This window comes from Glycine soja, chromosome 8 (genome assembly GCF_004193775.1).
Source record: "Glycine soja cultivar W05 chromosome 8, ASM419377v2, whole genome shotgun sequence".
Lineage (NCBI taxonomy): Eukaryota > Viridiplantae > Streptophyta > Magnoliopsida > Fabales > Fabaceae > Glycine > Glycine soja.
Genome location: NC_041009.1, coordinates 38,232,836 through 38,299,419, shown reverse-complemented (window position 1 = coordinate 38,299,419; position 66,584 = coordinate 38,232,836). Strand labels below are relative to the sequence as shown.

Sequence of the window (66,584 nt, the reverse complement as noted above, 5' to 3'; positions counted from 1 at the left end):
AATTTATTAAAAAATGCATAATTTCAATTTAAATAAATAATAATCATAGGATTAAAATTAATGGTTAGGATGAATCTCAATTTTCATTTCTATTTTTATTCATTTGAAAGTAATAAAGTCAATCTCTATGTTGGTTATGACTCTTTAATTGATATTGAGTGTTCTTTTAATTAAATGTTGTGAATGATTCACACAATATGAAACATAAATTAAATGAGAATTTTATCACTTTATGACTTAAACACCTAGACCACATCTCTATAAAGAGAATTCAAAAGGTTGTGTGGGAAGAAATTTTTGGACCCTTAAATTTATCAAACTTTTAAATCTGTATTGAGTGGATTAAGGAGAAATAAACAAGCAAAAGAAATTTAGATGTCGAAGTGTAGTAATAACTTGTCCCGTCGCTACGATATCACTACTCTAAAACACGACATTTTAATTTTAAGTAAAAAGTATATTAATTTGACTATGAAAACGGTGGTTAATTTTTTCGCGATATACATTCACCAAATAACACACAAATATATGTGTGTCTTGTGTATAAATAGAATCACTATATATCATTCACATGTCAAGGTGTAATTTCAATTTTTATATGTATCTAAACATGAACTTTACATATCCAATAAAAAAATCAAGGAACCAATTAAGGAAGAGTTTGATAACAAAACACAACTCTTCTAAAAGAACTCCAACATTATCACGTCGGCTCGACGATTCCAACAAAAAAATCTCCCTCCAAAATCACTTATTATTACTCATCTGCTCCCACAAACGACAGTTCGAGATCATCACAGGCACCAACCACACAGTACAAAATTACAAAGGTGATTTTATGATAAAAGATTAACAATTATCATATGACAATGATTAGAAAGAAAACAATAACGAATAATCACAATTATTCTCAATAGTTCATCAGCTTGACACACACAAAACAAACTAGTCATCAACTTTTCAACAATTCAAATCAATTATGCTCGGAATGATGCATGCACTTGACTCAACTCTCAAATACAATGTGGTACCATTCAATAGGAAATAGCCTAAGCATGTCCTCATGACACTCTCACTTAGGAAAACATGACAACAACTGTCAAGGTCACCATGTCGTGCACAGGCTACTCCCCCTTATGTTGATCAGCATGAGTCTCAAGGGAGTTCCAAGTCGAGTGAAATACCCACCAAGTACCAAGATTATTCCTCGTGAAGAACCACAGGTGCTAACTAACAAGTTTATACTATTTCCATGCAATTATACAGTATGAAACATGGGCTCCAACATTGCACTAACTTTGGATAGTTAAAGATTTTAAGCAATCCTCTTCCCTCTCTAGGGATGCTTATAATTTTTAAACCAGTCTCCTTCTCTCTTTAGGGATATCCAACAGGATCACTGCACCCCTATGTACATACACAACATGCATCCATCTCAATGCACACAACATTTTAATACACATGTGATCTCACAATTTAACACGTACACAACTTGTCACTTACACACAGTTCACCACACTTTCATAATCCCAAGACAACATATTAGCAACATGATTTTATATTCTTATCGATAACTTTTAACTTGGTTAATTACTGAATGTGAACCTTTTACTCCGTTGAGAAGTTTTATATTGAGTTGTGGAGTAAATCTTTTTAAATTACTTCTGGTATTCTATGTTTCCTTTCATTATATGTATGTCAAGGTAGAGGGTGTCACAAAGGTGATTCAAAGTTTATGGTGTGCAAATTAAAATATCTATGACTTTAAATAGGCTTCCCGTCAATGGTATTACAAATTTCATCAAGCTATTACCTCTTATGGTTTTGAGGCAGTTTTGGTTGATGATTGCATATACCAAAATTTCAATGAGAGTAAAATTGTCCTTTTGGGATTATATATGTTGATGACAACTTTCTAATCATAATATAGTTTTGTATATATTCAACATGAAAGATGATAAACCAAAAGATACACATGTTGGTAAAGGAGACAAGTTAGTCTCAAATAGTGCCCTATTAGTAATATTGAAAAAGAATAGATGCAAATGATTCTTTGTGCTTTAGTTGTGGGAAGTCTTATGTATGCTTAAGTTTGTTTTCGTCTTAAATATCTTTTTCTTAGTGGGATTCTTAGGGAGATATGTGAGTAATTATGGTATGTGACACTAGAAAGTAGTAAAGCACGTAATGTGCTATTTGAAGAGAACAAGAAACTACATGCTTGCATATCGAAAGTCTAAAAATTCAGAGATCATAAGGCATTCTGACTCTGATTTTGTAGGATGCTTAAATAGAAGAGACTCCACATTAGGGTACATCTGTAAACATAATGGCGGAGTTAATATCTTGTTTTAAGGCATCAAACCATATGCTATGATTGCTAAATTTTGTCATTGGCTTGCCTGTTGTTACAAACATTAAGATGCCATTAAGTATTTTAATTTCCATGTTGGTTATCCATATTGACCTATGTCATTGAGTGTATTAATGTGGTGGTCATTGGTGTCTACTCATATATGTTGTAGTGAGGAAAACCACAGTGACTCCATTATTGATACATGAGATGGATCAGGTTGTTAAGGTGAAAGTCTAAAGATAAATAGTGTATGAATGCACGCCTAAGGATTTTTTATATAATTGTTACAATATGTAGGATATTGTTGAAATTCTCTATTCTGATAATTAATGTGGGCTAATATTATAAGACAATTATATTAGTTATTTATCATTAGTGAGTTTTATTTTATATGCTCAAATTAAGTGAGCCCTTTAGACAACTAAATAAGATGATATTGACTTAATGAGAAGATGTCAGTGTTGGCCTATTAGGGGATAATGAGCATCCTATTAGGTTAACATGCTATAAAAAAGCTATGGTCCCCATTATACCGAGCCATCACATATAATTTCTCTTCACCCCATCTAAAGAGTTACGAAGGTCCCATTAATGAATAAAGAGACTCCGGTTGAAGAAGAATCATAATGTCATTGTTCGTGATTGTGATGGATAACTGCAAAGATCTTACAACAAATGTCAAAGAACACTTAGATCAAGAATCAACTACGGATCCAAGTATTTTATTTAATCCTTAATAGTCAAACATGTTGTAGATCCTAGGTTTTTTTTTTGGTGAATTGTCCTAGATTATAGACCTGTGAGTTTTTAGCTTCCGTATAAAGAATAACGATTAGAGATATTCCAACATTGTTTGCTTTTTTGCAAGGCTTTTTGATCATTAGTAATGTCATTAATTGAAAGATGTTGCCATGTACTTCACTCAAATTTAAATTTTGTCTTATTTTTGCCTTAAGTTTACATTATTTTAAGTTTATGAAGATATCATATGGTTGTTTTTTCTGTAATTCTTCTAATTATTTTGAAATTCCTCTGATTGTGGTCATTTAGATCATAAAGCATGATGTTGAAGAACACTTGACTTTCAAGAAACACTTTGGGGGAAAGCTGGGAAGTTCCTTACAAACACCGTTAATGATCTGCTTTAGTTTTTAGAGAAGTTACAACAATGGTATAATCAAGACTAAATGAGTATTTGTCTTCTAAGTTTAAAATGATGTTATATATCTACTACCAAAAGATCATTTGGCTATGTCTTTGCTGATTTCATTTTTGGGATCCTATATTTTAAATAGAAAAATCCAATTATTTGGTGAAATATATGATAACACTTAGCTTAATCTTTTGGAGCTTCAACTTTAAAGTGCAATATTGTGTACATGACCTTAGTTGGTTGAGAATAGGTGTAGAAATATCCACTGCCACATAATTTCATTTGATAATCTAAAACATAATTGAAAGTTGTGATTTAGGTAGCCTTAGGAATATAATTTTTAAATTTGATTCTAGATTGAGTAATTTTGATTGATTAAGAATTTTACTTGATTATATGTATAGATAGATAGGCTATGATGGCATTTAGTGGGCTCTATATGGTTTGTTGTATGTATCACATGCTAAAATTGTCCGTAAGTGTGAGATTATTATATGTTATTGTAATGGAATTGTCAAAGACTAAAATTGTGTTCACATAGGCTTAAATATATTATTGAAATTTTTGGAATATGAATAATAGTAATTACATCTTGATTAAGATTGTTCTTTTAAATTTGAATTCATTTCCTAGCATGGGATGGTATTCTAAATAACTGGTGTAGTGTTCTAAATTTGGTTTAGTTATTTATATTTGTTTCCTTTATTCCTACTTTTGATTTCATTAGCACCATCTTTATGGTCAAGACAAATTCAAGTTTTAAGTCTCTATATGTTATTATGTGGATGTAGACACAAATTCAATTTGTTCAAACATATATTGTTTGCCCTCCAGACACCAACACCAATGTCAATCAAACAAGCTAGGAAAGGATGATCATGAACATTATGATGGTGCTACTAGCTTAGGAGAATTAGATTATGTTTATCTTTTTGTAAGACTCATTGAATATTTTTAATTATGTTAACACTTGTATATACTGATAGGATTAAATTAAATTTAGAGTTTTTGTTACATGTTTTATTGTAAGCTATATGTATTTTATGCTTTATTTGAATACTCGTTTTTAATAGGTATATATGAAATTGCATATAATATTTCCAAATTGACAAATATTAATTTTTAAGAAGCTTCGTAAGCAAATTTATTTTTTTATAATCAATAAAGAATTTGCCAGGGATCAATGAATGTCATTGTACTACAAGTTATGAGGGATCAGTGAGAGATTTGCGAGAGATAATTGGTGAGATTTTCGAGAGAATAACAAGGGATAATTTGTAAGCCATTTGCGAAGGACTATAACCTCTAATTAGCGAGGGAATAACCTACACTTTTTCATATGACCAGTGAAGGATTGGCGAGACCATGGTGAGGGAAATAACAAAGGAATTGCGAGGGAAATTGGTCGTCACTAATTTGCAATTTGTTTTTTAGCGAGAGGATTGATCGAGGCCGTACCCGAATCAAATAAACATTAAAATGTAGTAACTAGGAAGTGATCCTAGGTCGTTTCCCAACGAGCAATGATAAACCAAATGTTCATAACAGATAGTAGGAAATAGTAACAAATTGGGGGGAGGGGGGTTGTTTGCTTTTGTAAATTAAATAGCGAGTAAAATTGAATTAGAAAAATATCAGAATTAAAATACGTTATTTTCCCTTGATTCACAAGCAAGTCTCTTATCCTAGGTTGCGAGAATTTATCCTTTATCAGTTCAACCACTTAATCCAACCCTAAATTAAATTACTAAGCGAAATTCAACATAAGGCATTCATTATGTGATTAAGCAACACATACACCAATTACTCATAAATGGTCATTAAGCATGAACGTAAATTAAGTGCAGAGACAATTAATCAAACACTAAGCATGCATGAATTAATAGCAACAAATTTAGAGTAATTAGTGAAGAGGAAAAACTGAACAGAATTTAATAGTAATAATAGAACCTCAAAGAGAACTGCGCTTGATCCTCAAGAGAAAGCAACGCTGGGGACTTAGTCTTCCGTTAATCAATAGATAACGAACTTATAAATTGAAGAACGAAATTTTATTGCTACTGGAATTGCAAAATGAAAAAATGTCTCAAAGAAAAAGCCTAAAACTAAAAAAACGAAAACAGGAGAGAGAGGAGAGGAGGACCTAAACTAGAACCTTGGTGCTGTTATATAGTTTTCCAGCCCCAAAGCTTACAAATTTGTTTTAAATCCAAGCCTATAAATAAAATCAAATCAAATCTAGATAAGATAAGATAAGGTCTAGATGAAATAATATCTAGATGAGATCAAATCTAAATAATATCTAGATAAGATAAAGTGTAGATAAGATAAAATCTTGTAGAATAAAATAGTCTGCCCTCTTCAAGTCCAAGCCCAATTCTGGATTCAAGTCCAATGTTTCATTAATTCATGAAATTAGATTAAAAACATCAAATTAGCTGAATGGGCCCAAATAATAAAACTGCCTAATTAATTTGACAATTAAAATTAATCAGTACTTAAAATGGTGCAAAAAGGGTTAAGAAATATGAGAAAATAATGACACATCAAAACCCCCCATACTTAGCCTTTTGCACTCCTGGGCAAAATGAAATAAAGAACAAAATCCAAGGATATCAAAGAGAGACAAACAAAACATTTACATATTTCTCAATGAACATCAAGGAATGAAAGGAATGGGTAACATCTAACATGAAGAGATCCAAAGAGTTAAGACATTCGTGAAAATCATCCAAGCAACCCAATCATGGCAAAATAGTAAATCTGCTCAATAATGAAAAGTGATAAAGCCTCATAAGATATACACTCTATCTCTCAAGTGTCTAGGCTACTGTTTACTCTCGAAGCATCCATGAAAACAAACACCACATAGACTTGGCAAGATTCTAAAATTGACAATCAACCCATAAACACAAGCACATAAGGATCAAAAGGTCATTTAAGGTTGTAATGGGGCCAAGGACAAGGTAGGGAAAAATATGGAATAAGTAGCTAAATCCCAAAGGAATAGAGGAGCAATGGGGAATAAGTGGAAATTAAGCACAAGTAGTAAACCTAAACCCTCTAATATCAACAAAATCAACCAAGGCTCTCAAATCAAGTCCTCATAACAAGACCTCATTTATTCAACGTCACTTTTTTTCTTCTTCTCTTTTTTTTTTGAACAGTACGAATTTGCAGCAATTGAAAATTTTTTTTTTGATCATTTTTTTTTCAATTTTTTTTAACAGTACGAATTTGAAGATTAAAGCAAGAACTAGGCAATATATGTATACATCAAGCATGGCCAAAATAAAACATTAAGCATGGACAAAAATTATATCTTCCAATGAAACATACCCCCCACACTTATTCCCAACTTATTCCCAAAACAATTCCAGAGCTCCAAAATTCCTTAAGGGTAAGGTGATATCATGGTTTTTCACTTAAGGCTTGTAATGAGCTTTAAAACAAAGAAAGGGGAACATAGGTTCAAAGGGGCTATCAAAGGAATTAATTCAAGGTAAGTCCATTTGGCTAGAAGCTTATAAGAACAAAATTGCCTAAATCATTTCCAAATATGCATGTGAATTAGGAAGCATCAACAAGAATCAAGCCAAGGCTATTCTGCAAGCAATCAATGGGGCAAAACACACCAAAAGATTATGATGATGGATGGCTCAAATTCTCACAAAGGTAAACTTATCACTTTCAAATTGAGCTTTCAAAATTATCATGACATGTAGAGGAAAAACAAGGATTTCAAATCACAAAATGTCAAGAGACTTTTATTTTTAGAACAATTACCCATTTCTTGAACATATCCTATAATTCAAAGAAAAATATGTAAAGTTGTACATGCAAACAGAATTGACCTAAAATATTAAACTAGAAACCCAACAAAAACTAACAAATTTAACACAACTAACAAAATTAACAAAACTAACAAAACTAGCAAAACCAAAGAACACTCCCCCCATACTTAAACAACACATTGTCCTCAATGTAGCACAAGTAAAAGATTAAAAGCAATTAAACCATCAAATAGAATCGAACAAATGTAATAAAAGTAAAGAAGGAGATAGGAAAAGAAAAACTCCCCAAGTCATGGTGGAAAAGAAGTAAGCTGAAGTAAGGAGATCTTTTGAGCAAGGACAACCCCCAATGTGTCATTTGATGCATCGCACATTAGCTCAAATGGGGCTATCCAATCAGGTGCCTAAATGATAGGGGTGGTAGTCAGTGCTCTTTTGAGGCAATGAAAGGCCTCTTTTGCAACAAGTTGGATAGTGGAAGGGCTACCTTGCTAAAATCTCTTATAAAGCGCCTGTAGAATCCTGCATGACCAAGAAAAGATCGCACCTCTCGCACGCAAGAGGGGTAAGGCAATTGTGAAATAACAAAATTTTTTACAGGATCTACTTCAGTGCCCTTATTGGAAATAATGTGGCCTAAAACTATACCTTGCTCAACCATAAAATGACATTTTTCAAAATTTAGAACAAGGTTAGTTTCAATGCATCTATTCAAAACCTTTTCCAGACTATCCAAACAAATATCAAAAGAGGATCCATACACAGTGAAATCATCCATAAACACCTCTATGCAATTTTCTAAAAAATCACTAAAAATACTAATCATGCACTGCTGGAAGGTACCAGGGGCATTGCACAGGCCGAAAGGCATCCTCCTATAGGCAAAAGTGCCGAAGGGGCAGGTGAATGTGGTCTTTTCCTGATCCTCAGGAGCAATAGTGATTTGCATATAACTAGAAAAACCATCAAGGAAACAGTAGTGGGATTTACTTGCCAGCGTTCAAGCATCTGATCAATGAATGGCAGGGGGAAATGGTCCTTTTTGGTAACCTGGTTCAGCCTCCTATAGCCGATGCAGACTCTCCAACTGTTCTGCACCCGAGTAGGAATCAACTCCTCTTTCTTATTTTTTATCACGGTGAGGCTGGTTTTCTTCGGGACTACCTGGACGGGACTCACCCATTGGCTGTCGGAGATAAGATAAATGATGCCAGCTTGTAAAAGCTTGGTTACCTCCTTCTTCACTACATCAAGAATCACTGGGTTGAGTCTTTTTTGTGGTTGTCTTACTGGTTTAGCCCCATCCTCTAAATTTATTTGATGCATACATGTGGATGGGCTAATACCAGGAATGTCCGCTAGGGTCCAGCCTATAGTCTTCTTATGCTTCTTGAGAATTGATAACAGCTTCTCCTCTTGCTCATCAGCAAGGGAGGCAGATATAATTACTGGAAAACTTTTGCTATCATCCAAGTAAGCATATTTTAAATTTGATGGTAGAGGCTTCAATTCTGGTGTGGCTGGCTGGATAGTGGTAGAAAGAGATGGTTTCTCAGCCTATACCTCATAAAGAAAGTCAGAAGTATGTGTACTTCCTGAAACATGGTTAGTTCTATCTGACTTTATAAAATCAATCTCAAGAGGTAAAACATCACCAGACATGTAATCAATATCAATTTCAGATTCACTCTCAGCATCAAATTCAGTCATATGATCAAGTATAAGTTCAGATTCAATGCATAAAGAGTAACAGGCATGCAGATTAGAATGAAGATCAGTCATGTATTCATCAACAATATGGTCAATTATTTCAACACGAAATACAGAAAGATCTTCGGATGGGTGTTTCATAGCATCAAGAATATTAAAATGAACAGTTATATCACCAAACTCCATAGATAGTGTGCTTGCATATACATCTATCTTAGTTCTAGCAGTTTTCATAAAAGGTCTGCCTAGAATGATGGGAACTGATCCTTTAGAAAATCCCTCCTCCATATTCAAAATATAAAAATCAACAGGGAAAATCAGTTCACTAACTCTAACTAGGACATCCTCTATGAAACCTGCAGGATAGGAAACACTTCTATTAGCTAAATGAATTACCACATCAGTTGACTGCAAGGGACCAAGAGATAGAGAATTAAAAATAGATAGAGGCATAACACTAATAAAAGCTCCTAAATCTAGCATGGCATTGTCAAACTTATTGTTCCCTATAATACAAGGTATGCTGAATGTAGCTGGATCTTTACATTTTTCAAGGATTTGGGGAACAGATTTACCAATCAATGCGGAGACATTTCTGCCCATACTAATTCTTTCACTTCCTTTAAGCTTTCGCTTATTAGTGCACAACTCCTTCAAGAATTTAGCATATCTTGAAATTTGTTTTATTGCATCCAACAGAGGTATGTTTACCTCTACTTTCCTAAATGTTTCCAAGATCTCCTTCTCTGCCTCTTCCATTTTTTTGTTGGAAATTGCTCTTGGAGGGAATGGAAGAGGGATATGCTGCTTCTCTTTAGATTCACCTGCATAGAAATTGTTAGGTAACTTACTCTTTAAATTTTTGTCATCATCTTTTTTTGGAGTAGAGTGAGGTTGGGCAGGTTCATTGGTGGATGAGGAAGATGCTACTGGTTGAGGTCCTTGACACTGTTTTCCTGACCTCAATGTAATGGCACTCACATTTTTTGGATTCTGAACAGATTGAGAAGGTAATCCATCAGAATTCTGGGACTATTGTTGATTTAACTGTGTAGCCAACTGTCCCATCTGATTAGTTAAGCTCTGAATGGAGGCTCTGGTCTCTTGTTGAAACTGCATGTTTTGCATAGTCATTTGCCTCACAAGTTCTTCAAGGGAAGGTTGCGGAGGGGCCTCAACTGTTTGTTGTTTCTGGGGCTGTTGTTGTTGTTACTGTTGGATTGGTGGAGGAACGTATGGTCTGCTTGGGCCAGCATCATTTTGAAAATAAGGTTGTTGTTGTTGCTGCTGTTGTTGTGAAGGATTCGACCATCTAAGGTTGGGATGATTCCTCCATTCGGGATTGTACCTATTGCTGGAGAGGTTATAATTATTCTGTTGTGGCTGATTTTGCAGCTGAGGTTGAGGAGGTCTGTTGTAGATGTTTGCAGCATAAGCTTTAGGCTGTTCAGTTGCTTCAAATTATTGCACAAAGGGGCAAAGGTTTGTGTGGTGGTCAGCAGAGGAGCATAAACCACAGAGTCTGGCGACAGGTGCAGATTTTTTATTCATGGCCAGTTGGGTTACCAGGTTAACCAAGACATCTAGTTTACCTTCAAGCTTCTTAGTCTCACCTGATGAATTCATGGCTACTTCATGCACTCCTCTAATGACAATAGCATCACTTCTGGCACTAAATTGCTCGGAGTTTGAAGCCATCTTCTCAATTAAATTTCTGGCTTCAGCAGGGGTCATGTCTCCAAGGGCTCCACCACTGGCAGCATCTATCATACTTCTCTCCATGTTGTTGAGTCCTTCATAAAAATATTGGAGGAGAAGCTGCTCAGAAATCTGGTGGTGAGGGCAACTAGCACATAATTTTTTAAATCTCTCCCAGTATTCATATAGGCTCTCTCCACTGAGCTGCCTAATGCCTGAAATATCCTTTTTGATGGTCGTGGTCCTGTAAGCAGGGAAATTTTTTTCTAAGAATACTCTCTTGAGGTCATCCCAGCTCGTGATGGACCTTGGAGTAAGGTAATATAGCCAGTCCTTTGCCACTCCCTCTAAAGAATGTGGAAAGGCCTTCAGAAATATGTGATCTTCCTGGACATCTGCTGGTTTCATGGTGGAGTAGACAATATGGAATTCTTTCAGATGCTTGTGTAGGTCTTCACCTACAAGGCCATGAAACTTTGGAAACAAATGGATCAGTCCAGTTTTAAGAACATATGGGACATCCTCATCAGGGTATTGGATGCACAAGCTTTCGTAGGTGAAATCAGGTGCAGCCATTTCCCTTAGAGTCCTCTCACGGGGTGGAGGTTGTGCCATATTCTCAGAATGTGCAAAATCAGAATGTTCAAAACTGTAATGCTCAAAATCACTAATAACAGAATGCTCAGGATGCTCAAAAGGTACTAAATGTTGTCTAACTAATCTATGAAATGCCCTATCTATCTCAAGATCAAAGGGTTGTAAGTCAAATGGATTGCCTCTAGTCATACACTACATTCAGCATGCAAAACTAGTTGCCTTCTTATGCAAGTAACAGTGTAGGTTTGAACTACTGCTACCATTAAATGATATCCAAATGACTTGAAATTTTTTGAGAAACCTTATAATATGATGAGAAGATAGCACAAAAAATTTCAAATGAAAATTCGAAGTCTAACTATATAAGCTAAAAATGATAAGTTAAGAAAAATAAGAGAATAATACTTGGAAAATAAAAAACTTTTGACAGAATTGCAATTTTTGGAAGAAGGAGACCCTTAGCCAGCCTATGGCAGGCTTCCACATCATGGGAATTTTTTTTCTACCCCAAATACATATTTAATAATAGTCATTCTGATACCCGGAGCAAAAGTTATGGCCGTTTGAAGTTTTGACAAAAATCAAATTTGCTACTCTTTTGGAACTTTCAAATCTGACCATACTAAGGGCTCCAACTATTTTTCCCACAAAATATGGATCAAAAGAAGTGACCACAAAAAAATTCAGCCAAAAATAACAACTCTAGCTACCAAAACAAAAAATCCTAATTAATTCAGCAAGGGTGGTCGCTAAAATCCGTCGCTACATGATTTCCACTACTACTCTATTTTGCCGCAAGCAAAAGTGGTCGCAAAATCCATCGCAAAACACTATTCATAGCAAAACACCCAAAACTAAAACAGGGGAAGCGCTTAACAGAAAAACTAAAACAGAACACAACTAAACAAAATACCAAGACACTAAAAAACACTAACTAACACACACACTAACACAACACTAACACTAACACAAGAATTAAACACGAACACAATAATTAAACACTAACACGACACTAGCTATTATGAACCTTTGGACACTGCTCCCCGGCAACGGCACCAAATTTGATCGAGCCCGTACTCGAATCAAATAAACATTAAAATGTAGTAACTAGGAAGTGATCCAAGGTCGTTTCCCAACAAGCAATGATAAACCAAATGTTCATAACAAATAGTAGGAAATAGTAACAAATTGGGGGGGGGGGGGTTGTTTGCTTTTGTAAATTAAATAACGAGTAAAATAGAATTAGAAAAATATTAGAATTAAAATGCGTTGCTTTCCCTTGATTCACAAGCAAGTCTCTTATCCTAGGTTGCGAGAATTTATCCTTTATCAGTTCAACCACTTAATCCAACCCTAAATTAAATTACTAAGTGAAATTCAACATAAGGCATTCATTTTGTGATTAAGCAACACATACATAAATTACTCATAAACGATCATTAAGCATGAACGTAAATTAAGCGCAGAGACAATTAATCAAGCACTAAGCATGCATGAATTAATAGCAACAAATTTAGAGTAATTAGTGAAGAGGAAAAACTGAACAGAATTTAACAGTAATAATAGAACCTCAAAGAGAACTGCGCTTGATCCTCAAGAGAAAACAACGCTGGGGACTTAGCCTTCCATTAATCAATAGATAACAAACTTATAAATTGAAGAACGAAATTTTATTGCTACTAGAATTGCAAAACGAAAAAATGTCTCAAAGAAAAAGCCTAAAACTAAAAAAACGAAAATAGGAGAGAGAGGTGAGGAGGACCTAAACTAGAACCTTGGTGCTGTTATATAGTTTTCCAGCCCCAAAGCTTACAAATCTGTTTTAAATCCAAGCCCATAAATAAAATTAAATCAAATCTAGATAAGATAAGATAAGATAAGATCTAGATGAAATAATATCTAGATGAGATCAAATCTAAATAATATCTAGATAAGATAAAGTGTAGATAAGATAAAATCTTGTAGAATAAAATAGTCTGCCCTCTTTAAGTCCGAGCTCAATTCTGGATTCAAGCCCAATGCTTCATTAATTCTTGAAATTAGATTAAAAACATCAAATTAGCTGAATGGGCCCAAATTATAAAATTGTCTAATTAATTTGACAAATAAAATTAATCAGTACTTAAAATGGTTCAAAAAGGGTTAAGAAATAGGAGAAAATAATGGCACATCAAGGATATATCCCTTACTAATCCCTCCCTCGCAGATCTCGTTTGCGACGGATTAAAAAAAATTAGCGAGGTAAAGTTCCCTTACTAATACTCGATATTTTTGTAAGCCAAACATGGTCATATAATAGCTAAACAACATACCATATTGCATTAAAATAAAAAAGGTTTAAAACCTTTATAGATTTGGACCCCAATTGTTCCTGGTGCAATTCTCCTCTCAAAAGCTCTTGTTGTTCAAAAAATAAAATAAAGCATAACCTAAAAAATTATTTCCCTACTCTATTTATACTATTGAAATTATACTGTAAGGTGGAGGCCATGGGCTGTGCTGGGTGATCGAGCATGACCTTCTACGAGGATTTGGAACGCTGATTCAACATAGGCCATGCTAGATCAGCATGACCTACAGGTTCAGCATGGGTTGTGCTTAGTATAAAATGCTCATAATCCCTCCCTTTTTTTTATCTCCTTTGGTTCTCTTGTCTCTTTATTAGCTTCTCTAATCAACTGTTCACACTCGAGACATACCCATTTATAAACAAAATAAAGTAAAAATAGCAAGACAAAATGAGACAAAAGTTGGGGTCTAAATGTAGACAAATAATAATTATCAACCACCCCATACTTGAGTATTGCTTACCCTCAAGCAATTATTCTAAATTAGAGATTAACACAACTTTCTATGAAATCAAGAAACCATTTACAAAGAACCCCTCAATTTATTATAGACAAAACAAAACATAGTTGACAAGAACAAAAAACCACATTCATAAGATAAATCCCATAGAATTCCATTAGGCTTTTAATGTCAACCAACAAGTTCAATTCCACAAAAAGCAATAGATCACTCATCTCACCTCTCTTTGTTTTAAGGAAAAGGACAAAGCACTTGTATCACAACTCAAGAAGCATGCATTCATTTTATGTATTGATCAACTCAACCTAAGCAAAATTCTAACATGCAAGACAATGAGGCATCACAAGGTGTAATGGGGCTATGAAAGGTGGTTACTAAAGGAACATGATAAAGAAAGGCTCTAAGAAAAAACTTGTACTCAATGACACACTACCCAAGGGGACAACTGTTATTTTTTGCACTTACACATCCAAAAATTTATTCTTTTGGGAACCAAGCTTCTCCTTCTGCTTATTTAACAAAACTTTTCAGTACATTTTTTTAAGACCTTTTTTACCGCCTTATCTTTCTTTTAAGATTTTTTTATTGCGGAATGAGAAGAACCATAAGACAAATCATTGCTCCACCTAAATCAATATTCGGTGATGTCTCCCTATTTTTCAAGTCACCATGTAACAAGCATTAGACTCTTAACACAATTGGGTAACAAAAAATATCAATTCAGCTTAAAGGGGACAACTAGGGGATATATTTCAACAAATGATCTAGATTTAGGAACAAAGCCTACAAATTGACTCAATCAATTCAATGCACACATGAAATTTTCTCAAGGATATGTATCTCAAGATAAACCAAATGTATAACTCAAGTGGACATACATCACACACACAGTGGGATTAGGCTCAAAAGGTAATGTATGTGGTTCAGGCTTAAGGATCTTCTCATATGCATGAGTTTTTCTGTTAATGTTTTGCCTCTGTGAAAAAATCTTGTGTTGAGTTCCAACACAAAATTTATCATATATATATATATATATATATATATATATATAGAGAGAGAGAGAGAGAGAGAGAGAGAGAGAGAGAGACAGGGGGGAGAGAGAGATGTTCTACAAAAAATAAATTCCTAAAAATTAACAGAAAGTCAATGTCGATTCAAGAACAAGAAATCACATGGAAGTCATCAACATAAGTTATACAATAACATCAAGTTATGGTTGAAGTGACATCAAGTTGAGAATGTCAAGGGGTCAAAAATCTTGGTGTTTAGTTCGTGGCTCTAACTTTCTCGTGCTAACTAACTGATAACGACCGTTGAATCATTCAAAAACAAATAAAACGAGGAAATTTTGTAGCACAAGATTAACCTTGGTCAAACTCAAAAATATGATTCAATTTGGTTCATACATTCATTCACTTATAAATAACAAGGGGGAAATTTTATCGAACAGTTTGTAAGCGACTATAAGAGAATATGGAAACACACAGAAATAGAGATGAAGAAACAAAACAAAAAAGAACAGAATACAAGTCAAGTTTAATAACATCAATCAAACTCATCAAACCAATGAGAGTTGAATTATCATAGTTTCTACGAATGATGTTCAGTGTGAAAGTTCAGTCAAATGCATTGGAGAAAGTTCAATCGAATCAATCTCTAAATTATTTGAGATCACATATTAGATTGGAAAATCATTCAAACAATTTGTGATTAAATTTTGAAATTAGGAAATGAATCCATAACCTAATCCATTTTCAATCCTAAGCATAATCATAATCATGAAAATCGAAAATAGGATTGAAGAGAAAGATGAACATTCACAAAAGATTAGAAATATTGAACCAGAACTTAAATTCAGCCTTGCTTGGAGTGGGTCCATGGATTGATTAATTGTTTAGCCCTCCATGATCATCACCAATGGAAAAGCCACAAAATTTTGTGCAAGAAAATGGAAGAATAAAAGTGAAAAGAGGAAGAAGAATGAAGAACAATTGAGAGGAAAATAAAGATAAGAGAAAACTTGCACAACAAGTAACCAATTCTGTTTTTTACAAAATGAAGTAACGAACTAACTAACTTCCACTAATATATAGAGTGACTACTTAGAAGGAAGTGATATACCTTGATTAGGCCCATCTAATCTACCTAATTAAACTAATTACACAAAATAAAGCCCAAACTCGTAGCCTAATTATTCAAGTGCAAAGGCTCTAACTTAGAAGCTCAATTTGACCCTCGAAATGACAGAATTGGACAAAGCTTATTTGTAACAAAATTGAATATCATTTTCTCAGCTTTCCAGGGACTACTTACATGTTTCATTTGAAGTTCTGTAGTGTCCTTTAGGCTCTACACAAGCAGATAGGTCAAGCAAGCACAAAATCTAAAATTTAGCTACAATTCTCAATTAATCTCAATCATTTTGCCATAGACCAAAAATGAGTTAAGGTGAGAAAATAAGGGTCAAAGAAATGTCAATTGAGCTAAGAAGAATAGAAAAATATTAAACTACAAATACTCAATCACTAACTCTAGGTGGGATTTTAGTTTCGCTTTGGTTCATTTGTTGAGTCTTGGTCGGAGTCATTGTCGTTGGTATTGTTGAGACTTTCTCTATGAACAGTTTCAACTCTAAAGAAGGTTGTGTGTTTGTTGTGTTCTGATTTGAATCTTGATTTGTATTCATTAGCAAGCTATAATATATGTGATTTATGTCTCCTTTATTGGAAGACCATTGGTTATTTTCATAGATCCATCGACATCCATGTATCCATGGTCCCACAATCACATTAATCATAATTAAACTCCCGCAAATTGCACTGTGATTATGCTAATTTTTTAATTGTAAAAAGAAATAACTTAAAAGGCGTCATTTGTCAAAATATATATATTGAACGCTTTCTACATCGAACCTACTCTCTAAATAGTCACAAAATAGCGGATGCCATTAACACATTGAGTTCCTTCCTTATCAGTACTAGTAGTAGTGATGGTGGTGGTGGTGGTAAACCTCATCATCTATGAATTTCATAATGCATGGGGAGGAGTATTTAGGGGGACTTATTTATTATTATTAAAAATTGATAGTGTACAAATCTAAAATGCCAATTGGGATTATTTTATAAATGTAACAAGTCAAAAATAGGTTATTGTTGGTCAAAATTGTGTCACACCCATGTACCCCTGAGTTATAGACTTCATCTTAGAATGATTTGTACTTACAGTCTTGCAACTTTCTCATGTCTCTTTCATCTTTCATATAATTTCTCACAAATTACCATGTAGTCAAGACCCTGACAACATCTAAGTACACTAATGATAAAATAATTTAAGCTTAATCATAGGAAAATTATTTTAAAGATAACATTGAAAAAAAATCACCTATTAAATAATTTGCATGCTACTCAAATTGGTAATATACTAAGTCACTACTACAAAAATTGTTTTCTACATCGGTTATTTGACACTTTTCACGATGATTTTCAACTGTTTTTGAAGCCGCCATCCTGGAAAGTGTTGACTTTCCACGACGATTTCCAAACCTTACTTAGAAACTTCGTTTCTACATCGGTTTGTGTAGAAACCATCTTAAAATGTTTTTTTTAAATAAAAAATAAAAAAAATTGAGGATTCTAAGACAGTTTTCCCCAAAAACTGTCTTGAAATCCTCAAATTTTTTGGAAGTAGACATTCTAAGAAGATTTTTGGAAAAATAATTTTTCTAAGACGGTTTTCCTAAAAACCAATTAAGAATTCTAAGACGATTTTCCTAAAAACTATTTTAGAAAGTCTACTTTTCTAAAAACCGATTGAGGATTCTAAGATGATTTTTGGGAAAACTATCTTAGAAAGTCTATTTTAGAAAGTCTACTTTGTAAAAATATTTTTGGAAAAACTGTCTTAGAATGCATACATTTTAAGACAACTTTTTGAAGCCGATGTTGTTTTTTTAATGTTTATTTACCATGTAATTAAAAGTTGTTAATTTTCATAATAATTATTTTAAAGAATGAAAATAGAATTTAATTAAAATGTTTTACCAATAAATTGTATATATTTTTTTACTATTTACCACGTAATAAAAGTTGTTAATTTTTATAATAATTATCTTTTAAAAAAATATCATTTTGAAATAGGGACTAAAACCAATTTTGCTTCTGTATGTCTAACAACTCAATTAGATCCTTAGTTGAAACATGTTCCACTTTTGAATGGCAAAGAGACACAGAGAAACATAGATCCTAATAAAGGATATACAACCAAAAATTAAGTTCAGAGATCATCTACAAAACAAATATTATAATAAAAACAACAACAATAATATAAAGAAGCTCAACAAAACAAGCAGACTAGAGTAAAGCCTTAAAATAACATGAATACTTGTATGGAAAATTACATTTCATTAAGTTAAAAATTTCGATAGTCAAAGTCTTAGATTAAGTACAACCCTTGTTGAGTTGTTACTCGTTATACTTCTTGCCTTGATCTACTTGAAGAACACAAATTGTTGGCAAATGGCAACTACAATGAGTCTACTACTCTTTTGACAAAAACCTAGTAAGAGAAAACAAATAAAATGCCTTATACCTACTACACTTTCACTAACAATTTCCTAGATAGTAGAAATATACCATAAATGAAATATCATCCTTAACCTTAGGCAAACATTACCACCTCCCTTACCCCCCAACACACAAAAAAAAAGGGGCAATTCTTTTTGTTGACATTTCACAATAGACTATTAATAACCTATAAATAAGCTACACATAATACATGAGTTCAACTTACATGCTCTCTTAACAATGATCTTAATCCTTGGGTTGATTGAGAGATATAAGCATTGCATGAACATTTGGATTTCCGAGAACTGTCGCCACCAATGACCATCACCATAAACTAAGCAATGCTAACTAGAAAAAACAAAAGGAAGAAATCGATGCATAATGAAGTTGGAAGGTTCAAATAATAGTAAAATTAAGTTTGCATCAATAATACCACAAGAACCTACATCAATACAAAAAAATTGTATTTTTTTTGTCATGATATCTTTATGTAGAAATAAATTAAATTGCATCTTACAAGCAGACACATAAAAATCCAAAAGAATAGAAAATGCAATACAAAAAAGGCATCATATACACATATTTTTATAATTATTACAATACTATCTGACAAAAGAAAATGAAGGTATTGTGTAATTACCATAAAAAAACCACAAATGTTCTTTCGAAGCATGTAATAGAGGTCTCGAAAGGATTCTTCCTAAGCTACTTGTCTTTTCCTTAAGAACTCAAATTCTATTGCATGAAAAGATGGGGAAAAGTGCTTATGGAAAATAGAGAAAGGAAAAGTACAAAGAAGAAACCATAAATGGGAATGGTAAAAATTGCTTGAAGACCTCCATCTGATATTGATGAGCTCAAGATGAAAATTAGAAAAGGTGGTAAAATGGATTGAGGATACATCCATGAATGTAAAACTTTAAAGCCCTCGAAACCTCACATATTTTGATTCGTGAAATAACTATGCTGAAAGGTTAACTGAGGCATGGTACCACACATAAGTGACCTATGTATCGTGAAATTTGGAAGTCAAAATAACCTTCGAAAAAAGATAACAATGGACAACAAGGATTTGACACCAAAGTAAGCAAGAAATGAAAAATACAAATAAATCTCATAAATAGGTGTGGCAACTACATAAGACAAAGATAAACATAAGAGACTGGTTACCCATTCAAGGTATCAACATCTATGCAAACACAAACTATATATAGACAAAATAGATTTTACAATAGAAATATGAAAAATTAACATGGTTACTACTTGATAAGATAGAAAAATGAATTATATAAGCAATATGTTACCTAGTTCATCCAAATATAAAAAATATTGAGAACATGAAAAATATTTGTCAGTCATACTATACAACATACATGGTAAATACGTTAGTTCCATCAACTCCCATATTATTACATCAAATGTCAATATTTTTACTATGAATTTATGAAATAACATTAAATTGGACTCCCATCATATAGCTCAAACGGACTATTATGATTAAAATGTTTTATCGGACAGTACATCTAATATTGACAACAATCCAGTTGAATTGGCTTAACAACATTTGGTAAATAATTCATAAGACTTTATATCAACATTGAGCATAAAATCAAATGATCTTTATAAAAACTATAAAAGCATCAAGGAAACCTAAAACACCTCATCTTTTCAATATATAAACTATGAATCCCAATGTAAAAAGCTTTATAATTCATTCCATTGCATTCTATCCCTACCAAGCTTGATGCCAATGCATTAGTCCATCCTATGCACTTATTACTTCCCAATTCATAGAAGAGGAGGATACAATCCGCATACTGGTTTTTAGAGTAAGATCCAAAGGGACCTTCTTGCTAGGTAAAAGGAATTCAGATAAGAAATTTCTTGTAATAATTATCAAATCTTTGTGTCCTTTAGCCAAATCAGCAGTCGCGTCATTAACATTAGATGGTTCAAGTGCAGCTAGTCCTGTTAATTCTCTTCCCTATAATTTATTATTATTAATATTAATAGCAAAATTATGAGGATCTAAAATGTAAGTCAACACATAAGTAAAGATCAGACACTGTCATTGTATATCAAGTCAATAGCAGGTGTGCCACAAGATGTATCAACAACTGATGAAAGCTCAGAAACACTATGAAATTTTCCTTGGTTGTACTTTTCAAATGTTTGGCGATATTTTAATACACTATCTTTGCTGACCTCATTGAAAGCAACAAAATTCTCCTAACTAACAACAAATTAGGAACAAGATCAGCATTAGGAAAACTTAACTATGAGATTAAGCAAACATATAAACTATGAATCAAACCATGAATTTCCTTGTTGCCCCAAGCTTGGAGTTCCTTACCTTTTTCCCAAACCACGTATGGAACAAGTTATCATATTGAGTAAGTTATACTACCTTTTACTTAATTATGTTGCTAAATATTTAACTTTTTTAGTTCTATAGTCATAAATTAGAAAGAAAAAAAACAACTCAAATACACAAAACCTAATTTAGTTACTTGAAAGATAATAATCTAAATATTATTGTTATTTTGTATTTACAAAGAGTGAATACAATACTTATTTATAAACTGCCAACGACCTAATTAAGGAAAGATATACAATGGAACAAAATTTGTACAAATCAAATCTGTACTAATTAGAAGAAAAAAACAACTTAAATACACAAAACCTAATTTAGTTACTTGAAAGATAATAATCTGAATATTATTGTTATTTTGTATTTTACAAAGAGCGAATACAAGACTTATTTATAAGCTGCGAGCGACCTAATTAAGGAAAGAAATGCAACAGAACAAAATTTGTACAAATCAAATATGTAGTAATTACATAATAAAATATGTGCTAATTATGGAATGTATCACAACACTCCCCCCTCAAGCCGGTGAATGTATATTTATCATTCCCAGCTTGCAAGTAAGGTCTTGAAGCAAGTCTGTGGGAAGTCCCTTGGTGAACATATATGCCAACTGAAGCTTTGAAGGGATGTATTCAGTGGCTATAAGACCATTGTCCAATTTCTTAATAAAATGTCGATCTATCTTTATGTGCTTTGTTCGATCATGTTGAATTGGATTGTTTGTAATGCTGATGGCGGACCTATTATCACAAACCAGTCCCATAGGAGCTTCATATTTTGTTTTGAGGTCATCAAGTATGATCTTCATCCATAATAACTCACAAACCCCTTGAGCCATAGCTTTGAATTCTGCTTCTGCACTTGATCTTGCAACCACATTTTGCTTCTTACTCCTACATGTTACTAAATTTCCACCCAAGAACATGCAATATCCTGTGGTGGATCTCCTATCAATAATTGATCCTGCATAGTCAACATTAGTAGATACTTTCGTGGATAAATTTTTCTCTTTGTTAAACAATAATCCCTTTCCTTGAGAAGACTTCAAGTATTAGATGATCTTATTTATTGCATGCAAATGTCTCTCTCTTGGGTCATGCATGAAATGCTAACCAGACTAACTGCATAGGTTATATCTGGCCTAGTGTGGGATAAGTAGATAAGTTTTCCCACAAGTCCCTGGTATTGTGTCTTCTCTACCTTTGGGCTTTCTTCAACATTTTCCATCCGGTGATTTTGCTCTATGGGCGCTCCAATGGTTTTACAACCCAACTTGCTAGATTTTTTGAGGAGATCAAGTATATATTTTCTCTGAGAAATGAAGATACCCTACCTAGAGTATGCAACCTCTATCCCGAGGAAGTACTTTAGCTTCCCAAGATCTTTCATCTCAAATTGGGTAGCCATCCTTTCCTTCAAGGTCTGTTTTTCAATCTCATCATCGCTTGCAATAATTATATCATCGACATAGGCCAAGAGCAAAGTAAGTTTACCATCTTATGAGTGTTCTATAAATAGAGTATGGTCATCTTGGCTTTTCTTGTACCCCAAAGATACCATAGCTTGAATGAACCTACCAAACCAAGCTTGAGGAGACTGCTTGAGACCATATGGGGCCTTCTTTAGTATGCAAACTTTATTTCCTCCATTAGTGGAACCATATCCTGGTGGAATCTCCATGTATTCTTCTTCTTCCAAGCTTCCATTTAAGAAGGCATTTTTAACATCAAATTGATGCATCTCCCAACCAAAGTGCCTTGCTAAGGAGATGATGATCCCGATTGTATTCATTTTTGCCACTGGAGAGAATGTCTCCGCATAATCGATCCCATAGGTTTGAGTGTATCCCTTTGCAACCAACCTCGCCTTATACTGATTCAATGTGCCATCAGTCTGGTATTTAACTGTATATATCCACCTACAACCCATTGCCTTTTTGTCTTTCGATCTCTCTACAATCTCCTAAGTCTTGTTCCTTTCCAATGCACCCATTTCTTCATTCATGGCTCGATCCCAGTTCTCATCCTTTAAGGCTTCTTGTCCTGATGTAGGGATTCTGATAGAATCAATAGCTGAAATAAAACTTTGGTGTTGTAGAGAAAGATTTTTAGTAAACACAAATTAGGATATAGTATATTTGGCACAAGACCTTTTTCCTTTTCTTAAGGCAATTGCCAAATCATCTAGGTTAGATTCACAAGTGGCATCTAAGGTGTCCTCAAAAGAATAAGTTCTTACCTTCGGTTCGGATGATTGAAGTTGCTGTTGGACCAGGTCGAGTTTTTTGCTTCATTGGTACTGGTTCCCGAAGCGTCTGTCCTCCTTATGTTGAACTAGTGATGATGCTGGTTCAGGGTCGTTGTCATCCTCTGTAGGAGTTGAATCCTATAACAAGGGAAAACATGACAACTTAGGGATCTCAGCTTCTAGACTACTTTCCCCCTGAAGAGGAGGACTAGTGAAGAAAGACTTTGCTTCATGAAAAGTGACATCCTTGGAAACATAGACACGATGACTTTGAGGGTGATAATATTTGTGCCCCTTTTTATTTGAGGCATAACCTATGAAGACACATTTGATAGCCCGATGATCTAACTTTCCCCAACGAGGACCATGAACATGAACAAAGACAGGACATCCAAAGACACAACTCTGAAGACTGGTAATAAGGGGAGCAAAAGGATAGTATGTGGTCATGAGTTGAATAGGACTAACATCATTTAAATAATGAAAGGGTAACCTATTTATCAAGTAAGTGGCGGTTAGAACAACTTCCCCCTAGTAATACTTAGGAACAAACATTTGGAAGAGTAAAGCTTTGGCAACCTCAAGGAGATGTCGATTTTTCCTTTTTGCGACCCCTTTTTGTTGAGAGGTGTCCACACAAGTTAATTCATGAACAACACCACTATCTTTGAGGAAATTGGAAAGGTTTTGATTCACATACTCTCTCCCATTATCATAACGCAATATTTTAATCGAGCTCCCAAATTATGTTTGCATTATATGGTAAAAGTTTAAAAACAATTGGAAAACTTCATATTTGTCTTTCATGAGAAATATCCAGGTAACCTGAGTGCAGTCATCAATAAAAGAAACAAATCACTTTATACCAGAAATATTAATGATAGGTGTAGGTCCCTACACATCCAAATGAACAAGATCAAAAGGTTTAAAACTTTTATTAGTACTAGGAAGAAAAGTTGTTCGATGTTGTTTAGCAAACTCACAAACATCACAAAGAAAAGACTCGACTGACATTTTTGTAACAAAAAAGGAAATAAAGACTTAAGGACACTAAATAGAGGATAACCCAGACGCCTGTGCTAAAGCCATTTGGTACATTTTTCATTGTCCTTATGCTACAAGTAGTATAACCCGCCCTGTTTTTTAGTAATTCCAATCGTCCTTCCCATGACAAGATCCTGAAAAACACAATAGGAGTAAAAAAACATCACAACACAGTTTAAGTCCCAAGTGATTTTACAAATAGACAAGAGGTTATTAGATAGTTTGAGAACATGGAACACATTTAGAAGTAGTAAAAATAAAAGTTGTATAAGTTTAGTTGAATGACAAGAGTAGGATGTAATTTAGGATACAATACAATTATCACAATTAAAATTTGGACACAAAGATAATTATTTAAAATACTAGGAATAGTTATAGTAATTATTTTAGAGAATAAAATTAATAAACCAAACAACAAGAATTGTGATAACAATGATTGATGGCTGGAATTTAATTTGGGTATACAATAGGGGAATACGAATCAAATCTAGATCTTATTAGAACTTGGATTATTTCAGGAGATAACAATTATGTTTTTTAATTGATCACTCTTACTTTAAATAAGTTCCAAAAAGTGTTTAGTTCTCCTTAGTGATTATGAAATCACTAACATGTACTTGTCACTAAGACATTAGTTGCTCTTTATTGTTAAACATGAATCCAACAAGCTAATATCAAGAATGATATAACTACATTATATAAAAAAAAATCCATAAAAATATAACCAGTATCAAGCAAACAATCAAACACATGTAATATGTTATACCAACTTATAAGCTATCAGGTCAAAACAAGATATTATAACAACCATCGACTTCATAGATTGTTTCTTTATCACTGTATTCAACGGATTCAAGAATAGTATTGATATACTCCTTTATGCTAGAAAAGATGCCTAATAGTACCCAAAAATGTGAGAAGCATGCCATCTATCATGGACATGAGTTTGTCCCCATTGAGAAAGTATAAATCTTTGTCACAGTGTTGCCGAACTGGAAAAACAATTCAAGCCAAGTTGTGATGCCAATAAGCACCATCAAAGTGGTACCTGCTAGTAAATGTTGCAGAAACATTTTCTTAAGTCTTCAAAAGTAGAAAAAACTCGATCAAGAAAAGCATATATTCAGTAATTATAAAGGTAAAATAAAAAGCTCTTATTAAGCTTTACATATGAGGGAGCGTAGACAAATTATTCATCACCTATCTTGTACATTGTTCGTCTATATTTCCAAGGGAGAAATAAAAAAAAGGTGAAAAAATTTAATATACTTGATCATATTAAATCTATCTTGCTAGAAACTGAAAAATAATATATTTGGTCATATTTCTTTGACTTTACAGCATCACTTGGGTCTTACACTTTCATTGACACTTCATAATCATACTCATCTTCATTTCCTCCTTTTGAGAACTCTAGATCAGTATCATTTGCCACTTTCTGACCAATCTTTGTTGCTGTCACTGGTTACCAATAACTCTTGAACCAAGCCACACAAAAACTAATATAACACACCCACTATATATTTGACGAAAGTACACATCCAGTGTGGCCATATCCAAAGTGTGAAACTATCGTACCATATTTGTTAAAAGAGAAACAAAGTCAACTTCCATATTTGTTATTAAAAGAAAACAATTAAGAATTTGTAAGATTTAGAGAATCACTAACATTGAAAATTTAAGATTTGGAAGCAACCATTAGTTCTATGTCTGAATAATTTTGAACCTGTAAATGAAGGGTGAATGATAGTGTGAATGCATATGTGAATGAAACTGTAATTGAACTTGTGAATGACATGGGGTGCAGTGATGTGAAATTTAATTCTAGTCACACACACACACTTTTAGCACACCATTATCGGTCTCAACTGGTAGAATTTTGCCACTATTGGTGCACCTAAACCAAAGCACGAAAGGATGACACGATAGCAACCCCATGTCCTCTGCAATGATGTTGACCAAATCATATGCATCAAACATCCCAAATTTATTAAGATCCATAGTATGTTTCTCATTTAGTTTAGTAGTAAGAATAATAAACCAACGTGGATATGGATTTAGGTACGGGAATATATTAAAAGTGAGGGTACGAATATAAGGTACCCTATCCAATGCCATCCTTAAGTGAGACTCATTAAATGATAGATGGAGCTCATTTAATTTTATAATTTTGCAAATTTTAGGTAATAGTAAAGAATATATTCTAACAAGACTTACACAAGCACATACACCGGGTGCTAATAGGAGCGTTACAACATTGCTTTGCATATCAACAATGGTAGATAGACACCCCCCCACTCAAAACTAACAAGTTTGTGATCCTGAACTTAAAAGCACAAAAACAAAATAAAAATACATAAATTTCTCCTATTATAAAGAAAACTTGATAAAACCATGAGCTTCTCTTTAATTTTTCTTTCTTTCTTTTGTTATATTTTACGGATTGGTATGTGCCCAACTACTAGATCAAAGACAACCTAAATCTAACCTTTGGTGGTCAGGGTATAATTGTAATAAGGGGTTCACTACTAAAAAAATAAGTTTTAATATCATTTTATTAACATCGGTTATTTGAAAACCAATGTCGTTAAACACTTATAACATCGGTTTTCAAATAACCGATGTTAACAGCTCGATTTAGTGCGATTTTAACATTAGTTATTTTAAAACCAATGTTGTAAATGCTTAATGACATCGATTTTCAAATAATCGATGTTAACAAATCGATTTAGTACGATTTTATCATCGATTATTTTGAAACTAATGTTGTAAGTGCTTAACAACATCGATTTTCAAATAACCGATGTTAACAGATTGATTTAGTGCGATTTTAACATCGGTTATTTTAAAACCGATGTCGTTAAGTACTTACAACATCGGTTTTAAAATAACCGATGTTAATATAAACTCTTTTTCTTTAATTATTTATATATTTTTTTAAAAATCATATATTGAGTTATTAATTATATTTTAATTAAAAAATATAATAATTAATAAACAATAACAAATTCAAAAGGTAAGCATTTAAAAATTAAACTAAATTTTTAAAATAAATTCTGTAATTTTAATTTTATTATTTCATGATTATCATTTAAATATAACACACATTTATATTAATTATTGCATATTAGTTCATTTGAAAATTAAAAAAAATATTTTTAATAGTAGAATTTAACTTTTATAGAATTTTTATAGAATGTTGGTAAAAATAATTATATCGTCAAACAAATAAAATTTATTATTAATATATTTTATTTAATTATTATAAAAATAAAAAATTTATCATACAAAAACATTTATACATACAATGTATATATTATTTATTATCAAAATGTATAATAAATATTTAAAAAGTATATTTTATGAGATATTTGTCACCATTCAATAAATAAATATTAAATTATCATTATATTTTAAAATCTCTACAAAATTATATTTACGGTTACTTTTACTTATGGATATAATTAACTATGGATATAATTAGCTGTAGATTAAATATATATAATTTATTATTTTAAAAAATTATATTTTTGTGATGTAAATATGTTTTGATTTTAATTTTAATATGCATAAATAATTATTAAGATTATTTATTAAATTTTTATTTTATAGAAAAATATAAAATTTGTAACTTAGTTATAATACTTTATTTATTTAAATAATTTATTTCAATGAAAAAAAAAATCTATAAAAACATTTTCTAAAACATATGCTAACTAACCCCTCTACTTGTAGCCTCTTTTCATATTTTATATTTTATTTATTATATGAAAATGAAAAAAGGATAAGTTATACTCTAGTAAATCCCTAATGAGCCAAAATCAGTCTAACCATGCGGTGACGTTGTTCAGACTTCGGATTGATTAGGGAAGTGAATTTTTTTTTAAATGATCATAAATGGTATTTTTTAAATTACAAAAATAGATAAGTTATACTTTGGTATACAATTTCATAATAAAGAAATCATATATCTAAATACGATTTTGTTTTTTATTTGCTTAAAACATTTTTCTTCTTCTAAAAATTGAAATAGTATGTTAAATTATGATTTTAGTTTTTTTTCTTTTTTCTAATGAAATATATATTAAAATATGATTTTTAAATAAATATAAAAACATTATAATTATATTTTAACATTAGATTTTAACTTTTAATAATAAAAAATTAAAAAACTGAGATGGATCATATATACATATATAACTTTACTGTAATAAATTTTTGAAAATAAAATATATTACTGCGTTGAAAAAATAAGTCTGAACAACATCATCGCATTGAAAAAAAAAATAAGTTATACTTTGGTAAATTAAAAAAAAATTCTTTATTCTCTCAAACGATGTTGCTCTCTCTTCCTAATCCCTAATGAGCCATTTCACCACATTGCCTTTTCATCTACAATCATTCTAACCAAAATCAAATGTTTCTTGCAATTTCACTGCATTTCCTTTTCTTTTTAGATCTCTTTAACTGAAATTTAGATCTCTTTTCATTTTGTCATCCTTAGATCTAGCCTCAGTGCTCTGAAGATCCTCTACCAAAAAGATCCAAAACCCTTTTCACTACAAGAAAAATGACATATGCCTACAGAGACTTTTGCCTACAGACATAAATTACTGTAGGTAAAAGTAAAAAAAATACTTATACCTACAATTGCTTATCATAGATAAAATTAAAAAATTTGTACCTACTATCATTTGGTGCAGGTAAAAGTCAAAATAACTTCTACTTACAAATGTTAATGTAGGTAAAATTTCAAAAAATATATACCTATGATTACTTGGTGTAGGTAAAATCTTATAAAACTTGTACCTACAGTCCATTAGTGTAGATAAAGTTTAAAATTTTTTACCTACAAATATATAGTGTAGGTAAAATTCCAATAAAAAAATGTATATTAAAATAATTATTTTAAAAAAGTTCATCAGAAATTCAACAACATAAGTTAGTATGACTTTTTTTTCTCATATTAAAATAATTGTTCTAACATATTAAAAGAATGAAAAAAGGAGAGAGAAGAAAAGGAGACCATAGGGCAAAACGAATGGCAATGATGCAGATGTGATGTTGTTCGGTTGTAATAACTTAGTGGACAGTGTTTTAGGCAGTAAAGTGAGTGAGACTTCTTTGTTGCCTCTTTCCTCTCCCATTTCTCTTTCTTAGCCAACTGTTCCTCCTTCCATTCCAACACACACAACAACAACAACCACCAAAAAACTAGTTAGATTCATCGCTACACCTTCACATTGCTACCTAAAAATATGAATTCAACAACGGTTTCAGAATTTTAGCTTCTGCTACGTGTTGGTGCGGTGAATGCCCTTTCTGTTCTGCGTGTGCCACCTCTCTCAGCTAGTGTTCACTAAACCCACAACACAAGCTCTTACAAGGTTTTAAAGAAAGATCAGGTGCACACTCCACGCTTCTCTTGCTTTATTTTCTTTATAAACTGAGGGTTAGGTTATTTTGCATTTTTTTTGTACTAAAAGAGGAAATCTCGCTTCTCTCTCTTCTCCATTTTAAGAATAATATCTAAAAACAGAAAATCTTTTAGTATTTATTTATTTTTGTTTTAACTGGGCCTTGAGGTGTACAATGTACCTATCTAGAAAGCTTGTTGAATATGATACTGTTCTTACTAGATTTGATTTTTGTGTATGTAAGAGTAGATATTGGTCATTAATGTTTCATCCAACTAGTGTTCTTCGTTTAATTATCTGTTGATTTTCTGTTTGTCTTATGCTGGTGGTTTAAATTGTTCAAAATGTGATTTCGTGTTTATTGCTCAAGTTTGACTGACAGCTAAGTCTTTGGGGGAAAGCAATATTTGGCTGAGCTTGCTGACTGACTGAGGTTAAATAGGAATGCGTAACAAGCAGGACTAGTTAGTTTAATAGGAATGCGAAACAAGTAACAACTATTTTTCCCTTGTGAACGAAAATCTTATCGCTTCAAATAAATTGCTTTTTTTTTATAAAAAAAAAAACATTATACTGTAATTCATTATGCGTTTCATTTACTAGTCTCTTATGTAATGAAACTTGCTAATGTTAAATTCAAATTTACATAAAGAGGGTGGATTTTATTCTTTTGATCATAGACATTTATTTATAATTATCTTTGTTATATATATATATATATATATATATATTCCCTTCATATATACATATCTTAATTTAAATAAAATAAGTTTTATTTTAATATTTACGAAACATTGATTTTCCATTAAGAACAACCCACTAATTCAATTTAATTAGTTTCCCCTTGCTCAAAATATATTGAAATTGTTACCTTTACTCCATATCTATTATTGAATTAAGTCCACGTGGACTTTAATTTAATCTCTCTATTAGAAAATTGCATGTCCATTATCACGTTGAACAATAAAATATGAAGACACTACTAGAAAAACACTACTAGACCACATGAAACAGGACATGATTATATATAGTATTCGGTTTTGTTAACAAAGAGTAAAGAAATAAAGTAGAAATGTAAGTTTATCTTTATTAAGGTCAACCACTTTTTGAGTTTAAGCCAGCTAATATAATACATTGATTAATATAATATATAAACACATATAGTAAACTAGAGTTTTTTTAATTATAGACGAGGGTGGATTTTATTCTTTTGATATAGACAATTATTTATAATTATCTTTGTTATATATATATAAATATATATTATGATTTGAGCTGCATAAGTTAAGAATAATTTTATAAATAATTTGGACATTTTTCTTTTGAAATGATCCGAGAGTTATTATGAATAATAAAAAATAAAATAAAAATGATGCGAATGACCAAGCTTGTAGAGTAAGAGGAAAAGCTTTTCATTTGAATCACTTATGAATATCTTAGTCTCTAAAAAGTCAATTTCTTCCCTCAAAGAATTGGTAAGCTTTTCATTTGAATCACTTATGAATGCAGATGAGGAAAACCTTACTTTTTAATTTTATTTAATTGCACTTAATTAACTTCTGTTTATAGCCTTTACCATTTTGTAAAGGTTTAATCTTCTAATGAGCTTGTTTATATTACTGGAATGGAATTATTTTGTAGTTTTCAAATACTTTTTCCTATGTAAAAAAAAAATTAAGTCTTTGTGTTCAGTGGCTTAAACAATTTTGCAATTGTTTATATCAACCTTTGACAACATTTTAACAGTAGGATTGAGATTAATTAGGCTACAAGGCCATTAGAAAATAGTAGAAAATATACCCGAGGCAAAAGTTTTCATATACCTTTTCATTCAAGTCATATTATATTATTCAATTAATATAGTTAATTGTTTGGACATGCTTTTCCAAAAAAAAAAAAAATAGTGTAACAAAGCAAACTAATGCATTTTTTTCTTAGGTTGGACATGTTGATTTGGATTCTAGCACGTGATATTAACTTGGCTTCAAATAGGAATTATGAAAGTGGATATATATTCTTTATTAAGGTTAATATATTTGATAAAATGACAAATAGGCTTGATATGATTTTTAATGAATTAAGGCTAATGTTCTCGATGGAATTCACAAACATCAGTGGTCTTTATTCATTGATTATCATCTAGGTTTTTGCATCGTGATCACGACATTCGTTGTTGCACACTGTTCTAGTCATCATCACAGGTACCAAATTTTTTCATAAACTTTTTATGTTTAATTTTGTTACAATTGTTTTTGTATGTTATTAATGTATTTTGCTTTAATTAGATACAAGTTTTGTTCATAAAGAGTGAACCTTAGATTCTCATTTGAGATTAAATACAATGATTCCTGTAGACAATTTTGCATTAATCATTGTATTAAATCTTGAATTGTCCATTTGGATAGTTTGGGGAGACTCATATTTTTATGGTAGATCCATGCTTTAAGGTTAACATTATTTTGTTTAATTTGATGAAATTTCGGTACAATGCATTTCTAGTTGTTCTTTGAGTGCATACTTGATTATCGGGGAATTAATGTCACCGATTTCATGTCGTGTACTTGGAGACCAATGCGAAATGCTTTCGAAATTTCATCAAATTTAACAAAATAAGATTAACCTTGACGCATGAATCTACCATAAAAAAGTATGTTCTTGAATGGGATAAGACCACACCTTAAATGAAAAAGTAAGATTTCATGCATTGAATGAGTTTCGGAGTATGACGGAGTTATTATTTAGATGGATCGAAGTTGGATGAATGAAAGTCACTTGAGCCTTGCGTGTGAGGAAAGCATGGAACAGTTCCTATAATTTGCTTCAGAAAGAAATTGACCGGATGAAAATGGGAAGTTTTTTTGTTCGTGCATAAATTGTTTGAACAGGAGACAGCAAAAAGTCGACGACATACGAGAACATTTGTTGTGTGATGGAATTAAGAGGAATTATATGACGTGGATATGGCATGGTGAATTGACAGACATGCGGAGTGAGTCCCAATCTGAACCGTTTGATGTAGAAATAGGAGATCGCTTGGAGGATATGATTCGTGACTGTTGAATATTTTAATATTTTAATATTTCTCTATGTATGGTGGCTTAGTTGGTTAGCTTTATTCAGAAGGCAACAGTGTGTTGTCACTGCCAGTTGTCCTTCTCTCTCTCTTGTATCTTGTATTTATCTGTGTTATTTTGAAATCAATAAAGCAGAGAGAGAAAGTGAGAATATTTCTTAACTCACCTCAATCTTCAAGTTGGTATCAAAGCGGGTTTTGTCCGCCGTCGTCCGTCATCGGTCGCCGTCATCTCCGACCATTTTCTCCGGCAAGACCAGGGTTAGGTTCGCCTCGAAAAGCGTGACTCATCCCTGGAAGTCGCACCACCACGCGACGTCCGTATCCCGCGCAATTTTTGGCGCGTGAAGCCCACGTGCTGCCGTCTCGCCGTCAGAAGCTGACCCTTCTTGTCCCGGCAACTTCGTCATCAGCCCCTGAGCTCGTTTCAAGTCTTACCTTTCACTTCCGGCAAGCCTTTCTATTAGCCTTTGTGTGTTCTTCCTCTTTTGCGTTAGGGTTTCTATTTGTGACCTGAAATGGCTTCCTCTGGACCTGTTTTCTTTTTCTCTGGGACCCCAACCATCACGACTGCAAAACTTAACTGGAAGAATTACTTATCGTGGTCTACTTCCATGGAGTTGTTCTCGGTCAAGGGCACCATGACCACTTGGAGAAAGCTTCTGATTCTGTTCCAGACAACAAAAGACCTGAGTGGGAAAAGCTTGACTATCAACTCTGCGCTGTGTTATGGCAATCAATTGAGCCAGATATTTTGGAGATTCTTATATCATTTAAAATGTGTCGTTCTTTTTGGAAGAAGGCCTAGGAAATCTTTGCCAATGATATCCAAAGCTTGTTTGATGCAACCATGAAGGTTATAGCCCTCAAGCAAACCAGCCATGACATGATCGCACATGTGGGTAAGGCTCGGGCTGTCGCGGAAGAGTTGAGAAAGTTTCTTGTGGCTGATTCATTGGAAGAAGTGAACACAAAATTGGACAAGTTCTACATGGTCCTCATCTTGAGAAGCTTACATTCAGACTTTGATCATGTGCGTGATTAAGTCTTTGCTGGGGACCAAGTTCCATCAATGGATTCCCTTATCACTAGAATTCTCCGCGTGCCTCATGTATTGAAGGATGAAAATCCTGCTGATGGTGTGGAGACGTCAGCCATGGTTGCATCTCGTGGAAAAGGAGGAGGCCACAGTGGAAAGGGTGGAAGTCCTCATTGCACCTACTGCAAGAGGATGGGTCATAGCCAAGAGAATTGTTATTCGTTGCATGGCTTTCCTGACAAGGTTGCATAGGTTTCTAGGTCAGAGAAAGCAGAGTCTAGATTCTCTGATGAGGAGTATCAAGAGTATTTGAAGCTTAAATCCAAGAAACCCAACAACCAAGCTCAATCCTCATATGTACCATGTTTTTCAACAGCATGTATCTCTCAATCCATTGAAGGTCCTAGTCCTTGGATACTCGACTCAGGTGCCTCTAATCATATTTCTGGAAATAAGTCTTCTTTTTCATCCTTTTCCTTTCCAAAAATTCCTCACCTTGTTACTGTAGCTAATGACTCCAAGGTTGTGTCTCAAGGAAGTGGTCAAGTTTCATTGTCTCCCTCTTTGAAATTAAATTCTGTATTATCCATTCCTCAGTGTCCCTATAATCTAATCTCATTAAGTCAGCTAACTCATTCATTAAATTGTTCAGTAACCTTTACTGCTAATTCTTTTTTTATTCAGGAACATGGGACAGGTCGACTGATTGGAGAAGGACACGAATCACGAGGACTTTACTACCTAGAATCCAGCCCACCTATGTCCTGTTTTGCAACTTCAAAACCCAAACTTTTGCATGATCGTCTGGGTCACCCAAGTTTACCAAAATTAAAGATGATGGTTCCTAGTCTTAAGAATCTTCGAGTCTTAGAGTGTGAGTCTTGTCAACTAGAAAAAACATGTTAGGTCATCATTTCCTCAAATTGTACAAAGATGTAACTCGGCTTTCTCTACCATTCATTTTGATATTTGGGGACCAAGTCGTGTTACATCTTTTGGTTTTTGATATTTTGTAACCTTCATTGATGAATTCTCCAGATGTACTTGGGTTTATTTAATGAAAGACAGATATGAACTTTTGCCTATATTCATGTCGTTCTACAATGAGATTGAGAATCAATTTGGAAAAATAATTAAAATTTTCAAAAGTGATAATGCTAAAGAGTATTTCTCTCATGATCTCTCTTTCTTTTTGTCTTCCAAAGGTATCCTACATCAGTCCACATGTCCTCACACACCACAACAAAATGGTATAGCAGAAAGAAAGAATCGTCATCTTCTTGAAATTGCACGTTCCCTAATGCTAAATTCTAATGTTCCTACACATCATTGGGGAGATGCAGTGCTTACTGCTTGTTTCCTAATTAATAGGATGCCTTCTTCCTCTCTTGAAAACCAAATCCCTCACTCAATTGTCTTCCCTCATGATCCACTATTTCATGTTCCTCCTAAAGTGTTCGGTTGTATTTGTTTTGTCCATGATTTGTCTCCTGGTTTAGACAAACTTTCTGCTAGGTCAGTCAAATGTGTCTTTTTGGGTTACTCTCATCTTCAAAAAGGTTACAAGTGTTACTCTCCAACCACAAGACGATACTACATGTCTGCGAATGTAACCTTCTTTGAAGACACACCTTTCTTCTCACCCTCCGTAGACCATCCTTCTTCCCTCCAGGAAGTTCTTCCTATTCCTTCTCCTTGTCCTCTAGGTAACTCAGACCAAAATGTTAGTGTAGTCCCATCTTTCCCACCAAATTCACCTAAAGTTGCTTCTCCACCTCTGATTACATATCAACACAGGACAAGGCAGGTTGGATCTACAGTACCTGAAGCTTCTCCTCGTGATCCTCATCCTTCCTCAACCAGCCCTCAACTCATGGATCCTTATTCTCCTTCCACTTCTTCTCATCATTCTAACTCATATTGGCCCATTACCATCAGGAAAGGTACTCGCTCTACTCGTAATCCTCATCCTATTTATAATTTCTTAAGTTATCCCCGTTTGTCTCCTTCATATGGTTCCTTTGTTTGCTCGTTGTCTTCCCTTACTATTCCTTCCAATGTCCATGAGGCACTTGATCATCCTAGCTGGCGACAGACTATGATTGATGAAATGAAAGCTTTTGAAAATAATGGTACTTGGGAGCTCGTTCCTCTTCCTCCTGGCAAGACAACTATGGGTTGTAGATGGGTCTATATTGTTAAAGTTGGGCCCAATGGTAAAGTTGATCGGCTTAAGGCTCGCTTGATAGCTAAAGGCTACACACAGATATATGGTCTTGATTACTGTGATACTTTCTCTCCTGTAGCCAAAATCATTACTGTTCGTCTATTTCTTGCTATGGATGCCATACGTCACTGGCCCCTCCATCAACTTGATATTAAAAATGCCTTCCTCCACGGTGATCTTGAGGAGGATATTTATATGGAGCAACCTCTGGGGTTTGTTGTTCAGGGGGAGTATGGCCTTATGTGTAAGCTTCACCGATCTCTCTATGGGTTAAAGCAATCTTCTCGAGCTTGGTTTGGTAAATTTAGTCATGTTGTTCAACTTTTTGGACTGAAACAAAGTGAAGTTGATCATTCTGTTTTTTACTGTCATACATCTCCTAGAAAATGTGTTTATCTAATGGTCTATGTTGATGATATAGTGATTACAGGGAATGATACTACTAAGATTGCCTAGCTAAAAGAGCACTTATTCAGTCATTTCCAGACCAAAGATCTGAGATATTTGAAGTATTTCCTTGGTATTGAGGTGGCTCAATCAGGAGATGGTGTTGTGATCTCCCAAAGGAAGTATGCTCTTGATATTTTAGAAGAAACAGGTATCCGAAATTGTAGACCTGTTGATAGCCCTATGGATCCAAATCTGAAGCTCATGACATATCAAAGTGAAGTTTATCCTGACCCCGAGAGATATAGGAGGCTTGTGGGAAAACTCATTTGCCTCACCATTACCAGACCTAATATCTCCTTTTTTGTGGAAGTGGTTAGCCAATTTATGCAGAATCCTCATTTGGACCATTGGAATGCTGTCATGCGTATTCTGAGATATGTTAAGAGAGCTCTTGGACAAGGATTGTTGTATGAAGACAAGGGTAATACGCAACTATCGAGATATTGTGATGTTGATTGGGCTGACTGTCCCATGGATAGGAGATCTGCATCCAGTTATTGTGTCTTCATTGGAGGAAATCTTATCTCTTGGAAAAGCAAGAAGCAAATTGTTGTTGCTCAGTCCAATGCAGAAGTTGAATATCGATCTATGGCTATGGTTACTTGTGAACTCATCTGGATTAAACAATTTCTGCAAGAATTGAGGTTCTGTGAAGAGTTGCAAATGAAGTTGTACTGTGATAATTAGGTTGTTCTTCATATTGCCTCAAACCTAGTCTTTCATGAAAGCACTAAGCACATAGAGATTGATTGTCATTTCATTTAAGAGAAGCTTCTGTCCAAGGAGATTGTCACTGAGTTCATTAGTTCTAATGATCAGCCAGCAGATATTTTGACTAAGTCCTTAAGAGGATCTAAAATTCAGTCTATATGTTCCAAGCTTGGTGCATATGATTTATACGCTCCAACCTGAGGGGGAGTGTTGAATATTTTAATATTTCTCTATGTGTGGTGGCTTAGTTGGTTAGCTTTATTCAGAAGGCAGTAGTGTGTTGTCACTGTCAGCTGTCCTTCTCTCTCTCTCTTGTATCTTGTATTTATGTGTTATTTTGAAATCAATAAAGCAGAGAGAGAAAGTGAGAATATTTCTTAACTCACCTCAATCTTCAAGTGTGACCTTGGACAAGAGTCTTTTCAGCAAGCACATGTCCCTATGTATGATACATTGCAAACTGATTCAAAGAAACCTTTGTATCCAGGGTGCAAGAATTCGTTGACGCTGTTGTTGGCGGTGTTAAGTCTGGTTAATGTCAAGGCCAAATATGGGTGGAGTGACAAAAGTTTTAGTTCGCTACTTCAAGTAATGCAAGACATGCTTCCAGAGGAAAATACATTGCCTAATAGTTACTATCAGGCGAAGAAAATATTGTGTCTGATGGGTATGGAGTATCAGAAGATTCATGCTTGTCCGAATGACTGCACATTGTACAGACATCAATTTCAAGAAATGTCGAAATGCCCTAGGTGTGGGGTATCACGGTACAAAGTCAAGGATGATGAGGAGTGTAGTAGGGATGAAAACTCAAACAAGGGCCCCCCAACGAAGGTGTTGTGGTATCTTTCGATCATTCCAAGGTTTAAGCGTCTGTTTTCTAATGGAGACGACACAAAAGACCTTACATGGCTTGCAAATGGGAGAAACTACGATGGAATACTCCGTCATCCAATTGATTCCTCGCAGTGGAAAAAGATAGATCGTCTGTATCCGGATTTCGGCAAAGAGGCAAGAAATCTTAGGGTTGGACTAGCCACTGATGGAATGAATCCATATGGCAGTTTAAGCACTCAACATAGTTCGTGGCCAGTTCTACTAGTAATTTACAATTTGCCTCCTTGGTTGTGCATAAAGTGAAAATACATAATGTTGTCTATGATGATATTGAGCCCAAGACAACCAGGAAATGACATTGATGTTTATCTAAGTCCCTTGATTGAAGACTTGACAAAGTTGTGGGACAAGGGGGTTTTAGTGTTTGATGGGTTTCAAAATGAGACTTTTCATTTGCGTGCAATATTTTTTTGTACCATTAATGATTTTCCAGCATATGGGAATTTGTGGGACGATGTTGTTAGTGCCAGTTAATATCAATTTTTTAAAAAACTGATGTTGTTAGTGCCAGTTAACATCAATTTTTTTAAAAAAAACCGATGTTGATATGTAGATTTATAACTTTCTTTTTTCATAATTCTTATCATATAATATCGGCTATTTAAATAACCGATATTGTATTTGTTAGTTAACATCGGCTTTGAAAAACCGATATTAACGATATTACTTTCAACATCGGTTAATAACCAATGTTGAAAGTCTTAAATAACCGATGTAAAAATCTTATTTTCTAGTAGTGACTCTAACAAGAATCATTAAAAAGGAGAAATGTGAAGAAGGGTAAGGTAAAAGAGAATGACACCATACACAAATAGAGAAACTAGATAGTTAGAAAAGATGACAAGACGTAAATGGCGGTTGAGAGAGAAAGAAAGGGAGGCGAGGATAAAGGTGGTGGCTGAGGGAAGTGGTTGTAGTAAAAAAAGAGGTGAAAACCCACCTAGAGTAAGAAGTCCTTCCATGGAAGAAAGAGTGGTCCTCATGGAGTATTTTTTGTCGTTCGCTTTTGCTATGGTTTCAACTTTTAGTTGATGTTAGTGTTTCTCATTTTAGACAAGTGTCACAAAATAGTAGTCCCATCAAAATCCAAAAAAGAATGACAAAATCAAATAATAAGAATAAATATTACAAAATTAAAGACAATAAAATATTTGAAGCTATCCATGCAGATCTTTTGTTGGTACATTTGCACAAGTCACTTTATCTAGTTATAAATAAAACATTAACTTCATCACTAGATAGGGTCACTAGAGGATGGTAGAGCCGTTAAGAGTCCTAACCTACACTTTATTACTCGGGACTTTCATATTTAGAGTTGGGTGTTGCTAGGTGCACCCAGCATTATTGCTGGTGCACCCTACACTTAAGGAGAAAAGACTGAAATACCCTTGATCCGTAAGCCTTTAAGTTGATCCGTATGTGCTTAATATCAACATATGAATCAACTTGATCCATAAAAGGCTTACTCCGTAAGATTTATAGACCACCCTCACGCACACGCATCACAAATGCGAAGAAAGTGCAGGGGTAGTTTTGATATTTTTAAAAAATGTTGGGTGCACCAGCAATAATGCTAGGTGCACCTAACAAAACCCTTTAGAGTTTCTTTCCTAGCTTTTCACCTTTTCCAAAGTTTAATACGTCTCTCCTAACTCCCCTTCATTTGCACACTTAAACATACCAGTTTCCAAATCAATCAATACATATAAGCTAGTTTATTTAAACTTATTTATTGAAATAAACTTTTATTTTAATTTCAATAAAATAAACAACTTTCTATTTTTTAAGTGTGTTTGTCTAAATTTCTTCTGCTTAAAAAAAGTTTTATCTTATTTTAATAAGCAAATCCTATTTGCTTCTTAAAAAAATGCTTATATAAAAAACACTTATTTTAAAGTTGTTTTTTTTTAAAAAAATTTAAACAAATTCACCCATAATCATCTCATGAAATGCAGACCTCTATAGTTATAAATCTCAATGCTCCTATCACCCAAAGTTGTATCTACGCAGTTAGCAGGTGAATTCACATACTTTGCTTATCGCATTTCGACTTTTTCATGCAACTTAAAGTTAATGTCCAGCCAATTCTCTAACAAATTGTTTGAACTATGATTATGTTTCACGTTGAATATCTATAGCAGATGACTAAGAACCAACAATCAACTATAGGAAGCTGCTTCGCACCACGTTGCAGAAGAACAAAATAACTAGTTTATTTATCTCTGGCATGTTGCCTTTTAATGATACATTAACATGAAAAGCAAGAGTTTCCCTGATACCTATATGTGGATCCAAACCAAGACATGACATGTGTATATCCTATGTTTGACCCAAAATCAATGAAAACTACTGAAGTTGCATTACTCTCTCTTCGATTTGGAGAGAGCTTTCTTCCTCTGTGCAAGCATGTACGTGTACAAGTGAGGACTACCTGCATAAAACATGCCATTCAACCAGTTAAACTATACAAGGTCAGTGAAATAAATATTAGCCTAAGGACATCAGCAGCAGCAGTGAGAAAGATGTTTTGTTCATGCCTGGAACATAGATTCCCATTGCAACAATCGCGGCATAGAAGTAATCAAATGATGAGTTCAATTTGTTTGGCATCCTTATGCAATACTTCTCAGATGCCTGAAAAGTACTGTCATTAGCTTGAAATTCCAAATTATTGAGAAACCAGCTTATCAAATATTTCCACCAGAGTAAATCACAAGTGATAGACTATTCTCCGTTTCTCTTCTATCATTTTCGGAATGCTATGAAATTGCAGATGGTCAAGGTTTCCAAATATGAAATCCTCTTAGAAGATTTGTCCTTTGTAAAATGATTGGTAGATATATATTGATGATTAACAAAAACAACATACAGCCTGCAGCTTTAGATCTAACGATTCTAAACGCTTTGTGGACATTTGCTATTCAAATTATTTACCTTAATGAATGGTAGGGCAATGTATATTAGACCAACTTCACTGCTTATGCCTGTTGGATACAAAACTAAGAAGCTGCTATATCTGCAAAAGAAGAATTGTAGTTGATGCAAGAGCAAAAAGTGATTTCCCCAGTACTATACTCTATGAACAAGGCGTAACAATTGAACTCCATACCTAAGCCACAAAAGCCATGATGGAGTAAATCCAAAAGTCTCTTTAAAGCCAAAGAAAGAATAGCGAATGATCTGCAATTGCAATAACAAAGAAGATGAATATTAATCTTCATTAGTCCTTCTCTTACCTTTTCAATCACTGAATTCACCATGGAAACAAAGGGATATGATACCAGAAACAAAAGAGCAATTACTGAGGAAAATAGGGCACGAAGCCAAAAGGTTTACTGTCATTCCAGCCAATACTTTAAATTTCAGATTATCAATATTTTTATGCAAGACAGACACACTCAAGTAACATTATTGGCACGGTCAATCTCCAGTTGCACCATTTTCATTTGTTCTGCTTTGGGAGCAGGCTTTTTATGACATCTTAAGATTTCCTCTACAATTTGGCAGTAGAAACAGGGATTTGTGAATTGTAATGAGAGACCACCAGACACCAGCAACTCTGTTTCAGTCAGAAAACAAAAACATATATATGCATTCACAAACGTAAAAAAAGCGTTTTCTTATAATCAGCCAAAGTAAAAATAGCATATGCCAGGATACTCAGTTCAATATTTCTAACCACTTAATGCAATTATATCTCTAAAATAAATCTCACTTAGACACACAATCACCACCAATCTAGGAGCAATATGAACTTACTAATGAAGTCAAAAAATGAAAGATGATGGTGAAATTAATAAAATAAGAACATAACAAATCAGATAAAAAGTAGCAGAATGTGACGTGGGAAGTCTAAAGGAAGAAGAAAGAATGGAACACACAAAAAAATAGTCTTGAAAAGTGTGAAGGAACAGAAGTCAAAACTAGTAATGGTCAAGGAAGAAAGGTTTCAAATTGTATCATGTAAGGAAAAATATGCTTTAGAATGGGGGGTGGGGGACAATTTTACCCAAAAAATCCTAAACAATGTTGTTTCAGGTGCAAATATGAATTTTTGAAGCCTATTTCATGGTAACACCACTATAGACCATGAAAAAAACCACAATTTTGGCAGCTGTTGATAAACGCTCTGTTATTTGAATGCCATAGTTTGCTGCGCTACTTTTCTATAGCATGTTATTGACTACTATGTCTCTCGCACCAGTCATATTTTCTCAAACATTAACATAGACTAATTAAAATCTATAAAGAGATAACTTTAAAAATTTACTGGGCCTATATATTTCATTATATAACAAAAGAAGCAAGCTGAAGATAATTCAGTTGCAGTGACAATAATTCAGTGTTTTTCTTTTCTTGCTGCACTAGTGACTTGGACTTAAGAAAAAATGTTTCCCAACACAGTCTACAATCTATAGTTTCCTTCACTTTAATAGCCAACTCTTGTAAGAGAATTTATCCCTAGAATGTTGTTGCCTTCTTCTATACCATGGGTTCTACAATGGAAACTCTACTCAATCATTAATGTCAGTTAATAAATATACAGTGGTTTTTGCTGCTTTTTCCATTTAGTATTGTAGTTGAAATTACAAATTGTGACAGGGCATGTAATAACAAGTGAATAAGTACAAATTACAACAAAAATATTGTAAATTTTAATGCTCACCCTCAGTGTGTTAACACTCATTAAGACTTATTAATCATTTTTTTGGGGGGAAAAATATAGCAAGTAATATCATCTTCATGCAGGAAGTGCTCTATAATTTATAACCATCCTATAGCAGCCAGTGCCAACTTATTTGTTATGGCTAGCTAACACCAAACAGAATAACATGGAGTCATAAGGTGTTAGGAACCAAGAATTCAAATGAGAAAGAAAAGAAAGGATTTTATTGACTAGTAAGAAAAGAACAAAAAATAGGATAGCGAACTCTTCTCCAAGGGTTTCCCCATCACAAAGGATTTCTCCTTGCACAAAGAGCTAATGCTCAATCTAAAAATGATAAGATCTCCTTCTCCTATCCTTCTTCCCCTATTTATATCTAATAAACCCCTCTAACTAACTAACTAACCCCTTAACTAACTGATCAATATCCTAACTATAGTAACTAACTCATTATTAGTCTAACCATCTTAACTAACTTTCCCTTCTCCTTATATCCTAACATAAGGTGGTTTGGTGGTTGGGGGGAGGGACATAAGGGTTGGAGTTATAAGGATGTCATGGCTTCGAATCCCCCCATTAACATAACATACTAATTGCTATTGTTTGACAAGAAAAAAAAAATCAAACAGAATAACAAAAAGCCAGACAGATAATTTTAATGTCACATGAAAGAGCAATCATGAAAGACTTGCCTCTGTGATGGACCAGCTGATTAGTAGGGAGGTAACAAGCACATGGGACCGAGTCTGGCATTAAAAAAGGTTGCAACTCTTCAATAAAATAATATGACTGAATGCTGAATAAACAAATAAATGGCGTCAACAAAAAGAGAAACAAATTCAAAGTTTTCTTCACCTCAGGAAAACTCCATAAGATGCCCCAAACCAGGAAAAGCCTTGAACTTATCTGTGGCAATGTTGCTGTTACTGGAGACCTCACCAATCCTACACCATTGAAAAAAAAAGGAAGAGAATTCCATAAACAAACCAACTCCAACATCAATTTTCATCTTCATTAAGCATGACATATTGAGCAAAGGATTACTCACCTACCAAGCCATGAAGAATCTACCACACAATTCAATACAACGCCGCACCAGAAAGTGAAAAAAAGTTAGAAAAAGCTTGAGATAATTCCCACTAGAAGCATATTCTTGGAAAAACAAACAAAAAGGGTGCGTCCACAGTTCAGACAAATAAAAACTTGTTGGATCAAGCAAGTACCTCTAACACAGCAGCGGTTTGAGCATAAAGCAAAGGCTTTTCTGCTGCATTGTAAACATATTGATGACCCGATTCGTTCAATGTCTTGAGAACAAAATACAGAACTTGACACCTACGCAGATTAATAAAGAGAGAGTTTTGAGAAAGGGTAAGAAATATATAACCATGATGAATAATAGAAGGGGTGTGTGTACCATCCAAACAAAACGGTCCAATTGTAAAGGGAGAGATAGAGGCGCCTTAGAAGAGAGAAGAAACCAGCCATTGGAGAGAGAGATCTAGGACTAGACAGAGAAAGAAACACACACAAGACAACACAAGAGTGGAAGAATGAAGAGGAATATTTGAAGGATGTGTTAGTTAATTATTGAGGAGGAGGTTTCATTTCGTGTATTTGGTTACTGAATTTAAAACGGTTTAGTTGGGCAGCTCAACTCCTCAACCACTTTCGTAACCGTAATTACATGCGAGTGGTGTGGGTTTGGGAACCGTTGTCCGTAGGAAGATCCAAGAATAATAAAATATGACTTTTGGATTGTAATGTTTTTATTGGGTAATCAACTTTTCCACACAAATAAAATTATTTAAGATTGTAATCCACCCAAACAGAGTATCACTCTATAAAACTGCACTCAATTATTACAAGAAATGATAATACTATTCAATTACAAAAAATGATAACACTATCACACAAAAATATTTTTCTCCCAATAAATCATTTTGTTTCACAATCTCTATTTTCACACACTTTCTTTTCATGTGTTGTTTTTCCATCAATTCTTTTCTCTATTTATAATCCAACAAATCAGTTTTCTTGAAAGTTAGAAACAAAAATAACTTTCAATGCATCTATTCAAATAATCTTCATTTAGTAAAATATAATCTTCAACTTTACATTTAAACCACCTAAATCTTAATGATAAAAATTCAATTTCCAATATGCATCACCTTATCTTTTAGCTTGAAACTCTAACGTTTTAATTTTTTTAATAATATTATTGATATCCAATGATTTTATTTATGATTATTTTTTACTGAAAAATTTGACTAATCATCCTTAGTGGAATTTTCTCCTTCCCATCACGTTTTATTTCACAAGGTCTGAACCCATACCTTACTTACAGGACTTATCATTGGGTCCATTGACTTGTTAGTTGTGATTGTAATGTTAAGTTGATTTATTGATTTTTTTTTTCAAAATTGTTAAAAATTTGAGGAGTATCATAATTGGAATGATTTGTTAATCATCTCAGTATATAATTAAACTTATAAAATATATAAATAAATGACTTGTTCCTTTATAAAAAATCTTTTTGGCTGCTTATAAAAAAATTAGAATTTGAATTCTCTCAAATTATTATTGTCTTATTTTAGTTTAGAGTAGGGACGGAAATAAAGGAACATAGGCTAAGCTTAGAATATCATGACTTAAACTAAAGACGTGACCGGTATACAAACTTTAATACGTAACAAATATAACCTTCGAACTATAGAAAATTTGAGAGAAATTATGATGTCAATATTAGCTTCGTCTTATTTTCTTTGTTAGGCTTAAAATATTTTGGGTAAATGTCCTCTTTAGTCTAGGTATTTTGTAGGTATAGATAATTTCATTTCTATATAACAAAAATGATCATTTTAGTTCACAAATGAGCAACTGTACTGATAATTTAATTTGACCGACAAGTTATCTTCGTGTATTATATTTTGGGTAAATGTCTATTTTAGTCCATTTTTAATGACGTGACATGTGAAGGACAACATGACAAATCCATGTGACGAAAGTAATTTGGGCCAAGTGTTTGTTTACCAAATTGCTAGTTCTATGTATTTTTTTACCTCCAAAAGTCATCACACAAAAGTGATCATTCATCTATGTGCTTCATTTTTACCTTTTGTGGGAGAGAGGATGAATTCATCATTGCTAAGTGTGCTCCTTCCATCTCTTTGGATTACCCGTGGCTAACAATTGACCATTTTGCATATGTTTTCTTTGTATCTATTTCTTCGTGAATTCAACCTCCTCATCTTTGATTTCTCCGTTGTCCTCTTTGGGCTCTGACTCAATCCCTTATCTTTGTCTCCTTCGCTGTTGCGGAGCAAGGCCAATGCAACAAAGACCTCTACTAACTCAACCTTCATCTTCGATTTCTCCTTCGCCACCGTCTCTTACCCAACCCACTCATATTTGACTCCTCTGTTTTCTCTTACGATTACGTCAACATAGAGATCACCAACATCGAGTGGTTCGTCCCCCTCTCCATGACTCATCACAAGGTTTCTTCAACTCTACCCCCGTTTGGGTCACCAACGACAATCATCCATTGATTGATGTTCCATTGTTTTCTTTTATTTTATTTTTTGTATTGTTTGTTTTACTGATTAATGTCATGGATTTGTTTGGTTTCTTTGTTGTTGTTGTTTTTCTGAATCTTAGTTGTTTTGAAATGCATAAATTGATTTGGATTTTGGAGGATTTGAAATTTGAAATTAATTGGTTAAGAGATTTGTTGATTTTAAGTTAATAATCCTAATTCCTAAATTTGAGATCTTGTGGTTTAAAACTTTGAATTGATTCAAATTTAGATTTAGAATGAAATTAAAGAAATAAGAATTCTTCCAATTGAATGCACGTTAACCATTTTATCATTAAGTTATATTTGTTAGGAGTCATTCTATTGTTGCATAAGAACATATTAGCATCAAATTAGAAAGAAAATCCTTCTTTTCAAAATATCAGTTATCTTTGTAAATTTTCATAGAATAGTTAAAAAGAAGTTTTACTAACAATTTAGTCCAAAATATTGATGGCTGATGTGGAATGTCCCCTCTATCGAAAGATTTGTCACGCCAACATCAACATGTCATGTATGCGCTTATCGTTAATACAAACATAGGTAACTTGACGGTCACATCTACATTTGTTGACTAAATTGATCATTTTCATAATATTCGAGACGAAATTGTGAACCTACAAATACAGGAATTAAAGTAGGACATTTACCCAAATATTTTTGTGTCAATTTTTTTGTTATTTTATAATACAATAAACTGTATTATTAAATAAAATACAATAAAGTGTTAATTACTTTTATTTTCCTATATTTCAACGTGTTAATCAATTTCTAGACTCCTTATTTATCAATAAAAATATAATACACATCTTAAGAAAACAATTAATTATATCAATTATCATGATAAAATGATTTTATTTGATAAAAATACCTTTGTTCTACATGATTAACTATATTGTACATATGGCCTAACTAAAGAAGCTAAAAAGCTAGTTAAATGCTAAAAAAAATAGTTTTCTTTTTGACACCAAAGCAAAAAAATTAATTGGTAAAGTATTAACTGAAAACTAAGTTAATAAATAAAATATTAAATTATAATTATACGATAAAGTTATTATTGAAGTAATTAATAAACGTAAAATGATAGAAATAAATATGTTTATATGATAGTTTTATATTCTTATGAATTTTAATTTTATTCTATGAATGAAAATTATTTAGGTAATTAATTTTTTTTCTTAATTTATTTTAAAATCTTATAATTTTTCATTTGAAGATCAATTATTTTGATTATAATTTTTAGTTTAAATTATTATATATTATTTTACATGCATTCTACTATTAATCTTATATTACATATTAAACTATTCAGAATGAAGTTTAAAATAACATAAAATTAAGTACATATCATACTTTTTTTTTACATAAGTAGATACGAAATTTTCACTATGTTAATTCGTAATTAGTATGGTAACATCATTGTGTACTTTAAAATACCGTTTCATATTAGTAATGTTATATTAATCAATTATCAATATTTTGAAGCACAATTTTAAAATAAAAAAACAGTATAAATAATGTTATGGCTGAAATGAAAAAAAATGAAAATAAAACATATCTAAAACATAATGTAAAAATTAAAATAAAATAAATATATCATTCCATAATAAATTAAGGATAAAAAAATAAAATATAAGAATGTAGAAAATAGAAACTAAAATTCTACTTGAAGTAGTGTATGAAAGAATGTTATAAGTTATTAGGAAAAAAACTTATTTAATAAATACTACTAATATTGAAAAAAAAAATGTTAGCTAATAAAAAAACTAAAAGTAAATTGAAAATATTTTCCAAACATAATTGTAATTATACATATATTAATGCATTTATTTCTTGAGCTTATTATTGAAAAAAAGTTATTGTTGTTTTCTTTATATTCTAAAGTGACATATAGTTTGAGACAAAATATTTCAAAAGTTATAAATAAAATTAGATAAATGGATTATGTACTTGACTACTATGATAACAAAAAAAATATTTTATTGAGAAAAAAATATAGAAAGATATTTTAGATAAATAATATTATTTTATGATAAAAATTGACACAATCAATTAATTATGTAAGTATTAGGGATATTAAAGACATATTCTTTAGCATACTATTTATCATTGTTTAAGACTTAGTGAAAAAGTGTAAATTATGAGAGAGACTTGTAACTTTTTTTAGCCTTAAATATATTTGTTGTCCTTTCAATTTAATATTTTTTTTCTTTTCAACCTTATAATTTTATTTTAGTTCTTATAAATTATGTTTGTTTTGTTTTTCATCCTTATCATCGGTCTTCATTTCATAAGCATGACAAATGGAATGATGATGCCATCATGTCACCTCAACATAGGGTGCTATGACATCATTAATTTACCAGGACTAAAACCAAAATCAATATAACTTACATGGACTAAAAATAAATATATATATATATATATATATATATATTTGTAGGAATGAAAATATTATTTTTAAGTCTCAAATTAAATATTAAAATAAAGCTCAAATTAAATATTAAAATTCGTGTATTTAATAATGTGACACATTTAGCACCATCAAGATTTTGTAAATTTCAACCATGAAAAACAATTTATCACTATCGTCATTGCCACCAACACAACCACGAACACCACCATTATCGCCACCTTCACTTCACTGCTACTATCTTGATAAACCATATTTTGAATGATACTTTTGTGTGTTTTTGTGTCATTTTCCTGACAAAACTCATGTTTTGAACACTAGTTTTACCTTGCTGAAGTATAGTCGCTTAATTAAGTGAAAGAGTTGGAAAGTGCACATGTTTATGAAGATTTGGTGCTACTCTCACTTGATAATGGTCGTGGTTCATTTACCATGACCGTGGTCAACTTCAACAAGGTCATGGTCAATTTCATTAGGAGAGTCATGACCAGTTTACAACAGCCCAAGGCATTAGCGTCACAATCACCAACAATGATCATGGTCAATTCATAAGTGTCGTGGTCATTTAATGATGTCCCAAGCCTCCAGTGCCTCTAACTTTCGACAATAGTCGTGGTAAAATTTACCACGATCGTGGTTAATTCATTTAGGCCATGGAAAAGTCTTGACGTCTCAAGCCTTCAATGTCACAAACTTCCAACCACGATCGTGGTGGATTTACCATAACCGTAGTGTGCCTAATTTGAGTAATTATCTTTAGGAGTCTGTAAATAAGAAGCTAGAGTCTGCACTTTTGGACCTTTTTTGATACTTTTACATTTTTTTAGAGCATTTGAGCATTTTTGAGGCGTGGACAACACACGAGGACAAATCATGACCATCGTTCCTTTCTTATTGGTTTGTCTAAGCTAATTTCTTCTAGGCTTTCTAGTTTTGTTTTGATCATGAGTGACTAATCTCCCCTAGTCCGGGGGGTTATGATGTAATTGTCCAATTGTACTTTTCCCCTTATTCTTAATGAAATTTCTCATGTTTTATGTTAATTAAGTTTCTACCTTGTGTTTATTGTTAATTGAGACGTTATTAATAACTTAATGGAATATACAGTGGTGACTATTTGTGTATGTTTGGTAGATCTAGGTAGCGAACGTTTTATACCAAACTGCATGACCAAACTATTTAGGTAATCTTCAATAAATTAGTTTATCTTTAAATTAGGCATCCCTAGATTTGATTTTTTCCTTTGACTTAAATTGATATATTCATGACCATTGGAATATCGATTTAAGGAAGAAGCATCTTCTGACCTAGACCAAAGGCTTTAAGTGATTTTGGGAATTGGTAATTAACTTGGGTAGGAATTTCATAGGAGCATGGTTGGGAGAAAATTGGTACTAGTGAATCATAATTTCCGATCACTTTTAATATCACTCAAATCTCTCTTTTCCAACACCTTGAATTCTTGCAATCAAGTCACCAAAACTCATATGAATGTGAATTTCATGATCTCAACATAAAATCAGCTCAAATCATAAAACAATATCATGTCATCCACATCTCATGTCATTTTCCAAAACATTATAGTCTATTCAATTATGCATTAAAAAAGAATCATTTTCAATGCCAAATTATGAGTACTTCATGCTACAACAATTAAGACATATCCATGCATCATCACTTCAGTAATTAAGACATATTCATGGATTATCACTTCAACAATTAGTATTTATAAATCTTTATGTTCATGTATTTACCCAAACATAACTTAAGCATCTTATACTAGTTCTTAAAACAAAGCTCATTACATGCTTATAATAATAAATAGACTCCATTCATTTCATTTATGGCTCACACATACAACAAGAACCTTTTAACATTGAAGTTCATTTGAATATGCACAAAGGAAGTTTTGACAGAAATTACACTTAAGTGCAACTCAAAGTGCACTTAAGTGCCCTTTCTTGATAGGTCTATGAGATTGTGATTTTGCTTCAAAAATCCCTTCCATTGGATTCCAAATGAATTCCAACTCAAAATCGTTCAATGCCTAACAAGAATATCAAATTAAAACGCATCTAATGAACTCAAAACAATGATTCAACACACAATATGATTTCAGCTTCTTCTACTTATCCAAATTCAATGAACTAGCTTTGAGAAGATGAAGTGAAGAATGTGACACCCTCTACTCCTCACATATATACTAATAAAGGAATAAAAATTCAAATATTAATTAAAAGTATTTTTAAATTTTTTTTAAATACAAGCCTTTCAAAGGGGTAAAAGGCTCACATTCGCTTTCTTCTACGTCATATTCAAACTTGTCCAAATAAATAATAAAGTCATCTCGGCTCAAACAAGACCGTCTAAGCATCATACAATTAATATAGAACCTATATCCTAATGTCACATCCTATCAGAGCGTTGTGTTCCCGTGTCCTCTAGCATGAGGTTCTTCATAGTCATCCACCTATTCATCTGCTCCCCCGAACACAAAGTTCAAGATCATCACAGGATCCAAACGCAAACAACAAACTGGGAGTGAGTTATCACATTCCTAACTACTAGAGAGAAACAAGACAACATATAGTAGTCAAATACAATTTACTTAGCATATCTCACATTATTTCATCACTTTGTCATTCAAAATTCACTTTTCAATCATCAATCACAATACACAAGAATCACACACTCCGATCAAGACATAATAACACATCAATTTCATAATAAACAATTAGCAAGCGTATGCAACAGTTATGCTAAGACTCAAGCCTATATGCAATGTGGTACCATGTCAGTGAAAAACCTTGTCGAGCGCCTAGGAGTACATGACAAGACAAACCACACACTAGCAAGTCAAGTCACTCTCACTAGGTAATATCATAGGGAGACCAGTCAGGATCACAGTGTTTTGCGAGAATGCTCCAACCATATGGGATCAACATAGGCTTAAAGGAGCACTTAAACCGTGTGACCTCCAAGGCCTACACTCCAAAGAGTCCGTCAGGGCCTCTCCCTCCTAATTCAGGTCCAACCTAGAAAACATTTTAGCACACAGATTCTATCTATGAACTGTACAAAACACACGACTCGTCAATTGTTCTCAAAATAGTTTTAACTCGTCGCCCTAAAAGGGACTTAACATTAACTCGTCGCCCTTAAAGGGACTTAACATTAACTCGTCGCCCAAAAATGGACTCAACATTAACTCATCGTCCTTAAAGGGACTTAGCATTAACTCGTCGCCCTTAAAGGGACTTATAGTCGTGTGATTGTACAATTCATAGTTAATACTCAATGCACACAACATCTCAATCACATACATACACAATTTGTCACATACACTCGATCTCAATCACAATGGTATAATCTCAAAATAACATGTTATCACTTCTCATGAATCATATTCACTTTACCTATGAACTATGCAATATACACAACTACTCAATTGTTTTCAAAATCATTTTAACTCGTCGGGTTCTCACAATGGATCCCATCACAATATTCGTCGTCCTTAAAGGGTCTTACAATTGTGTGATTGTACAGTTCATAGTTCACAACTCAATACACACGTCTCATCTCAATACACATGTATTTCATCATCCGTCACTGTTCAATTTATCACATAATCATAGTTTGAATCATTTCATAACCTCAACATAACAATTTATACAAAAGATTTCATCACAACATGGGGTGTAAAATCCCTGAAATAGTTTCTCACAATTATATCAAAATCAATTAATCAAATTCATGGGTTAAACAAAAAGACATCAAGAATACTCCAGTTTATCAATCAATTCTCATCAGGACATCAATTGGTACATAGAACACAATAATATTGTATTTATAATCATAAAGAGAAAATTATAATTCAATAAACATCCCAAAATAAACCCAAATTTAGTTCTCTAAGAATCTCTACACATGTTTATTCTAACCCCCAATTGCGATAAACTCATTCCTTACCTCTGAACGGACTCACGTGTCTTCCGACAGCGATAGAGGTATCTCTAGCGGTTCCCTAAGATTCCTCCAGTTATTCCTCCGACTGCTCCGATAGAATTCCCAAACATCAGAGAGACGGAGAAGAGATTGAAGCCTCCACTTGTACTGTCTTCATGCGATTCTTTTTTCTCCCTCCACAAATCTTATCTCACAAATCCCAACGGTAAAAGTATGCGCAATTGAATTTCGAACAACATATCCAAATTTCATGAAAATCCAACGGTTAACAAAACCGGGATCATAGTTTTACTGAGACCGTTTTGGGTTTCTGCGAGAAAAGAGAAAGCTACGGTGCGAAGGGTATTTCTCTTAGCTCTGACATGTTTTTACAATTCCCAACGGTGAAAATGCTCGAAATTTGGTTGCGAACGTGGTACTCAAATTTCACTATGATCCAAAGGTGAATGAGTCCGAGATTATCATTTTTCTGAGACAGGTTTTGTGGGCTGCGGAAAAAGAAAGAGTTTTGGAGATGAGTAGAGAGAAAACGAAAATGAGGGAAAGAAAAGACATCTAAAACTGACCTAACATCGCTATTTATACCTAGGATACACCCAACTTATTATTACTCTATTTATTTATTTTTAATATTTTATAAAAAGAAACTCTATTTTATTCCCTATCAAATGAATAAATCAAATATTTTTTTTAAAACCATTATTTCTCATTATTGATTTCTTTATAAAAACATGATCATTTTTTTTAAAACTCTATTTATTTATAAATAACAATTCTTTTTAAATTAGTTTATGAAAAATGGAATGTTACAAAGAAAATAGGAGACTTTAGGGCTAAGATGGAAGCTTTCTCTCACTCACACAACAACTCCACACCATCTATAACACCAAAACCTCGAAAACCAACAGAAATCACATTAAAATCATGTAAATGATATGAACTTCCAAAAATGCTCATGTATGGAGGAAAAATGAAAATGAAAGATGAGAGGAACAAAGTTCCTTACCACTAAACTAGCCCTTAAACTCGGATAAAACACTGCTACAAGGTCGTGTGGTTCAAATTTGAACCCCCATTATGTTGAGTTAATGACTTTCTCTATTCCTTCTAATCACACCCCTTCACTTCCTAAACTCAACCAGCTCATCACTATCACTCAAGGTCCACTCATCGATCCAACCACTCTAAAACTTACTATTCACACCTAAAATAAGGTTTTCACATACTTAATCACAATCACATATACAAGCATCGCAAATGATTACCTCATAATTTATCGAATAATTATAAAAACTTAAATTAAATTTAATAACTCTTGTGATGTCATTAAAAGCACCTAATCAAATATTATGAAAAATATAATGTTACAACAAATATGTTATTTTTTTTGCTTGTTCCTATAAATTATTTTTGTTTTGATTTTTGTCCCTTAATCAACCACTTAATCATATATTACAACAAATTAATGATGATGTGGCATTCTCGCGCTAATGTGGCATGATGGCATCATCAATTTGTTTGCCACATCTTCATTTTAGTAGAGGAGATTAGCAATAGGGACAACAAACAGAACAAACATAATTTTTAAGGATTAAGAAAATGCAAGGACGAAACATATATTCAAATATTTTTTTATGAATTTAATGATGATGCATTAAAAATATAAAATTATTTTACACCATCTCCAATAACAAATCATTATTGATATGACTTTTAAGATAATTTTGTAAAGCTAATAAATTTATATTACATGGTAACTTAATATTAAATAATAATATAAAATTATTTTACACTATTAGCATATGAACTCTTTTGTTTTTTTTATAATAAATTTCAATCAAAAATAAAAAAATGTTGATATTATTTCTCTATATGAATTACCTTAATAAAAAAAAGGGCATGTTAAGAAAATACTATTATTTTTTAAAGAACTACTTAATCTCTTCATTGTATTTAAAAATACTTAAGACCAAGGAAATGTATTGTCGAGTTAAATAAAACTACTTGCCTAAATGTTTCCTTATTTTAACAATAATGAAATGTGTTAAATAATAAAGATTTATAGTAAATGAAAAATATTAAAAAATAATATTTAAGTTTAAAAATAGTCATGTAATGAAGTTATTTTGCTGAAAAAGTATTCTTGAAAAAAAATACTTATATACTCAAGGAAATTCTATAGAAATGAAATATAGAACAAATTATTTTTAAAAAAACATATGTAAATATTTCTAAAAATATTTATGATTAATAAAACAAATTAATAATTTCATGATATCCAAAAAATCATAGCTACAAAAATACTTTCTCCCTATCAACGACAAATAAAACAAGACGAAAAAAGTAAATCATCCACGAAGAATCATCATCCTAGTTTACATACACAAGACAATCATTAAAATCAAAAGGTAACTACATATTCCAGATCTACAACTCTATCTCTATATATAGCAAACCATTCTTTTTAAATTGCAGCATATGTTTATGGCTCTGCCACAGGTTACTAAATTTGTTCTACCTTTTCTCTTCTCTAGTATGTATTGGGGATGGAATTTCTCCCCCTTAGTTTCCATTTATCTTCTTTCATATATTATTTGATTTTAATTTCTAGATGCTCAAGTAACAAAGGGATATTTGTGGAACAGCTGCATTGACAAAAAAAAAAAGTGTAAATGTGTAAATAACCGAATACAAATAAATAAATAAATGCCATATACAATCCAAAGAATGGACATTTTTCAAACTGCATGACCTTTTTGCTGAAAATACAGGACTGCACACATCCTATTCTTCTAGCAAATTTAGCTCCTTGAATGGTGATCTAGTTTCAGAATTGGCTTCAAGTTTCTTTATCCTCGTGGGAGACTGAACCAACATATTCTCTTTTACAAGGAAACCATCATCCTTTTTCAAAATCATTACTGGACAACCATTCTCAAAAGACTGCACCATGCTTCTCAACTTGTCCATTAGTATCGTGTCTGCAGTAGAGAACTCACAGATTTTATCACTGAATTCCTGAACAGAAGCCAACAAGTTTTCCCTTTCTGATGACAGTCTCGTGGCACTATCAAGTAAATTTCTATTCTCCATCTGTAGTTTCTGAAGCAAAGCATCTGGTTTTCTTAGCTTAGTAGTCTCCATTTGATCATTCAACTCCATTGCCTTTACCTGTTTTGCAGCCAATTCTACTTCAGTATCCAATGCAAGTTGCTCTGATCGGCTCCACTTTTCCTCCTGCAATTTCAGTTTCTGCTGTATAGCATGAATATCATCCTCAAGTTCCACTACCATCAACTTCTTCTCTTCAATTTCAAGAGCAGCTAGAATCTGAGATGCTGTGATCTTGTCAGAAGCATCACGGATGAGGTTAATTTCAGCCTGTTTCTCAGCAAGTTGTGAAGAAAAGGTGGTCAATGAGTTAGTGAACTGTTGCTCCAGTGAAGTCACCTGCTGCATGAGTTCATCCATTCTCCTGTCTTTTCCTTTCATAATCTGGATAAGATAATCTTTCTCATGCTCAAAGGTTCTTTCCATTGTGCCTTTCTCAATCACAGCACTTTCAAATTCTTTTTTGAATGATTCTTGTTCCAGCCAAACAACCCCTTTCTGGAGCTCTTCTAGAATCTTGTCCTTCTCCGCTATGATCTGGAGATACCTGACATTATCAGACTCAGAGGACACCTCTGATTCTCCCCTTTCTCTTAGCTCACGTTCCAATAGCTCAACATGTCGCTGCAGATAATCTAGGCTCCTCTCTTTCTCTTCCAACTTATAAACCAAGCTAACTTTTTCTTGCTTGAGGCTTTCACCAAAATCTACTTGTGCAAGAAGTGAAGTTTCCAGTTCTCTACGCAGTACATGATTTTCTTCAAGATCATTCTTCAAGCGCTCAACAATTGACTTCCATATTTGCAATTCAAATTCCTTTTCATTTCTTTCACATATTGTTTCATCCAATTCAATGATTACACTGTCTAAAGCATCATGGATTTCTTTAAGCTGTTCTTTAAAGTTACATTCCATCTGCAAAACCTTCTCTTTGAGGATCAGCTGACTCGTTGTTGACTCCTCCAGCATTTCCTTCTGCCTATCATCAACTTCATTTTGCAGTGAATGCTGCAGTTCAATGTTGGATGCATAAGACTCAACCTGCCTCCTTAAACATGCTGCTATCTCACGTTCTTCCTTTATGCTTTTCTGTGCACTGGTCAAAGCAGCATCTTTCATCTCCAACTGTTCTTTAAAGTTACATTCCATCTGCCAAACCTTCTCTTTGAGGATCAGCTGACTCATTGTTGATTCCTCCAGCATTTCCTTGTGCCTATCAAGTTCATTTTGCAGTGCATGCTGCAGTTCATTGTTGGATACAGAAGACTCAACCTGCCTCATCAAACGTGCTGCTATCTCACGTTCTTCATTTATGCTTTTCTGGGCATTGATCAAAGCAGCGTCCTTCATCTCCAACTGCCACATCAGTTGAAAAGTCTTCTCTTCACTAGCTTTGTTGATAAGATTCATCTCATCTTTATGGCTTGCAAGCTTCAATTGAGCCTCAGAAATTCCCTGTTTCAACACAATCAACATCACAGACATCTCCTCATTCAATAACTTCATCTCTATGGCTAAAGATTGAGAGCTTTCTAACTCCATCTGGAGGTCTTCCACTGATTCAGTTTTAATTTCCATCAGTTGAAAAGTCTTCTCTTCACTAGCTTTGTTGATAAGATTCATCTCATCTTTATGGCTTGCAAGCTTCAATTGAGCCTCAGAAATTCCCTGTTTCAACACAATCAACATCACAGACATCTCCTCATTCAATAACTTCATCTCTATGGCTAAAGATTGAGAGCTTTCTAACTCCATCTGGAGGTCTTCCACTGATTCAGTTTTAATTTCCAAATCAGACCGACATCTATTCAGGTCTGCTGTCAACTGTTTTAGCTTAAAGTTCCATTCAGCTTCTTTAGCCTTTAAAGTAGAGGCACACTCTTTATGAGTTTGTTCCAAATTTCTGAGCTTGGACCGCAACTTTGACTGTGAATATGAGGTTCCTGCTTCTTGAATTTGAGCTTCCTGGAGTTCTTTGAGGGACATCCACAGCTCTTGATTTTCTTGCTCTAGCTTCTCCATCCTGTACTTTGATTCTTTATGATATGCCTCTTTTGTTTTTAGCAAATATCTCAAATCTGCAATATCTTTGTCGCGGTGAGTATTTAAGCAATCTAGCTGTAACCTAGCATCCTGGTACTCATTGCTAGCATTATCAAGCTGCACCTTAAGATTTGAAACTTCAAATTCCAGACGCTTTTTCTGGCTTTCTACATGAGCAAGAACTTGGTGGCAAGTGTGTAACTGATGCTGTAAATCCTCTGATATTCTGATCTGAGAGTCTAACCTATTCTGAAGTGAAGAAATCCCATCAAGCAATGTAGATTTTTCCATCTCCCATTCTTTCTTACTAGCCTTAAACTGGTTTTGGACTTTTTCATGTGCTTCTTCAAGATGCTTAAACTGTTCCTTCTTCCATTTTAATTGATCTTCCACCTTCATGCATTCCTCCTCTAACTTTTGGAACATGTCATCTCTTTCTCTTAGTTCTTTGGATGCTTTTAAATTTTTCTTTGTTTCCAAACACTTCTTCTCTGAAACTGAAAGACAGCCTTTCATTCTTTCAATCTCTTGTTTGTATTGATGAATCTGTTGTTCCTGGTTCTGTGTCTTCTCATTTGCCTCTTCTAAGGCCAACACCAACCCTCTTTTTTCGTCTTCCCACTTTTTGAACTTGTCATCACAATCCACTAGAAGTCTATCATTTGCGGCACTGAGATGTTTGATGATGGACTCCTTTTTATTCAGATTCCCTTTGAGATCTTCACAAACCAGCTTTGCCTCAGAGATTTCATCAGCTTGTTGAAGAAGTTTTTGGTTCAGATTCTCAGCTTTGAACCTTGCTTCCTGTATCTGATTGACCTGTGCATTATGGGATTTCTTCAAGTTCTCAAGGGAATCTGTTTTGGCTCTTAGTTGTGCCTTGAGTTCCTCAATTTCTGCTTTTGCTTCATCCAGCTCTTCATAAACCTTCTCCATTTCTTTTCACATTTATGACATGCAAGAAATACCTGTTTTGCAAGCAGTGTGCAAATTAAAACAAGTGTTACATTAGACATGTCTCCTGACCAATACCAAGAAAAAAAAAGTAAAGAAAGAAGAACAATGGACCAAAATCGAAAAATCATAGCACATCAATTTGAGAGGTATAGATGTAAAAACACAAACTTGGCATTTCAGTTAACTTGTACGTGTTTGGGTAAACTTAATTTGAAACAAAATATGTTTTTAATCAAAACCATCCTGAAAGTACTTTGAAAAAATCAAAATAAGTTAGTTTCCTAAAATTAATCGGTTCCCAAATATGCATTAAATTGACTCTGATCTGTATGTACAATACTGTCAAATGATAGAAGCTAAATAACAAATTATATTGAACAGGGAACATTTTATTCAAAATTCATTCAAGAGTATTTCCTAGGATAACTAGATATCATGATCAAAATCATCCAAGAAAAAATATCTCATTTTAGGTCTCCGAAAGACTCTCCTGTCCTGTTTGTTGAAAAGCATACCCCCAAACACCCAGGAATTTCAACAAACAAAAATGAACATTATTGAACCATAAGAAATGCTAGAAGTTTTAGTGTTTTACCAATAAATTGCTTGTAGTTTAATAAATTTCACTCATGATTTTATAGTTTCCATTTATTTTTAAGCTTTTAACCAACAATAGAAAGTGTGTTAGAGTGTGTATAGTACGACTCCTCGTTTAACCATCAATTTCTACATTACACGAAGGCTACTTGGTTCGCTTTAACATATAAAGGAAAGTAACCCCTATAATATCCAAAGACTAAAAGACCTGAAAATTATGAATAAACAGACTACAAGAAATCACATAAAATTAAATCTCGTTCCTTGCTAACCTTAATAAATAATCTAATTTCGTATTTTGCTTTCGATTCATCAAATTACATGCAATCATTGGTTTTGGGCAAAGCAGAAAGATCAAAATCATAGAAAAACTTGTCAATACTTCCAAGATTTTAAGGGAAACTAGTTTCAAAATAAAAAAGGAGGAATCCATAAACTGACTAACCTGGCTTGAAGAGCAGAAGAAAGTAGTGTTGTGTTAGAGTGATTTGGTGAGTGAAGATGGTGAAATGCAAATCGGAAAGAGAAATAAATCGCAAGTTACCGTTATAGTGCACCAACCGCTTTTTCAAGTGAGATAGAAAAACAAAAAGGGTACTTAGTGTTATCTTGTTTTCGAAATGGAACTAGCCGTTGAAACTGAAAGTTTGTTGTTATTATTATCGAGAAATTAAAAAAAGAAACTAAAAGTTTGGCCCATCATTTCTTCTACGCCCATGACGCGTTTTCTTCCTGCACCCATCCTTTTTCTTTATACCCAACAGATTTTTGATAATTCCAACATTACCCTTATGTATGGGTCATACGGATTGGTCCATACAGATTGGTTAGAGTGTCGTGATAATAACACGAAAGTCACAAGTTTGAGATCTGCATGATTCATTAATTTTAAATTATTTGGTAAAATATATTTTTAATGATCCATATAGACTATACGGATTGACAATCCATAAGACTCATACGAATTGTCAATCTATAATATTTTTGGTTTTTCACTTACTTGTGTAGAAGAAAAAATGATTGGTGCAGGAAAAAAATCCCCATATGTGAAATGCAATTCATAAGCATAGTGGTAGATTCTTTTTATATTTTAGTAAATTACGCTTGAACCTAAGTTTTTTTTTTTCAAATTACGTATAACATCAATCTTTGTTTTTCTTTCTATTCTTACACTAATCATTTTTATGTTTGAAAACATTATACTCACACCACTTATATGTTACACTAACATCCCATAAAAGAAATTTTATTGTAAATTTGTAAAGATTCAAAAAATTGAGGGTGTTTATCTAATTTCACGAAACCTCAGGTAATTATTGTAGTTTACTCTTTTTCTTTTCTTAGCCACGTTTTTAAATCAAAGCATTGTAATTTTATTTTAAAACTATTAATTTAGCGTGAAACTTTTCAATTTTTTTATTTATTTATGGAGTGTTCAAGTTATATAAAGGTAACTCATGTTTTCAAAATACGAGTTATCAAAGTTATTCTTTTAATAGAAGTTGAGTATCTAATATACGACTTGCATAATGATTTCTTTAATATAATGAAAAGTTTGCATCATCGTATATTGTATGACTTACATATTCTTTATGAAAAAAAATAGGTAAGTTGTATACTGAAAAATGTATAAGTTATATATATTAGAGATATGAAGTAAATATTATCTTTTCCAATAAAGCCATTTTTTTAATATTAGTACCTTATTCCATATATATGGTTGGTATTGCAAAATCTTGGGTATGATAAAAAAATAGAGCAAACAAAAAATAAATGTAAAATGAATATAGAAAGGCAAAAGTTTAATTAAGTGTATGAAATTGCTCATAAGATTTACGTATAAAAGTATATTAGTCGTATACAAGAGATACAAAGTGTCTTCAGGTCTTTTAAGTACTTTTTCGACTTTTATAAGCTTGCTAGTATAGATGATAGCATCTTACAAATTCTTTAATGAATTATCGTGCTCCTTGCTTTAGAACTTAGATGGACATTTAATACCCATTTAATAATATCTCACACATTAGCTCTTTGAAATTGCATGGTATTTGCTATGTACTTAGTGTTGGATGTCAGGATGTCATTTGATTGATCTTCTCTCTTTTTTTTTTATCATAATATTAATACAGTTGTTTCCAATAAAAGCAGTGCAGTGGCGGATCCAAGACTCCAAGTCAGTGAGTGTAAATTATAAAAAAAAAATCAATGGGTTCAATTATATAAATATAAATGAAATAAAATATAAAAATATAAGATTTTGTTTACAAATTTAATGAATTTTAAAAAATGAGGGGGTGCAAATGCACATCCTCGACTGGCTGTAGGTCCGCCACTGAAATAGTGATTAGTGATTAATCTTCGTTGAGGATTGTAAATGCATTGAAGATGAGTATTCCACTCTTAATATTATTTATTTTATATCTAGAAATCAATCAAATTCGAAGTTACACAAATCAGTATCACATGATTGATTTTTTCTATTAGTTGTCCTTTGGATATCCTAACATAAGCTTAAGTTGCTTAACCTTAGGTTACACCTTTGAGGTCTCTTCTTTTACTTCCAAGAGAATGTGGACAAGAATGTGAGTAATGAGAATATACCAAAGTAAGGTTTTGTCAACAATGGGAAGAGATCCAAAGTACTGAGTTAAACTAGAGGTTTTATCTCCAGAATTTCAGGGGTAGTTGCTCCATTAACTACGAAGGAAGTAATTATGAATACATTATATTTCGTGCCGGGAAAACACACGTTTTAACAAATGTTGAGTTGACTGTTGCATTTTTGTTAAATCAGTTCCATGGATGCTATAATATCTGAATTTAGTATTCCTGTATCTCTTGAAATGAAGTTGACCTTCCTAATATTATTCCCCTTTAGTTTTAATATATATATTTAATTTTTGTTGTGTCTTTTATAAATTTTTTCATTGGTTTGAGTTTCTGATCTATTTAAAGTTTTGTTTCGAATTATTATCGTCAATTAAATTAAATAATGATGTAACATCGTCTCAATAACTCTTTTAATATATATCAGTGGTTGAAATGATGTCACGTCATGACTTAATTGACGAAAAATGTCTGAAATAAAACATTTAATATACGAGAGACTGAGAACAACCAAAAAATTATTAGGGAGTTAAGACAAAAATCGAGTATATATCATAGACTTGAAAGTTATTTAAGTGAAAAAATAATTACATTCTTTTCTATTAAATAAACCTCCTTCCTTAAGTCACCTTTTATCTCATAAAGTCGTATGTATTCTTTTTCTTCTCATTTCTATTCTCTAACTAGTAAATGGATTGGTTCATGACATAAGTAATTAGTAAGAGAGAACAAAACACCATAAAATTTCATGAATTCATACAGTTACCATTAATCAAATCAATATATTCAATGCAACTATGCAAATCACTCTGTCAACATGGATAGTAGAGTTAGGGAGGAAACAGTTATATAGGAAATAGTGATGCCATTTTTGTGCTCTTTCCCTCTCCCTTTTCCCCGTGTGTTTAGTGTATGGACGAGGATAGAAAAATTAGTGCTGTGTAAATAAGACAAGGTTTTGGTGTTGCAAGTCTGAAGAAAATGTATGCTTAGCTTAGGATGTGTTTGTGAATAAGAACCAAGATCAAAGTGTGAGTACTCAAGTGAAAATTGGCAAGGATGTAAAGATTGAATGAAGATCAGTTATTGTTTTTTTTTATCGGACAAGGTTAGTTATTAGTTTTTATTAGTCATATAGTTAGGAGTGAAAAAGTGTGCTTGCCGAGGAACAAGCAAGGTGACCAACATTACTAGATAATTGGATCGCTCTACTGCAAGATATAACACAACTTTCAATAGCATAAACTAAAAACATAAAATGTCTGGCAGACAAACAAAAAAGTAATGTAGGATTTCCAAGAATATATGCTCATCCCTTTTTTTTTTCTAAAGACCTCATATGGAGACCTTAAAATGAAGTAAAACAAAAAATCCGGATACATAGTTACATACCTCAATAAGGTTTACAATGCCTCAAAAAGCACAAGAAAACCGAGGAAGACTACAGATCCATAAAACAAAGATTTAAATATTTTTTATCTAATTTTTCCTACCCTTATTTTTTTCTGTTTGAAACTACAACCCATTCATCATCTGCTTCGCCAGAAACATTTGGCAGAGGCTCATTATCTGTCCTGTTCACTGAATTCGTGTTTGCAACAGATGTTGAAGTCTCTGGATTCATATTTGAAGAATTATCATCCACAATCATGTTTTCATCATTATCAACATCTTCATCCGTATCGTCTTCATCATCATTTACAATCTAGCACATCACAAGTGTCTAACTTTATTACTACATTCAAATTCAAGGGAAGTAGAAGATCATCCAATTATTATTAGGCCATATGTAAACAAGGAGAAATGTACACCAACCAAACATGCTCAGCAAACATATGTAATCAATTGACAATTACCATCATCTAGTTCCAATCCATGTTAGCAGATCATCAGAAAAGCTGTTCACATTTGGGAAGTTAGCAAGGAGGTTTTAAGAACTAGTGTATAGAGTAGGAAGGAAATTTTAGGCAAAAAGGAAGTGGGCTTAAGTCCAGGGATGAAGCAGTCCCTGTTTATATTATTTCATAACATAACTGTTATGAAAGTGATGAAGAACAAACAAGAACAGCATTAGTAGATGCAGCAGAACAGAAATGTCATACACACAATTGTAGCAAGGTGAAAGAGAGAAAGAGAGAGAGAAAGAACACACAAATAGATTTACGTGGTTCACCTTGAATAAGGCTACATCCACGGGAGGGAAAACAGAAAGTTTTTATTACTGATGCAATATATAAGTGGAAGCTTCTTCTATATTGAAAATACAGGTCATCCTTACCTTATATAGGCAGGGGACAAAACAGAAAAATAACAGAAAAAACTTTCATATGGATTTTGGTCACAGTCCAACAATAACCATGTTTAAAAAACAAATAAATAACTTTCATACATCACTTCACTACTCACAAACAAGAAGCATCCTAATATTTTCCTTATTTCAAGTATAGAGAAATATAATGATTCTGGACTTATCTGTGTTTTGGGAATATATTCCATTATTCCAACTTCTATGCCATGAAACAAGAAATGAAACAGAAATACTAGAAGTACCCAAATATATGCAAAAATAATAGATTGTGTTTGAGTTACCATGGCAAAGTTTTCAAGACTTAAAATTGACAGGTAGTTTGAGAGGCAAGAAGAGAGGCAGTACATAATATTCTGCATTGATTAAAGTATCATAGGGTTGTAAAGGCCATATTCCCTTTCAATCCAATGCCATATAACAAAAATACTATACATACATTACTTCATAAGATCTTGTTGCACATAGTTATAGAATAGGAGATACCAAAATCACGTGTTATGACAAATACTAACTTACTGTTCATCCCCTATAAAATACCACATCATGTAGAAAATGAAAAACCTAAAGTAATCCTATAGAATATATGTAACCTTGTAAATTTGATATTATGAATCTAATCTAATTATAAAAATAGTAAGGTTTCTTTCTGAGCATATTGTGGCTTCAATTTACCTGTGGTACATGAGGACGAGCAGCCTCGAGATTGGCTTTCCTGAGATTTTCAAAAGAACTAAAATTGCCTTCTAAGAATTCTTCGTGCATAAATATGAAAAGGGACATAGCAAAACATAAATATGAAAAAAAAAGAAGGCAATTTCCTGAGATTTTCAGCTACCTGAGATTTTCAGCTACCTACATAATCACGAACAGGGATATGAAAAAAAAGAACAAGGGGACATAGCAAAACATAAATATATAAAAAACAAGTCACTAGCAAATGAATATACAAAGCTCAAAATATATTTGATTTGAGTCCCAAGAAAATTAATATGATTCATCACTTGGGACCAGTGCTGTTAAATGGCGGCCCTATGGCCACCATGGTGGAATTGTGTGATGGTTTTTTTCCAACCACCATAGGCAATTTGTGAAGGGATTCCCACTATGTCATAGGCTGCAATAGCGTGTCTATAGCAGAATTTTGGTCTTCCGTCATGTTTTCCCATCTGCCATTGATAGCAATGCTTGGGACGTAATTAAGTTTAGTCTATGTAGCATCATATGGATACCATAAAAGTATTTAAAGCTGCTTCTTTTTCAATAAATGCATCTAAGGCAGTAGAGTAGAGTTTAGGGATTCAAAAATCCTTCAAAAGAAAAATATAAAATACATGTATAGAGGGAAGACTTTTAACAATAAAATAGTAATACATGATAATGATGTACACACAAAAATTAGCATAGAATAGTATCTTCTTTTTCAAAGCAGAAAAAAAATAGCGCCATGTATTATGCTTTAGATGGGGAAGGCCAGAGGGTGAGTGTAATGTCGACATAAACAATATTATCTCCTTCAACCTAATCGCAATGATTTCTCAAACCTTTTAGCCATGTATATACTTATTAGAAAAGTTATTAGCAGTGTTTAATAACAAATAATCATTAATGCAACAATTTGAGGCCAACAAATTCAAAAAGAAAATTGATACCTCTTCAGTGCTGCCATCCTCCACCTCTACATTGAGAGAAAGCATACCTTGATCCAGTATGTCTTCTAAGTCATCAATATAAAGTGGCTCTGGGTGGCAACAATCAAAAGAATAAAATAAATAAATCAAAAAAGAGTTTCCAAATTCCAATCCACACAATTGCCTTCTGTAGCAAATGGTGTTTTAAGCAAGAGAGGAGAAGCTTAACCAAAAGTGACTTGTGTTAATTGAGCACAATAAACCCTTCTTTCCAAAGGACCCTGCATCAACCATGCCCTATTGATGAAGCTGTACTTGTATAGTTAATATGAAAACCCACATATACATGATACTGTTGAGCATATCAGCACACTGCCCAATACTATTTTTTTACGGATAATATTAAAGTTTACAGTTTAGCAAAATTATTTAAAAAGAAAATAGAATATATATCTTCATTAAAATTAACCAAACAAATTAGAGTACCACGCAACTGCAGATGTGGGCAGACAGGCATCTACTCCTGCAGAGAGCATGGCAAATGCGTGGTAGGTTAA

At 32.9% G+C, this 66,584-nt stretch overlaps 3 protein-coding genes, 1 non-coding gene and 1 pseudogene across 5 annotated transcripts; 2 read left to right on the top strand and 3 right to left on the bottom strand.

The window, feature by feature from the left end:
* The first annotated feature begins 10,841 nt into the window (after window positions 1–10,841).
* On the top strand, window positions 10,842–10,948 carry LOC114424786. The gene has a single exon (XR_003669086.1). It is a non-coding gene; the product is annotated as a small nucleolar RNA R71 (small nucleolar RNA).
* Window positions 10,949–36,726: 25,778 nt separating this feature from the next.
* Window positions 36,727–37,233, top strand: LOC114424154 (uncharacterized mitochondrial protein AtMg00810-like). Its single transcript, XM_028391008.1, has one exon. It carries the CDS (start codon window positions 36,727–36,729, stop codon window positions 37,231–37,233), a length of 507 nt encoding a protein of 168 aa, XP_028246809.1.
* Window positions 37,234–40,318: 3,085 nt separating this feature from the next.
* LOC114423087 (very-long-chain (3R)-3-hydroxyacyl-CoA dehydratase PASTICCINO 2A-like) lies at window positions 40,319–44,435 on the bottom strand. The gene is made up of 9 exons (XM_028389703.1): window positions 44,238–44,435; window positions 44,044–44,155; window positions 43,869–43,887; window positions 43,676–43,764; window positions 43,513–43,566; window positions 41,264–41,334; window positions 41,089–41,170; window positions 40,692–40,788; window positions 40,319–40,585 (listed from the first exon to the last, which is right to left on the bottom strand). The coding sequence occupies exons 1-9, from the start codon at window positions 44,306–44,308 to the stop codon at window positions 40,515–40,517; spliced, it is 666 nt and encodes a 221-aa protein (XP_028245504.1). The 5' UTR covers window positions 44,309–44,435; the 3' UTR covers window positions 40,319–40,514.
* Window positions 44,436–55,412: 10,977 nt separating this feature from the next.
* On the bottom strand, window positions 55,413–60,067 carry LOC114423085 (uncharacterized protein At4g38062). Of its 2 annotated transcripts, XM_028389701.1 has the most exons (3): window positions 59,930–60,067; window positions 57,643–58,898; window positions 55,413–57,429 (listed from the first exon to the last, which is right to left on the bottom strand). In XM_028389701.1, the coding sequence occupies exons 2-3, from the start codon at window positions 58,864–58,866 to the stop codon at window positions 55,561–55,563; spliced, it is 3,093 nt and encodes a 1,030-aa protein (XP_028245502.1). In that variant the 5' UTR covers window positions 58,867–58,898; window positions 59,930–60,067; the 3' UTR covers window positions 55,413–55,560. The 2 variants fall into 2 exon arrangements, with proteins under 2 accessions (XP_028245502.1, XP_028245501.1); XM_028389700.1 differs by having other exon boundaries at window positions 55,413–58,898.
* Window positions 60,068–63,354: 3,287 nt separating this feature from the next.
* On the bottom strand, window positions 63,355–65,625 carry LOC114424668 (annotated as a pseudogene).
* Window positions 65,626–66,584: the final 959 nt, after the last annotated feature.

Coding starts and splice junctions, on each gene's coding strand:
- LOC114423085 (XM_028389700.1), bottom strand. CDS start 58,866: ATGGAGAAGGTTTATGAAGAGCTGGATGAAGCAAAAGCAGAAATTGAG.
- LOC114424154 (XM_028391008.1), top strand. CDS start 36,727: ATGGATCCAAATCTGAAGCTCATGACATATCAAAGTGAAGTTTATCCT.
- LOC114423087 (XM_028389703.1), bottom strand. CDS start 44,308: ATGGCTGGTTTCTTCTCTCTTCTAAGGCGCCTCTATCTCTCCCTTTAC. Junction 44,156..44,237: donor TGGACCGTTTTGTTTGGATG/GTACACACACCC, acceptor TAATCTGCGTAG/GTGTCAAGTTCTGTATTTTG. Junction 41,171..41,263: donor TCATGGCTTTTGTGGCTTAG/GTATGGAGTTCA, acceptor CTTCTTTTGCAG/ATATAGCAGCTTCTTAGTTT.